The 72,089-nt window shown below is 39.2% G+C and overlaps 1 protein-coding gene across 2 annotated transcripts; it reads left to right on the top strand.

The window, feature by feature from the left end:
- The first annotated feature begins 11,566 nt into the window (after positions 1–11,566).
- On the top strand, positions 11,567–58,110 carry MORC3 (MORC family CW-type zinc finger 3). 2 transcript variants are annotated; one of them, XM_004389443.3, is made up of 17 exons: positions 11,567–11,675; positions 25,721–25,793; positions 28,076–28,208; positions 29,140–29,354; positions 29,901–30,048; positions 31,790–31,940; positions 33,942–34,070; positions 34,266–34,385; positions 36,807–36,904; positions 42,221–42,325; positions 43,558–43,680; positions 43,776–43,850; positions 45,002–45,047; positions 46,450–46,616; positions 50,589–51,477; positions 53,399–53,553; positions 55,935–58,110. In XM_004389443.3, exons 1-17 carry the CDS (start codon positions 11,637–11,639, stop codon positions 56,086–56,088), a joined length of 2,820 nt encoding a protein of 939 aa, XP_004389500.1. In that variant the 5' UTR covers positions 11,567–11,636; the 3' UTR covers positions 56,089–58,110. The 2 variants fall into 2 exon arrangements, with proteins under 2 accessions (XP_004389500.1, XP_023580183.1); XM_023724415.1 differs by having other exon boundaries at positions 11,601–11,675; positions 46,447–46,616.
- Positions 58,111–72,089: the final 13,979 nt, after the last annotated feature.

Genomic DNA, 72,089 nt, shown 5'->3' with positions numbered 1-72,089 from the left:
AATGAGATGTACATCTAAATCTTTTGTTTTGTAAAGGTGAATACTGTAATGGTTGAGGGTATAGGCCCTGAAGTCAACCTGCCTAGGTTTGAACCTCAGCTTTCCCACATACCACCTTGGGCAAGTACTTTGTACCTCAGTTTTCGCATCTATAAAATGGGAATAATGATTTAAAAAAAAAACCATTCCCATCAAGTCGATTCTAACTCATAGCGACCCTGTAGGACACAGTAGAACTGCCCCATAGGGTTTCCAAGGAGCAGCTGGTGGATTTGCACTGCCAACCTTTTGGTTAGCAGCCGAATGCTTAACCACTGTGCCACCAGGGAATAGTGATGGTAACTACTTATTAGAGTTGTAGCAACTAACCAGCTCTGCACCATCTCTGTGATCCCTAAACAATTTTATATTGCGCCCGTCAGTAAAAAGCACACGCCCTCTCGTATGCATAAGCTTATGCGTTGCATTTACATGCTTGTATACCAACATATATTGTGTATTTTATAACACAGAAGAATGGAGATTTTTAAATTATGAGGAAAAACAAAATTAGCATTTACTATGGCACTGCATTTTAAATAAGTTGTAATGTTTTCTTCTTATTCTACAATGGATCAACTTCTGCACCCCACTCTGGAGATGGCTATTCTAATTCAATTTCTTCCAGGAGTAGCTCCATGTGTCCAGCCCAGGAACCAAAGGGTTACTACACCGAGGGCAGTGTGTTGGGAGAGATCGGGTTTGCCAGGGGTGACCATAGCAAACAATGAGAACAGACTCCAGGGTCCTAACAGAGCAGAGATTTGGGAACACAGAGCTTCAGCGGGCATTGGTGGGAGTGTAGCCCGTGTACGGGCATGAAATGACTCCTACCGCTGGAGGTTTGCCGGGTGCAAGGCATGGCGTGTGAATTCCTTCAGAGGAAGGGGCAGGACCCGCACATTCTACAAAGCTAGTGGAGATGAGGTTCAGAGAAAGGCAGCCACAGGAACTGAAACTGAGCACTGTCTATGGTCTCAACTCCAGGGCTGAGAAAGTTAAGCAGGAAAGCGTCTGGAAGGCTACTGTTGTCTGGTAATGCAGGAGGAGACAGTTTCTGAGACTGCCCCGCCCAGTTATGACTTCCTCCGAAACCAGCTCAGAGGAAGTGAGCAGAGAAAAGTGGTTCATAGCTCTCAAGGTATGACGAAGTGTGTTTTAAAAGAAAGCAAGCTTAATGTTCCAGTATTTGTACATTATGCCCAGTAGAAAACTAGGAATAGAAGTAGCTAGAATCATGGGAATAGTTGATGAAGGCTGTACTTAGAAGTGTTGAACAGCTACTTGGGGAGCAGACAAAATTCTATGCTGTTGGTATTAAATGCTCTGACATAAGAAAATGCCTTCCACCAGGTACTATTTGCCATTCAGTTGGACACAAAACACCAGTGAACATGCAAAATCAATGCTGTGAAAGAAGAGGATATGATTAGGACCAGGACATGGGCCAGCTAAGGAGTTCATCTGTTCTTCACAGAGCTGCGATTGGACCTTACTGGAGGCCCTGGGTGGTACAAACAGTTTAAAGCGCTCGACTACTAACTAAAAGGTTGGCGGTTCAAACCCACCCAAAGGCATCTCATTAGAAAGGCCTGGCAGTCTGCTTCCGAAAACCCTATGGAGCAGTTCTGCTCTGCACACATGGGGTCGCCATGAGTCAGAATCAACGGCAATTGGTTTAGTTTCTCGTTTAGAATCACTGTAAGACTTCAGTTATCCTATGTGTATGATCATGCTTATATATTTTGTCAAACTGTACTCTTTCCGTAGGATAAGTTCAGTCATCTTCAGTCAGGATTTGTGCTGTCCCTCTGAAGTTCAGAGTGAAGAAAACCCATTCAAGCATTGTTCAGGCTGTTGATGAGGATCCTGTGGTTCCAGATCTGACAGTTGCAGTTAGAATCCTGCAAAGCAGCTCTGCTTAGCAGGGGCTTTCAAGGTCTCTGCACAAGGATCACCCAGGGAGCTTGCTAAAGGGCAGAATGCTTGCCACTCCTGCAGAGAGTCTGAGTTGGTAGATGGGGTGGCAGTCGGGAATCTGCATGTATTACAAGTGATGCGGGTGGTTCCTAGACCACTCTCAAAGAAACCTCAGTTTTCAGACCCATGCATTCACTGACAGAGGGGGTGGCTCTTATGGAAACAATGGAAGAAGCAAGCAAGGCTGAGCTGCTCTGGCTGCTGCTGCTCATCCTATACTAGTACCTCTTCCCTAGGGGTTCATCGTATAAGATGACAAAGCCTGTCCACTGAACTAAGGGAGAAAGTACATAGACTTTAAATTCTGTGGGTCTAAAGTGAGGGTCCAGTGATAGAATGCTTGCCTTCCATGTGGGAGACCTGGGTTCGATTACTGGCCATTGCACCTCATGTGCAGCCACCACCCATCAGTCATTGGAGGCTTGTGTGTTGCTGTGATGTTGAACAGTTTCAGTGGAGTTTCCAGACTAAAATGGATTAGGAAGAAAGGCCTGGTGATCTATTTCCAGAAATCAGCCAGTGAAAACCCTATGGATAACAATGGTCCGATTTGCAATTATGAGGATGGTGCAGGACCGGACAGCGTTTCATTTCATTGTGCATGGGGTCACCATGAATCAGGGGCTGCCTAAACAGCAGCTAAAAACAACATATAATCAGTGACGAGATAGATGACATCCGATTTACAATAACAACAACAATAATAAAATATGTAGGGCAAAAAACCTTAGTAAATGTACAAGATCTCCTTGAAGAAAACACTCCCAAAGGAGAAAAGAAAGACTTGGAAAGGAAAGGTGTACTATATTCTTGAAAAAACAACAATTGGAATTTTTGGAACCAGATAATCTAAAGTTCACATGGAAAAATAGGCAGGAATAGCCAGAGATTTGCTGAGAAAAGAATAGGAACAAACAGAAGTGATCTGAGCAGGTATTAAAATACAAAGTTAAATAACTGATACCAGTGCATAAATGAACAGGAGCTCAATAGAACAAAATAGAAAATCCAGCAATGGACACAAATACATATAAAAACGTTGCATATAATCAAGCTGGCATTTCAACTCAGTAGAGGGACATAAAAATGGCTTATTCAATAAATGGTGTTGGAATAAGTGGGTAACCAACAGGGAAGAAATTAATTGGATTCATATCTCACATCTTTGACCAAAATTAAATCCCAGATGATCAAAAATGTAAGCATAAAAGAAAGTGAAACCATGAAAATGAAGAAATCAAGGGAAACTATATAAGCTCAGAGTAAGGAAGATCTTTCTTAGATGAACATACATTCCAGAGGCCACAAAATAAAATTCACTAATTTTAACTATGTAAATTTTGTTTTAAACTCTACATGGCAAAAATCATCTTGAGCAAAGTAAAAGACAAATGGCAAGCTGAGAAAACTATTTGTGACTCATATCACAATGGGTTAATTTCCCCAGTACTTAATGAATTTCTCCCAAAAAAAGGAATAGAAAAATGGGCAAAAGATATTAACAGGAAGTTCACAGAAGAAAAATACAACTGACTTACACATGTAAAAAGATGCTCAACCTTACAATATGAGGAAAAATTAAAATTGCTCTGAGATATGATTCACTTACCATTGCAAAAGAGGTCAGTGATAGTAGAAAACGGGATCCCTCATACGTTACTAGTGGGAATATGAATCGGTGCAACCTCTGGAGGAATTTTGGCAATTTCTATCAAAATTACAAATGCATGTATCCTTTGACCTAGCAATTCCACGGCTAGAAATTTATCTGCTATATGTGCATATGTGCAAAATGACTTATGTACAAGTTATTTGTTGTAGTTTAATTGATAATAGCAAACGTTTAGAGACAAACTCAATGTCCAACAGTAGGAGATTGGCTAAATAAATTATGATTCAATAAAATGGAATATTTCCAAGCTGCAAAAAAGTATTACATTCTAGTCTTTTTATTACTCAGAAGTGATTAGGTTTAGGACCCACTCTATATTAGTAGGCGCCACAGTGGTGCAGGGGTTAAGCGTTAGGCTGCTAACCAAAAGGTTGGCAGTTCAAATCCACCAGCTACTCCTTGGAAAGCCTATGAGGCAGTTCTGTTCTGTCCTTCAGGGTCGCTATGAGTTGAAATCAACTCGATGGCAACAAGTTTGGTTTTTTTGATTGTACACCAGTATGGCCTCGTTAACATAACACAGAAACCCCGTATTTCCAAACAGGATCACATTCACAGGTATAAGGGCCAGGAATTCAACACATATTTTGAAGGGATACAATTTAATCCCTGATTGTCAGTTTGGCTAATTATAAAATCCTTGGCTCACATATTCATTCCTTCAGTATATCAAAAATGTTACTCAGGTTTCTTCTGGCCTAAAACATCGCTGTCAAAGTTTGATGACAGTCTGACTTTTTTTTTTCTTTTTCTTTTTAAATGACTTGATCATTTTGCCTAGATTTTTCTAGATTAAAATCTAATAACCATATTAGAATAAGTTTCAGTGTTGGTTGTTCTGGGTCAATTTCTCCAGTTATTTAGTATATTCTTTTAGTATATAGTTTCAAAAAAAATTATTTTTCACATTTCAGGAAAGCTTTATTGAATTATAGTTTTTAGTATTTGCTCTCTTTGCTTTAGTATCTTCTTCAGGGACTCGTGTGTGTGTGTGTTGGATATCTTTTTTCTGTCTTCTATATTTGTCACTTTCTCTCTTTTCATCTTCCTTCATTTCTCTTTAATTTTAAGAAAGTTCTCTTCATCTTCCATTTTTTTTAAGGCATTATCTGTGGTGTTTATTGGCTCTTGGATTTCTTCTAATTTAGTCTTCATTACTAAAATGATTTTTTCTATTTCCAATGTTCCAATGAGTTCTGTCACGTAATTTTTAAGTGTTTCTGATTTGTATCTTGTATCATTTTTTAATTTTAATGCCTTCTAGCTTGTTTTCAAATACTAGGTTATAATTTTTATCTTTTTTGTGGGCACTTCTTTCTGAGTTATTTTTTCTTATAATATCTTTCATGGAGTTTGATCCTCATCCTTTCTCATAGTTTACTTTTATGGGAATTTAGTTTTCCCCTACTTTTCCTGACCTTTATATAGACTTTTCTTCTGTCCCTATTGATTGCTTGTTGTTCAGTTAGGTTCCCTTCGAAGCAGCTTCTCACTGTGGAGCTTTGTTCTGGATTGACACTTTGGCTTGTTTAGTTTTGAGAGTTCCAGCAGGCCATACTGCTCTAGCCCATTCTGACCCAACTACACAACTGCTTGTTCTCATTCGCTGTCCAGTGTTCACTCTTAGTTGCTCTTCTCAGATTGGTCACTTAGTACCTGTCAGTGAATTTAGAGTTCTTAGGTCTGTCATCCACCCCTTTGCTTCCTTCTCCAGTTCCTGCAGATACGCTGTGACTACACAGGTCTTGGGGCAGTTGCAGATTTTTCCCAGATACTGCTGATTGGGGTTTGACAGGCATATAGATACCTCTTCCCTTCTTTTGTTTAGATGCTGTCCATGAGATTTGATTCTGCTATCCTAGCCACTCTGTGTGTTTTTACGGAGGAATTCATATGGTCATATTACCTTTGTGAGATTCGAAACCTGTGCCACTACAGCATCTTCCCAGAATCCGCTCCACCTCAGAAAAATTTGAAGGCATACTCTATTGTTCAACCAATTGTGCAACATGTTCTATCATTTCATCATTGTCCTTCTATACTCTTGACCCTTACTTTATATTTTATTCATTTATTTTTATTTAACATTTATATAGCACTTACTACGTGCTAGGCCTGTTCAAAGCACCTTCACAAATATTAATCCTCATAACAACCCTAAGAGGAAGATACTATTATTGCTTCCATTTTAAGATGAAGACACTGAAACACGGAAAGATGAATTAGCTTGCCAGACGTCACACAGGGGAGAACTTGGATTTAAGGCCAGACAGACACTGCACTATACTATTGAATTAAAATTCTACTGTATTTTGTTTTTTTTACAAAGTGCTAGTTAAACTCACTAAACTGATTTCCCAACTCACTAGCAGGCCACAACCTGTTCAGCAAACACATTCCTAACATCTTAAATTCCATGAGAGCAGAAACCTTCTCTCTTTTGTTGAACATTGTATCTTTAGCACCCTCCACCTTGCTACATATGTAGCAGGCTTTTCCTAAGAGGCTCTCCCTTGATTAAAGAGCCTTGCACTATTGTACCCTACCGGATAAGCAAGAGGAGTGGCTCCAAGGGGGCACAGGTAGGATTCCAAAAAAAATAGTAGTAAAAGCCAGGTTGATCAGACAAGGCTTTATTAGGGAACTTACATAGAGAGATCAGTGCCAGAAATCTTGCAAAGGACTGGGTAGAGGTCTATGCAAAACAGTGTGGATTTATATACCGCGTACCACCTAATGCTAATATGTAGGGAGAACATTGTGCCTACATGCAGGGGAATCTAAATGGTGGTTAATGGGGTTGTTTTTGTACTAGTTAATGGGCTTCAATTGACATTACCATGGAGTCAGGTGTTTGGTGTGTTTCTCCCTGGCTCAGCCCACTCCTCTGTCAGGTACCCTGGTTCTTCCCCAGAGTCCTTTGTGGGCAGGATCCATCTTATATTGTTCAGGGCCCTCTCATGCACATAATAAAATCTTAAAACTGGAAGAAACCTGAGAAATTACCTAGTCCAGAGCAGTACAAATGGCATTAACTTTTCTTTAGATCATTTACATTGTTATTTACCGAATTATCAACGGCAAAGGTGACAATAGAACACAGGGTTTTGTTTTTCTTTTTTACATTTCCTCATTCATTTATTCATTAGTTCAAAAAATTTTGAGCACCTACCCAAGCCTCCAATTAAAACATATATTAAAATAAAAAAGCAAGTTTCAGAAGAGAATGTAAGGTATTGTCTCATACTGTAAATAATATTTAGCATCTAGGAAGTCTGGAGTAATAGGCATAGGCATACCTAGTTTTATTGCGCTTTGCTTTATTGCACTTTGCAGATACTGCATTTTTTTACAAATTGAAGGCTGGTGGCAACCCTGCATCAAGCAAGTCTATCGGCACCACTTTTCCAACAGCATGTGCTCACTTTGTGTTTCTGTGTCACATTTTGGTAATTCTCGCAATATTTCAAACTTTTTCATTATTAGTGTATCTGTTACGGTGATCTGTGATCAGTGATCTTTGACATTACTGTTGTAATTGTTTGGGGTGCCTCAAACCTTGTCTGTATAAGATGGCAACCTTAATTGATAGATGTTGTCTGTGTTCTGACTATTCCACCAACCAACCGTTCCCTGTCTCTCTCTCTTGCCTTGGGCTTCCCTAGTCCCTGAGACACAACAATATTGAAATTAGGCCAATTGATAACCCTACAATAACCTCTAAGTGTTCAAGTGAAAGGAAGACTCCAAGGTCTCACTTTAAATCAAAAGCTGGAAATGATCAAATTTAGTGAGGAAGGCATGTTGAAAGTCGAGACAGGCTGAAAGCTAGGCCTCGTGTGCCAAACAGTTAGCCAAGCTGTGAATGCAAAGGAAAAATTCTTGAAGGAAATTCAAAGTGCTACTCCAGTGAAGACACAAATGTTAAAAAAGCAAAACAAACTTACTGCTGATAGGGAGAAAGTTTTAGTGGTCTGGATAGAAGATCAAACCAGCCACAACATTCCCTTAAGCCAAAGCCTAATCCAGAGCAAGGCCCTAACGCTCTTCAATTCTATGAAGGCTGAGAGAGGTGAGGAAGATGCAGAAGAAAAGTTGGAAGTTAGCAGAAGTTGGTTCATAAGGTTTAAGGAAAGAAGCTGTCTCCATAACATGGAAGTGAAAGGTGAAGCAGCAAGTGCTGATGTAGAAGCTGCAGCAAGTTATCCAGAAGATCTCACTGACATAACTGATGAAGGTAGTGACACTAAACAGATTTTCAATGTAGACAAAAAAGCCTTATATTGTAAGAAGATACCATCTAGGACTTTCCCAGCTAGAGAGGAGAAGTCAATGCCTGGCTTCAAAGCTTCAAAGGTCAGGCTGACTCTCTTGTTAGGGGCTAATGCAGCTGGTGACTCTAAGTTGAAGCCAGTGCTCACTGACCATTCCAAAAATCCTAGGGCCCTTAAGAATTATGCTAAATCTACTCTGCCTGTACTCTATAAATGGAACAACAAAGCGTGGATGACAGCACACCTGTATATAACATGGTTTACTGAATATTTTAAGCCCACTGTTGAATCCTACTTTTCAAAAAAAAAGATTCCTTTCAAAATATTACTGCTCATTGACAATGCACCTTGTTTTAGGTTGGGTTCTCTAAAGAAGCAAAACCAGTGAAGTGTATATATATGATATATATAGACAGAGAAATTTATATCAAGGAAACAGCTCACACACTTGTAGAGGCTGACAAGTTCCAAGTCTGTGGGTCAGGTGTCAGGTTGGAGGCTTCTCCTGACTCGCATAGTTGCAGGGATTGATGAACCCAAGATCCACAGGTCAGATGGCAGGCTACTGGCCCAAGTCAAGGATCCAGAGCAGAGCAAAAGCCAGCAAACTTTGCCAGAAAGTCCACATATACTGGATGCAGGCCACAGCCCCAAGAAAACTCTCAACAGCAGATCTCATCATGGAGGTGATCACATTATATCAGATCTCATCATGGGAGTGATTACATCATTATATGACTGCCAAACTACATCATAACTGCCAAACCACTGAGAATCATGGCCCAGCCAAGTTGACACACAACCTTAACAATCACACACTTGGTCACCCAAGAGCTCTGATGGAGATGTACAAGGAGATTAATGTTGTTTTCATGCCTGCTAATACAACATCCATTCCGTAGCCCATGGATCAAGGAGTACTTTCGGCTCTCAAGTCTTATTATTCAAGAAATACAGTTCGTCAGGCTATAGCTGTCATAGATAGTGATTCCTCTGATGGATCTGGGCAAAGTAAATTGAAAACCTTCTGGAAAGGATTCACCATTCTAGATGCCAGTAAGAACATTCATGATTCACGGGAGGAAGTCAAAATACAACATTAACAGGAGTTTGGAAGAAGTTGATTCCAACCCTCATGGATAACTTTGAAGGGTTCAAGACTTCAGTGGAGCAAGTAACTACAGATGTGGTGGAAATAGCAAAAGAACTAGAATTAGAAGTGAACTGCTGCAATCTCACGATAAAACTTTAACAACGGATGAGGAGTTGCCTCTTATGGATGAGCAAAGAAAGTGGTTTCTTGAGACGGAATCTACTCCTGGTGAAGATGCCATGAACATTGTAGAAACGATAACAAAGGATTTAGAATATTGCATAAACTTAGTTGATAAAGCAGCAGCAGGGTTTGAGAAGACTGACTCCAATTTTACAAGAAGTTCTACCGTGTGGGTAAAATGCTATCAAACAGCATCGCATGCTACAGAGAAATCTTTCGTCCAAGTGTAACCCAAAGCAGGTCTGTTCCGTGCTGCCTCTCATCGATAAAGACACACCCGAGGTGAGGAGGGAGGAAGAACATTTATTGCAAGCATGCAGGTATATACATTGTTTTTTTTTAGACATAATGCTATTGCACACTTAATAGACTACAGTATAAACAATTTTTATATGCACTGGGAAACCAAAAAATTCATGTGACTCACTTTATTGCGATAATCGCTTTATTGAGGTGGTCTAGAACCAAAAAGACAGTATTTCCGAGGTATGCCTGTATACCAAATTGTTAATCTGTTCTGGTGAAGGAATTGGGGTAAATTTTGTTTTATATTTCTGTATTATTTGAATTTTTACAAAGAAAATTTATTACTCTTACAATCATAAATGAAAAAGGAAGACTGAAGAATTGATGCATTCAAATTGTGGTGTTGGTGACGAATATTGAATATATCATAGACCGCCAGAAGAAGGAACAAATCTATCCTGGAGGAAGCACAGCTGGAATGTTATCAGGTCTCAGGTCTCACTCGCTGCCGCTACAGAGACACAAAACGGGTGAAAGCAAAAGAAGCTTTATTTGGTTGGCCAAGCAAAGCAGCACACAGGGACTTGCGTCGCCAAGATGGCTCCCTGAACAATAGCTGAAACAGCTTTTATTAGGGGCAAAAGCTGAGGAAGGGTCCTGGCGGGAAGGAGCAAGGTCTTTGATTGGTCTGGCCCGAAAAGGTGTTCCTGGGTCGGTTCCGTCTGCGCTTGCTCAGTCCAAAAGGGAGGCCTGTCAAACCAGCTCTTAGGCTGGAACCCTTCACTTCTAGAAGTCTTCCTCCAGTCTTGGGCTGGAAAAGTTTGGTTCCGTCAGGCAGGAGAAGGGTCCGGGGTCACCCAGAGGACAGGGTTGATGGTGCTACACATGTCAGGCAGGACAGATATGGTCTTAACTGGTTCTGTGGTCTGCGACCCCAGCCACTTGTTTTTCTTATCTTGGGCAGGAAGTTGGCTGATTGCCTAAAAAACATCTGGAGAAACCAGTTAGAAGGCGAGGTGGCTCAGGCTACTCTACTTACCAGTTGGGGGTTGGTAACGGTGCCCCGAGGCTGTTGGCCTCAGGAATGCTCCTTAGAAGCAAGGACAGCAAGACTTCATCTCTTGCTTACTTTGGACACACCATCAGGACGGACCAATTACTGGGGAGTAAAGGTAATGCTTGGTAAAGTAGAGGGTCAGCGAAAAACAGGGAGACCCTCAATGGATTGACACAGTGGCTGCAACAATGGGCTCAAACATACCAACAATCACGAAGATAGCACAGGACTGGGCAATGTTTTGTTGTTATATAGGTTGCTGTGAGTCAACTGGATGGCACCTAACAACAACAATCGTAAAAACATGATAGATTTTTTTTTAAATCCTAAGACACTTTTCGATCCTTTCTTTACCCTGTGCAGTATTTGACAGCCCTTGTATACATTTCTATATCCTTTTAACCCGATGCCCTGATCAAAGTTGACACTGTACATGACTGAAAGGACTATTTTTATCAGAATGAAGGTTGATAATTTTCAGGGTAAATCCAAAAAGTATAAATTAATACCTGTCTTAATTGTAAAACTGCCCCACAGGATTTCCAAGGAGCGACTGGTGGATTTGAACTGCCGATCTTTTGGTTAGCGGCCAAGCTCTTAACTACTGCGCCACAAGGGCGCCTAATTTTCTTAATGTTTCAAATCACACTGGCACTAGTGAACACGGTATGGTTTTTTTACAATGCAATTCACGTCCAGCCAGGTCAAGCGCCCGGAGTTCACTTTCTCGGTCACCACCATACTTGGTGTCAGGATTCAAACTCAGGACCCTCAAGTCTCCGGGTCCAGTTAAAAGGCAGTGACGGGTACGCGCCCGCGGCGCTTCACGCATGCGCCCTACTCCAGGCAGGCTCCGGCGCTTAGAGCACATCTTCAAGACGCTTACCCCTTTCACTTCCCCCTTTAACCAGAGGGCAATTTACCTTCACCACATTCCCGATTCGACTTTGCCTGGAGGCGGAAGGGGGTGGGCGGGTCAGTTGGGCGCTCCGCCCCGGAAGTGGGTGGGGTGCCGCGGGCCCTACGGTCGCCCCCGCCGCCTCGCAATCGGAGTGCTGCGGAGGCCGGTCCTGGCTTTGTAGCTCGCTCAAGATGGCGGCGCAGCCACCCGGCGGGATCCGCCTCAGCGCGGTGAGCAGCCGCGAGGGGTGGAGCGGGCCGTTTCCCAGGAGGCCGGGCAGACGGGCAAGCGAGGGGGGGCCGGCAGTGGGCGGTGGTGACTCGTTGGCCCGGCGCGGCGGGTGGGTCTGCGGCAGGGTCGGGGGAGGGGGCCGCCATCTCGCTGCCGTCGGCGGAGCGTCTCGGGAGCGCCAGCAGCTCGGCGGCGGGCAGGGCCCATCCAGAGCGGCGCGGGCGATACTGCATTCCGTTGCCTCAGCGTTCCTTTTCTGTTTTGCCTCCGCGGCTTCGGGGCGGGCCGGGGCCGCGGCCCCTCCTCCTGGCTCTGTTATCGCCGCCTCGCAGCTGTCGTCCGAGGGCGAGGCCTCGGCGGCCGACCCACCTGCCCGGGGCCCCCGACCCTCTCTGCGTGCGGGCCCGCGGGGCGCTCCGGAGGGTGAGGGAGTGGCGGGCTGGGCCATAAATGCTTGGCAGCCTTGACCTCCTGGCTGCAGGATGGGGCTCAGGGGTCGCCCGCGGAGTGAACCGGGCGGGGACGAGTCTTCCTAATTCGTTTAAATTTCTGCCACTTCGCATCCAGTTGAAGCCCTCAGGCCCAGTCACCAAGATCACCGAGTTCTCCTGTTTCTCCTCTAACCGCGTCATCGCCTCAGTTTAGGGACGTCTCGAGTTTTTGGAAATCTTTCAGCATTTCATGTCTTTACGAGTCTATGTCGTTGGGAGCGGCCACACCACATGAGTCTTAAAATGTGGGAGCGGCTTTGTCAGCTGATTATCCTAGAAAAGTTTTATTCTGCATTAAAGCTGTAGGTGTTCTTATGCAAAAAAGACTCCACTATTGAGGATATTGGCTCTTGTCGAGGAGATTTCCAGTCTCTACGTTTAACATTCGAATGGTAATGATTCCTTGAGGAAATGCACCCGCCCGTGATTTCTTTCCTTCTTAGTAACACTTGGTATTGTCAGTTTAAAATTTTCCAATCCCATGAGTGTGAAATGGTACGTTTTTTTCTCTGCAGTTACTGGATTATTGGTGAAGTTGAAAATTTCTCATGCTTATTTGGGTTTGTTTTTTGGTATTTTGTTTAGTTTTCTATTCCTATCCTTTGCTCGTTTTTCTATTTTTTTCTTTTGGGAAGTCTTTATTAATTTATAAGAATTCTTTATATATTCTAGATACAGATCCTTTGTGTTACATAACAAGTTTATTGAAAACAGCAACTTTATTCTGTCAGAGTAAGAGCACTCACTCTGTTAAAGTAAAAGCAAAGACATTGTTGAGGGTAATACAGTCAAGAATTGGGGAAACACAGAGCAGAGAGGAATCTAGTGTTCCCAAGTATGGAGGGAGAGGTGTACTTTATAGTAAAAATGAGGAAGGAAAGTGCTCGATGGTTTCATGGTCACAATGTGAGTATGTCATCGGCTCAACTACCTTCCTGAAACATCTTGAGTAAACTTGTTCTCCTACAATACGTTCCTGACCTCCACCCTTATTTATTAGGAGTGGCTAAACCACAATCCTGACTCCCACCCTTATTTGCTGAGAGTGACTGGGGGCAAGAGCTAGGCCTGTTAAACAGGATGATTGATAGGGAGCCAGGGTCTTCTGGTCCCACCCAGCCAGAGGCCCATGACCATATGCATGTGAATGGGAAGAAGTCAAGGTTACATTCCCAGAAGTGTAGAAGCAGGAGCCTACAACAAAATGGAGTTTTGATTCAGACCTCATATCAGCCATTTTGTTATACCTGGTGCCTCAGTTTTAGAGGTTTGCTAGCACAATTCCTTTTTTATCACTCACTGGCTTTGTTGTTATTGATTGCCGTGGAGTTGTTTCCAACTTATGGCAACCCCAGTGTTACAAAAGAAAACTTCTCCATGGGGTTTTCTTTTTTTTTTTTAATTGCACTTTAGATAAAGGTTTGCAGAACAAACTAGCTTCTCATTAAACAATTAGTACACATATCTTTTTGTGACATTGGTTATCAACCCCACAATATGTCAACACTCTCCTCTTCTCGACCTTGAATTCTCTATTACCAGCTTTCCTGTCCCCTCCTGCCCTCTCCTCCTTGCCCCTGGGCAGGTGTGCCCCTTTTGTCTTGTTCTGTTTTGTGGGCCTGTCTAATAGGGTGAACCTCAGGAGAGAGGCTATACCCTCCATGTTTCTCCAGTCTCTGTCAGACCAGTAAGTCTGGTGTTTTTTGTGTGTGTGTGAGTTAGAATTTTGTTCTACATTTTTCTCTAGCTCTGTCCAGAGCTCTGTAATGTGATCCCTATCAGTGCAGTAGGTGGTGGTATCCAGGCACCATCTGGTTGTGCTGGACTCAAGTCTGGTGGAGGCTGTGGTAGTTGTGGTCCGTTAGTATTCTGGACTAATCTTTCCCTTATGTCTTTGGTTTTCTTCATTCTTCCTTGCTCCAGATGGGGTGAGACCAGTGGAGTATCTTGGATGGCTACTCACAAGCTTTTAAGACCACGGACACTACTCACCAAAGTAGAATGTAGAGCATTTTCTTTATATACAATGTTATGCCAATTGAGCTAGATGTTCCCTGAGACCATGGTCCTCCATGGGGTTTTCTTGATTGTAATCTTAAGAGAGGAAGATTGCCAGGCCTTTCTTCCCAGGTACTGCTGGGTGGGTTCTGACCACCAACCTTTAGGTTAGCAGTTAGTGGAAACTGCACCACCCACCGGCTTTAAACATTTGTTAAATGTTCTTTACCACACCTGGGTGAATCTTTGCAAGTCCTATTGTTTTTCCAGTTAGCCTCAGGTATTGCAGTGTTTGAAGCCCTGGTTGTATGTCCGCTAACCAAAAGGTCAGCAGTTTGAATCCACCAGCCGCTCCTTGGAAACCCTATGGGGCAGTTTTACTCTGTGCTTTAGGGTCGCTATGAGTCCGAATCAACTCGATGGCAGTGGGTTTGGTTTTGGTGCATAGCAATGTTTGAAGCCCTGTTCCTTTCTCCCCCACCTCCTCACTTTCCAGCTTGGGTCAAACTCAGGCCTAGAAACCTGAAGTGGGAAAAGGAGTGAGTTGGTTTCTTTGCTATTTCTGCACTTTGATTCTTTGATTATCTTCTCCCTTCCTTGTCCCCTCCCACAATGGTGTCTCTGGCTCTTCAAGGCTGAAGTGAGAGAGGCAGCAGAGATAAGGGTCAAAACAGTCTTAAGAGGCCAGTAGTACTGTTGTTAGCTGGCTCTCTGCTGTAGCAGAGGTCCATGTGCTGGATCTTTCTTGGTGGGTGATATGGGCCGTTTGGAATATCATCGACGGAAACCTACCTGCAGCTTCTGGACAATGTTTCCATCAATCTCTTTGCTTTAGGACAGGAGTTGGCAAAGTACAATTGGGCCATATCTGGTCTGCTACCTGTTTTTGTGTGGCCTGTGAGCCGTACAATCCGAAAAAAATCAAAAGAAGAATAATATCTTGTGGTATATGAAAATTATGTGAAATACAAATTTCATTTTCCATAAATAAAATTTTATTGGAACATAGCCACACTCATTTGTTTGTGTATGGCTCTGAAATACTTGCATTAGGAGAGATTCTGAGTTTTGCTTTTTACCTCCATATTTCTAAGTAACATGCTTAATACCGTTTGTTGTTATTTCAGAAATCCTACTGTGGAAGATGAGGGTTTGCCTGACAAATACCTACATACACACTCTTTCACCTCCTCCTGTCCTTCCAATGCTTACATCACTTTTTTTGTTGTTGTTGAATTACTAAATGATTTATTGTCATTCTAACTGTTGACAACGTTGAATTTTACCTGAACTCTGTGACCGTGGAAAACAATGATGGCGAAAGATATTCCTCCATCCTTTATGTTCCAGAAATGGCTTACTGCAAATAACTTCTCTTCCCATATGACTTGGATAAGATTTACACATGTCCTCTTGTTTACCTTTGACAAGGCCAGACACGGAAAGCCAAACCCATTGCCGTCAAGTTGATTCCAGCTCATAGGGACCCAGTATGACAGAGTAGAACTGCCCCATAGGGTTTCCAAGGCTGTAAATCTTTACAGAAGCAGACTGCCACATCGTTCTCCTGCGGAGCAGCTGGTGGGTTCGAACCACCAACCTTCTGGTTAGCAGCCAAGAACTTTAATGACTGTATCACCAGGGCTCCAGCCCAGACATAGACCCTCCAAATTCTCTACTGTGATCAAACAGAAACAAAATTCATGTTCACCAAACTTTGGGTAAGCTGCTCTCTTTCCCCAAGTCCCTGGACTTTGGCTCATTCTCAACCTAGCTGACATACAACCCCTCCTTAAGGGTCTCTCCTGGAGATTAGGCTGGACTCAGTGTAAAACCGTTTCTGATTTACTATCTGATCACCTCACCGTGTTATCCCAGTTCTTCACACTTGGTTTTTTCCCAGCCTTGTTTGTCCTCTACAAGAGAAAAAACCCTTTTTGCCCAACTCTTGAGAAGCTTACTGATCTTAAGGTCAGAGCTTTCCCCTCTTACAGACCCTTCCCTTATTGCAATAGCCCGTTCCCCCTTGCAATACTCTTTCTTTTTAAATAAAGTAACTCCCTATCTAAGTCTAGATTTGTTTTCTGTTTTGACTCCTTTAATTCACAAATGAGCCAGCCATTGTACTATGATTGCTTTTTCTTTTCTGTACAGCTTTTTGTTTTCCCTGAGGTTAATAATTGCTTTGTTTTTGTTTGCTTAATTTTTCTTTGTACTGATCACTGTTTCATCTAAACTTCCAGAAAATTAGAAAATCCTTTCCAGATGTGTTCAGACACACCCAGTATTTTGTCAGTTTTATTGGCTCAGTTGTGATTTGGGAACTTCCCTTTACCATTCTTTTGGAAATTTCCTTCCCCCTTTCATGTATCTCCATCTACATACATATTCCTTTTTGGGTGTTTACTCCATTGGCAGGCACTACAGCTTAGTGTCTAAGAGCTTGGACTCCAGAGCCAGCCTGCCCAGGTTCCAATCCTGACTGACAACTGGCTGTCTGACCTTGGGCGATAATAATCTTACTCACTTCAAAGGGTTGTTTTAAAAATTAAATCAGCAAATACACATAAAGGGCCTTTGCATGTCCTAAGCACTCAGTAAATACTATTTTTGTTACTGTTAGTGGTGGAACTCATCCTTCAGTTGTAGTTTATTGAGAAAAAGGTACATGGGAAGAAAGTTTTTGCTGTCATTTCTTGAAAATATGTTTATATTACTCTTGCTCCTTTTTGATTTATAATTTGGCTGGGTTTATAATTTTAGATTAGAAACAATTTACTTTCAGAATTTTGAAGACATGCTTCATTCATTGTATGGGGCACTTAGCCCAGAAACTCAAGTCTTTTAAATTGGAAAAATTTTATTTGACTGTTTCTTCCCTCTACGTTTCTCTTCCCTTTTGCCTTCCGTTTTCCTTCTCTTTTGCTTTTTATTTCTTTCTGGGAGATTTCCTCAACTTTATCTCCGACTTTTCTCTTATATTTTTAATAAGAACACTGTCTTACTTTCTGAAATGTTTTTTAATGCTCCCTAGTCATTGAAAACCTTATGGATCACAACAGAATATTGTCTGTTATATCATCGGAATATGAACCCCCTAGATTGGAAGGCACTACACAACAGCTGCAACAATTGACTCAAGCATCCCAGTGATCATGAAGGTGGTGCAGGACATGGCGGTGTTTCCATCTGTTATAAGTAATGTTGCCTGAGTTGGGGCCAACTTCATGGCAACTAACAGATAAAATATTAGTTCTTATCACTGGGTATATTAGTCACAGTATCTTTGAAGTTTTCTTTATGTTGTCCTGTGGGTTGTTTTGGTTTCTAATTTTAGATTTTCTCAAATGTCTGGAGATGGTTAGCTTTCTGCACACACTTCTAAATGGGACACTGAAAGCTGACCAGAATATGTTAATACAGTAAAGCTAGTCCTTTGGTGGGCTTCACTGTTATATGATCAGGATAGAAAGAGACTGACCATTTTGTTGAGGGCACCTCAAACAAATATCAGTATCCGTAGACCCTCAAGAATGGAAATGTTTAGTAAGTATGTTTAAAATAGCTAAAACATTCTAAAAGTAATTTTTACAAAATGAGAAAAACTAAAATAAGATGCTATCCAGAAAGAGTAGGCAGAACTGTAAAAGAACCAAATAGAACTTTTAGAAATCACAGTTTTCCAGAGGGGAAGTCTGCATCCATTCTCCTGCTGTGACCTGTATAATCCTGGCTATTAGTTCTTTTGGAAGCTTGGCAGAGACTAAGGATATCTCATTCAGTTTGTTGACTTGGTTTTAAACCCTTCTGTTTTCAGTTGTCCTTGGGGTCCATAGTATGCCGTCATCAGCTTCTCCAGAGAACAGACCTCCAGTCTTCTACAGGGTGGCTGAGGATAGTTGTGAGGCTGCTCAGAGTGAAAGAAGGGGGAATCTTTCTTTCTTTTTTTTAACTGTTGTTGAAAACACAGCAAAACATACACCAATTCAGCATTTTCTGCATGTACAGTTCAGTGACACTGTTGAAATTCATCAAGTTGTGCAACCATTCTCATCCTCCTTTTTGGAACTTTTCCTCCCCGATTAATAAAAACTCACTGCCAGCCTCCCCAGAGCTTCCTGTCTTACCTTTTGAGTTGCTATTGTTAATTTGATCCCGTATAGATAGTTCTTTATAAAGGAGCACAATGCTCAAGGCAGGCATTCTTTATTAATTAAGCTAAACTATTGTTTGGCCCCCTGGTAGAACAGTGGTTAAGAGCTCAGCTGCTAACCAAAAGGTCGGCAGTTCAAATTCACCAGCCCCTCCTCGCAAACTCTGTGGGGCAGCTGTACTCCGTCCTGTAGAGTCTCCGTGAGTCGGAATTCACTTGACGGCAGTGGGTTCTTGCTTGATTTAAAGAAGACTTCGGGATATTTTTGGTTTAAGGATTATCGCAGGGCAGTGGTTTTGGGTTTCATACAGTGTCAGTGGCTCCAGAAAGTCTGGATTCCATGGGAATTTGAAATTCTGGTCCATGTTTCCCCCCTTTTGATCAGGATTCTTCTATAGAATCTTTTTTTTAATTTTTTTTATTGTACTTTAGATGAGGGTTTACAGAACAAATAGTTTCTCATTAAACAGTTAGTACACATATTGTTTTATGACATTGGTTAACAAGCCCACAGTGTGTCAACACTCTCCCTTCTCGTCCTTGTGTTCCCTATTAGCAGCTTTCCTGTCCCCTCCTACCTTCCAATCCTTGTCCTGGGCTGTTGTGCCCCATTAGTCTCATTTTGTTTTATGGGCCTGTCTGATCTTTGGCTGAAGGGTGAACCTCGGAAGTGACTTCATTACTGAGCTAAAAGGGTATCCAGGGGCCATACTCTCGGGGTTTCTGCAGTCTCTGTCAGGCCAGTAAATCTGGTCTTTTTTTGTGAGTTAGAATTTTGTTCTGCATTTTTCTCCAGCTGTGTCTGGGACGCCCTGTTGTGATCCCTGTCAGAGCAGTCAGCAGTGGTAGCTGGGCCCCATCTAATTGTATTGGACTCAGTCTGGTGGAGGCCGTGGTAGTGGTCCATTAGTCCTTTGGACTGATCTTTCGCTTGTATCTTGTTTTCTTCATTCTCCCTTGCTCCCAAAGGGGTGAGACCAGTGGAGTATCTTAGATGGGTGCTCACAGGCTTTTAAGACCCCAGATGCTACTCACCAAGGTAGAATGTAGAACATTTTTTTAATAAACTATGTTATGTCAATTGAGCTAGATGTTCCCTGAGACCATGGTCCCCCCAGCCCTCAGCCCAGCAATTCGGTCCCTCAGGGGGTTTGGATGTGTCTTTGGAGCTTCCATGACTTTGCCGTGTACAAGCTGTGCTGGCTTCCCCAGTATTGTGTACGGTCTTACCCTTCACCAAAATTACCACTTATCTGTTGTTTATTTAGTGTTCCTCCCCACCCCTCTCCTCTCTCGTAACCATCAAAGATTGTTTCTTTTTGTGTGTAAACCTTTTCATGAGTTTTTACAGTAGTAGTCTCATACAATATTTGTCCTTTTGTTATTGACTTGTTTCACTCAGCATAATGCTCTCCAGATTCATCCGTGTTATGAGATGCTTCACAGATTCATCGTTGTTTATTGTTGTGTAATACTCCATTGTGTGTACGTACCATAGTTTGTTTATCCATTCATCTGTTGATGGGCATCTAGGTTGTTTCCATCTTTTTGCTATTGTGAGCAGTGCTGCGGTGAACATGGGTGTGCATATGTCTATTTGTGTGATGGCTCTTATTTCTCTAGAATATATTCCTAGGAGTGGGATTGCTGGAGCATATGGTATTTCTATTTTTAGCTTTTTAAGGAAGCGCTATATCGTTTTCCAAAATGGTTGTATCGTTTTGCATTACCACCAGCAGTGCATAAGAGTTCCGATTTCCCCACAGCCTCTCCAGCATTTGTTATTTCCAGTGTTTTTGATTCATTCCAGTAATGCCAGGGTGAGATGGTATCTCATTGTGGTTTTGATTTGCATTTCTCTAATGGCTAGTAATCCTGAGCATTTCCTCATGTGTCTTCTATAGAATCTTTAATCAAAATGTTCAGTAATGGTAGCCAAGCACCATCCAGTTCTTCTGATCTCATGGCAAAGGAGGCAGTTGTTCATGACAATTAGCCATACATTCCTTTTCCTCCTCCTGTTCCTGACTGTACTTCCTCTGTTGCTCCAGGTGAATCGAGACCAGTTGTAACTTGGATGGCCGCTTGCAAGCTTTTAAGCCAGACCTGTTGGATCTTAATTGTGTCTCTTTTTTCCCCAAATATTAAGACATTTTATTTATTTGTCTTTATTCTAATATGTCTGTGCAGGTAAGTTTAATTGCTTGCTTTAAGGATTTTCAAACAATCTTATTTTCATACAAGGTAGTACCCTTGACTTGAAAGGCACAGATGTCTAATTCCTAAGCCTTTCTGGGGTTCTGCCAAGGTTGCTGGCTTGCTGCTTGTTGGTTTTCCCATCTCCATAGACTTTGGATTTAGGTCTTTCCAGTCCATTAAATCAGTTTTCATTTTAGTCTGTGCTTTCCGTTTTCCAAATTACTGACTATATTGTGTGCTGTTATCAATCACTTCTCTAATTCTTTTTTGTTTTTTTGTATTTATGCCTTTAAAAAATTATTTTTTTCATTTGAGGGTGGTTTTGGGAGGTAGCGGAGGTAAACACTCCATGTTCAGGCCTCCATGTTTAAAAATTTCTTTATTTAAATGACTTAAGTTGTTACTTTGTTGATTCAGAAGGTTCTGTTGATTCTTTAAAAATCTGCATGACCTTAGCATTTCATTTTTTTTTTTAATTGTTTTTCCAGCATTTTCTCATGGTGGATTGTTTCCTTAATTTTTTTTTTTTTTTTTTAGTTGTGAATGCAAATACAGCTTTACCTGGGGGATCCTATACTATTTGGTTGAGACTGTGTCTTTATACTGGTTCTGTAGGTCATATAAATTCAAGCCCCTTAGGCTCCCCTCCTTTTTTTTATTTTTCACCTAGAGTCGAGACCAAAACAGACAAGCTTCCCATTGGGCAGATTTCCCCCCACCTCAGTCTACTCTTATGAGGATGTGGGGGCTGGGAAGGCGGTTACTTCCAGGTGCACACATCTTGTGTGCCAAATCTCCTATCTCTGTGTGACCATTAAAACTGAAATGTTTGTATGTCAAGAACCTTACTCTAAACCCCAGTCATCCCCAGTTTCAAATCTTTTTTGGTTTTTATCCTTCTTTACGTGAGGCCCTTGAGGGTTTTCCTTGTTTTTATTTTTATATAAGTTCAGTTGTGCCTTTAAAGGGATGCTTTTTTTTTTTTTTTAAACAAACACTTACAATGCTTGTTATGTTCCAACTGTTACTCTCAGCACTTTCAAATTTTAAGTCATTTAACTCTCTTAATCTCTTGATAAGCCAGTCCTGTTATCCTCGTTTTACAGATGACAAAACCTGAGGTATATAGGTTAAGCTTCTTGCCCAGTATCACACGCCTAGTAAATACCAGAGCTGGAATTTGGGCCTAGATTGTCTGACTCCATAATATGTGTGTGTGTGTGTGTCTGTGTCTGTGTCTGTGTCTGTTTTGCCTGTCCAGGGGTGTTTTTCTTTCCGGCTAATGACATATTCTAGGGATGAGTGTTAAGAATAGCTGGAAATAATTGCTTATGTTTAGATACATGAAAAGCCACTGTTTCTTACTGATGCCTTCTTTGCTTTGCTGTCATAGGACTTCTGAAGAACAATGTATACCATGTCAGTTTTGCATCAGCATATAGGGTAAAATCATTAAATGAAAATTGACATTCCCACCACGACACTCAACCACGTATCTGAAATCAGAGTATCCCAACATGGACCAGAATACCCCATTTCTAATTGCAGACTTCACCCCTGACAGAAATATATAAAATAGAGCAAAGACAGGAATCTTTAAGGGTTATGATAGTGATTACTCATTTTATTTGGTAGCCAGAGGTTTTTACTTCCCTAACCATGAATCCCAGAGTAAGATTCAGAATGGATGAGGTATATACCATTCTTTTATAAATGGTAGAAGGGTGATTGTGTAAGGGGGTGGGGAGTGGGACAGGGTGATCTTACTGATGGCTGACTGCTGGCACAGTCTCAGGTAGGTTAATTTTAGAAGAAACTGCTTGAGTAAGATGAAGATCTGGAAATTGATTCTCCTTGAGAACTTTTGTTCATTAGTCCTTCAAAACCAAACCAAACCAAACCCATTCCCATTGAGTCGATTCCGACTCGTAGTGTCCCAGTAAAGACAGAGCAGAACTGCCCCATAGGGTTTCCAAGCTGTAAATCCTTACAGAAGCAGACTGCCACATCTTTCTCCTGTGGAGCAGCTGTCAGTTCAAACCCTCGACCTTTTGTTGGCAACCAAGTGTTTTAACCACTGTGCCACTCGAACTCCTTCATTAGTCATTAGGGAAATGCAAATAAAAATCACAATGACATACCAACTCACACCCATTAGCATGGCTATTATTAAAAAAAAAAAATCCACATGCACACAGAAAATAAGTGTTGGTGAGTGTGTGAAGAAACGGAGACCCTTGTCCATTGCTGGTAGGAATGTAAAATGCTGTAGCAACTGTGGAAAACAGTTTGATGATTCCTCAAAAAGTCAAATAGAATTACCATGTCAAGTCAGCCCTGATTCATGACAACCTTATGTATAACAGAAGGAAACATTGCCTGGTCCTGCACCATCTTCATGGTTGGTGGTATGTTTGAGTCCATCGTTGTGGCCCTTGTGTCAGGCCGTCTCATTGAGGGTTTTCCTTGTTTTAGCTGACTCTCTACTGATCGTGATTTCCTTTTCTAGCAGTTGGTCTTCCTGATGACATAAGTGAGCTAAAGTCTCGCCATCCTGGCTTCTGGGGAGCATTCCAGTTACACCTCTTTTTAAGGATGATTTGTTCATTCTTCAGGCATCTACGCCGACACCACAGTTTGAACGCATCAATTCTCTTGTCTTCCTTTTTCATTATCCAACTTTCATATGCATATGAGGCTTGGGTCAGGTGTACCTTAGTCATCAAAGTGACCTGTTTGCTTTTGAAAACTTTGAAGAGTTGTTTTGCAGCAGATTTGCCCAATGCAATACGTTATTTGATTTCTTGACTGCAGCTTCCATGGGCATCGATTGTTGATCCAAGTAGAATGAAGTCATTGACAACTTCAGTTTCTTCATTTGTCATGATGTTTATTGGTCCAGTTGTGAAAATTTTTATTTTCTTCATGTTCAGGTGTAATCCATACTGAAGTCTGTGGTATTTGACCTTCATCATAAGTGCTTCAACCTGTCTTCGTTTTTGGCAAGCAGGGTTGTATGTCTGCACATTGCAGGTTGTTAATGAGTCTTCCTTCAATCCTGACGCTGCGTTCTTCATACAGTTACAGCTTCTCAGATTATTTGTTTAGCATTTAGATTGAATAAGTAAGGTGCCACACACTTTTTCCTGTTGAGAACCATGCGGTATCCCTGTTTTGTACAGATTTCTCATAAACCAGTTAAGTGTTCTGGAATTCCCATTCTTCGTAGTGTTATCCATAATTTGTTATGGTCCACACAATTTAATGCCCTCATGTGGTCGATAAAACACACGTGAACATCTTTTTTTGCTTTTGGCTAAGATCCATCTGACAACAGCAGTGATACCTATCCCTCATCCCATGACCTTCTGAACTCAGCTTGAACTTTTAGCAGTTCCTTGTCAGTGTAGGGCTGCAGTTGTTTTTGAATTATCTTCAGCAAAATTTTGCTAGCATGTGATATTAATGATATTGTTTGATAATTTCCTCATTCCCTTTGATCACTACAACATGGATGAATCTTGAAAACATGCTGCGTGAAACAACCAGACATAAAAGGAGACATACTGTATTCTAGATGTATTACATGAAACATCTAGAAGAGGCAGATTCATAGAGACAGAAAGTAGATTAGTGGTTACCATGGGCTGAGGGGAGAAGGGAATTCAAGTTACTGCTTAATGGGTACTGAGTTTCTGTTTGGGGTCATGAAGTTTTGGAAATGGATAGTGGTGATGGTTGCACAACATGGTGGATATAATTGTCACTGAACTGTATGTGTAAAAATGGTTAAAATAATAAATTTTATGTTATATATTTTACCACAATGAAGAAAGAAAAAGAATTTGTGTTGTATGTCTTAGAAAGCTTGGATTACATATTCTTCAGTTTAAAGACCACTCCTGTACAGCATTTCATTTCTCAAATTTGTACTTCAAAGTAAGGCTTGGGATGGTCTAAAAGCAGGGGTGGACAGAGAAAAGTAGACATCTTTCTGACATCTTGTGGCAGCAGCTGAGCACTACAATGAATTGTAATCATACATAGTTAACAAAGTACCCCCTCTCCTTTTTCTTTAACTGAGAAAATCTGTTTAAAAATGAACACAGAACAAACACCATAGCATAGAAATTCTGTGCGTATTGAAAATTTCAAGCTTTGACCTTTTTTTAAAACCATTTGTACATTTTTATACATTGGCTATCTCCACAACTCAGGAATTTGGAGCACCCTTTGGCAAAAAGAGCCCTAGTGGCACAGTTGTTAAGAGCTCTGCTGCTAATCAAAAGATCAACAGTTCGAATCCACCAGCCACTCCTTGGAAACCCTATGGGGCAGTTCTACTCTGTCCTGTAGGGTCGCTATGAGTTGGAATTGACTCAATGACAGCGGGTTTGGTTTTTGGTTTTTTCTTTGGCGAAAAAGTCAAAGTGTCAGAATATTGTTTTCCCCAAAAGACCACCTGAAAAGACTGTACTCAAGCAGAGCTAATTTTATTAGGCCTAACACACTAAGGAGAAAGCACCCCTTGATAATGTCTTACTTGTGTCTCAAAGTGGGGAGATTAGAGAATGGTATTTACAGGGTTTTTAGGGCCTTGGCTGGGTAATTTTAAGGTAGATTTTGCAAGGTGGGAAACAGATTGGACAATTTATGATACTATAGTTCTGGATTGGTAGAAACAAGGAGTCAAGTCTTGATGGGTAAGCTGGTAGGTGGTTCATACCTTATGTTCTAGGATTTATCTTCCAGGTAAATCCTGGAGCAAGCAGCTAAGTTATTTTTACTTGGCCTGAGGGACAGAGAATTACATTAGACTGTATGGATCATAGCAAATTATGGATAACATTACGAAGAATGGGAATTTCAGAACACTTAATTGTGTTCATGAGAAATCTGTACAAAACGGGGCTACTGCATGGTTCTGAATTGGAAAAGGTGTGCAGCAGGGTTGTATCCTTTCACCTTACTTATTCAGTCTGTGTGCTGAACAAATTATCTGGTAAACTGAACTAAATGAAGAATACAGCATCAAGATTGGAAGAAGAGTCATTAACAATATAATTAAGCCAGTGTAATTCTTCCAGTGGAGGAAGACTCATTAACAACCTGCAGTAACTCAGGGACAGAGAATTATATTTGTTTCTATTCTTTTCAAAAGTTAAAGCTGGATTAATTTATTTGAATTATTGGTTTGTTTCAGCTCTGCCCAAAGTTTTTACATACAAATTCTACTAGTCACACTTGGCCATTCAGTGCAGTTGCTGAATTGATAGGTATGTAAATTGGAATTTCATATCTCTTATTTCTCTTATGTGTTGATTGCAATTGTAGTTTTTAAAAAATTTTTTTTATGGAAAAATAATATACAAATGTACTTTAAAAAAAAAAGGTATTTTGAATGATTAACATATTATTGGTAAAGGTAACCTAGCATCACATCTATTCACATCACTGCTTAGCCTTCTCTAGTACTGTCTAGAATTTCATAGTGTTCAGGAGTTAATTTGCTAAGTTCATAAGGTATTTATATTGAAAATATTTTTACTCTGATTATTAAAGAGACATGACTATTGTAAAAAATAACAATGATGTATTTTAATAGTATAAAAGTATGTATAACTTACAGAGTGGATTCATTTTTCTGGCATTAGTAAGTAGGAGGATTGATATTATGTTAGATTTGTGATAATTTATTAATTCTTGCTTTCTCTGATAATGTTATTTTCAAAGTATAAGATGGTATTTTAATAGTGTTTTAAGGAACATGACAAAAGAGGCAAGGATGTGGTGAGATTTGTGTTTTGGAGCGGGGGCAGATTCCTACATGATTGTTTAAAAAATTTAGGCGTATGTTTGAGAAACAGATAATAAAGGAAAATTATATTCTCAGATATGCTTTATTATTATTATTATTTGAGTATGAATTTTTAATTTTTTAAAATTTTATTGTACTTTAAGTGAAAGTTTACAATTCAAGGTAGTCTGTCATACAAAAATTTATACATACATTGTTATGTGACCCTAGTTGCTCTCCCTATACTGTGACAGCACACTGCTCCTTTCCACCCCTGATTTCCCACATCCATTCAACCAGCTCATGACCCTCTCTGCCTTCTCATCTCGCCTCCAGACAGGAACTGCCCATTTAGTCTCATGTATCTACTTGAGCTAAGAAGCGCACTCTTGACAAGTATTGTTTTATGTCCCATAGTTCAGTCTAATCTTGGTCTGAAGAGTTGGCCTCTGGAATGGTTTTAGTTCTGGTTTGACAGAGATCCCGGGGGCTGTGCTTTCTGGGGACCCTCCAGTCTCAGTCAGACCGTTAAGTCTGGTCTTTTTATGTGAATTTGAGTTCTGCACCCCACTTTTCTCCTGCTCCATCAGGGACTCTCTGTTGTGTTCCCTGTCAAGGCAGTCATTGGCGGTATGTGGGATAATTCTTAGATATACGTTAGATTCTTTATAATCAAGAAAGGGTCCTGTCTTAGATATGCAAGAAAAAGAAAAGAAGGAACTTTTGGGTAACCTTCATCTCTTTGGTATAGTTAGATTTTCCAAAGTGTCCCAGCTAACATTTGCTGTTCGGGTGTGATTGGTTGTTTTAAACCCTGGAGTGGATCTGCTATAACATTGCAGCTATTCATGGTCATTCTTTTTTATGGCTACCCAACCTGGGATTGTTCATACATGTATAGTGCAGCCCTAGTTTTGGTTTAGAGCAACTGAAGTCATGGTGCACTTTGTGGTGTAGCATATTGTAAGTTTTCTATGAAATACTATCTTTTATGAAATGGTGAAAAAAGATTATTTAATTGTAGACTACCTTATGGAAGGTAGTTTGAAAACCATTATTCATACTATAATAAGGACTTCAGAATATACCTCAGAGGGTATTTTCAGCCAGTTAGGGATATTTAGATGAGTCTTACATAGCTCACAAGTTGATTTTATTACTACTACCTTTCAAATTTTTTTTTCATTTTTCTTTTACACATTCCTTCATACTTACGTATTCTGAGAGAAACAGGTATGCTAAATGAGGATGGTAAAATGGGGAAGTATACAGAGATAATAATAGAAGGGTAAAAGCTACCAGAAAATTTGCATTAGATTGAAAAGGACAGCAATTTGAAGACCTATGTAGAAGGTAAATCTTCATCTTTGTAGCAATAAGTATATTGCATACCTTCCATGTCAACTGTAGTTGACACTCAGCTCTCGTTTTCCTTTATGATAGCCAGGCAAGTTCTTTGGGCAGAAGATATCCCTGTCTTAATCACCCTTCTCCCTTTATACTTTTTTAATGTAGTAGATACTAGTCTTTGTTCTTTGTATAGCATATGGAAGGCTTTGGAGAATGGTTAATTCTGTAATAGTCAATGAATGATTATATCACAGAATACAGTTTAGTTTTGAGTTTTCAAATCTTAAGATACAGCTTTTTAAATTTCTTTAAAATAAGGTGTTCTGTTGCTTGTTAAGGGATTATTCTGAACCATTTGTTTTTCTTTAAAATGCAAAATCAAAATTTCTCAATAAAACTTTCATTTCCCAGATAATGCTTATGATCCTGATGTGAATGCTAAACAGATATGGATTGACAAGACAGTGATAAATGGCCATATATGCTTGACATTCACTGATAATGGGAATGGTATGACTTCAGATAAGTTACATAAAATGCTGAGGTATGTAAAAATGTGTCATACTTTTTTAAATGATTGTTTTGACCTTATTCAAGGGTTTCAGGTGTTATTCTTACTGCCCTTAGTTTATTTTTTAAACATAAAATGCTATACCCACAGTGTGAGCTATTCTCTAAGAATCATCTCCATTGTTTTCTACAATTGTGTTATTAGGCATTTGCCACCATTCTTATTGCCCCTGTCCTGTGTCTGACTTATTTAAAATTCTGCCATCCCTTTAGAGCTGTAGCACAATTGATATCACTTGTTCAGTGTAAATTAGTTTTAACCAGTTTTTCCAATAAAATTTAACCACTATTTTGGGGAAAGGAATACTTTTAAAGAAATTCAGAAGATGAGGAGGCAGCATAAAATAGTCATAAGGCTCTAGGATTACAGAAGAGGATTTTCAGTACCTGAAAATACGGAAAGCCAAATGTGCATGAAATAGAACCTAAGCTATATAGTATAGGTATAGGGTAGGGGGGAGAATTTGGAAGCTAAGGCCTTTCTACTGTCCCTCAGATATTCCTTATGCTACCAGAAAGTCCAGTTGACCCCATCAGTAATTATGCCTCAGTAGGTATGCTTAGGACAAGGCAGTCATTTACAGTTAGGGGAAGAGATACATGAGGTGAAATCTCAAAGTCCCTAGAGCTCAAATTATAACTCAGCTGTTTAGCCAGGGTGCGCCAGGCAATGAGTTACTGTGATAGTACCTGTAATCCTTGCACGCCTATGGTGTAGATTTGATTTTCCTTCATTTTAGAAATGGGGAAACACATCAAGATAGATTAATTTTCCCAAGATTATATAACTAGGAAGGGTGAGGCCAGCATTCCAGCGCAAGCTTTCTACTTGGTGTTATGGTTGTTGAATGTAAAAAATTAGGATTATTGACAGTTATTTTTAAAAATCTTCCTTTTGTTTTTAGCTTTGGCTTCAGTGACAAAGTCACCATGAATGGTCACGTCCCAGTTGGATTGTATGGGAATGGCTTCAAGTCAGGTTCTATGCGTTTGGGTAAAGATGCAATAGTGTTTACCAAAAATGGAGAAAGCATGAGCGTGGGCTTCTTGTCTCAGTCCTACTTGGAAGCCATTAAAGCAGAACATGTTGTTGTCCCAATAGTGGCATTCAACAATCACCATATCCTTTTGGTTTTGAAATAGAAGCCAGAGAAACTGAAGAAACATGCTGAACCATTTGCTCCTTCTGCCTTCCTCTAAATTCTTGTTTTTTAATTTCCATTGCACTATTGTCCCTGTTCACTGCCTGACCCTACCCCTTTCTCTTCCCTGTTGGAATTTTTCCATGGAAACGCTTAACATAGTTATATTTTATGTTAAACTTCCCATAGTGCACCTCTTTATTTCAAGCTTATTTTGGACTAACAGGACTTCTGTGGTCTGGCTTGAAAATTTAACTAATGACCATGAAAAGCAAGATATATTTAGGAAAATGCCTTCTGTGTAAATACATTCAAATATTGGAAACTATTAAATTAGTTAGGAGTAATCATAAACTTGCCCCTTTTTATCCTTTCTGAGGTTCATTTAAAATTGAACTGCCATTTAAAAACTTAGAAAATAATTTAGGAAATAGCTTTCCTGTTTTTTAAGTTTATTAGCGTGGTTTCCATATTGTAATTGTGAAAAATATGTTGATGGTTTAAGTCTTTAACTTAGGATATACGACAGATGATTAATTTAGCAGAATCAAAAGCAAGCCTTGCTGCAATTCTGGAACACTCTCTGTTTTCTACGGAACAGAAATTACTGGCAGAACTTGATGCTGTTATGGGCAAGAAGGGGACGAGGATCATCATTTGGAATCTCAGAAGGTAAATGTAGACCTCAGCTCATTGTTGATCATTTGGGAAGTTAAGTCCATATGTAGGGATGGTTTCATTGTGTCCATCCAGTGTTACACAGAGTTGAACTTGTGGCCTAGTTAATGATTTGTTTTTCCATGGTTATTTTGCAGAGATCACTTTGGCTTCAGTTTGACGTATTTTCATACTGCTAAAAGTAAATTTCCTATCCCTGCCATTCAGTCTCCATTAGCACTCTAGTCTCTCCTTATTATTCTTTTCTTTAAAAAAAAAAAAAAAAAAAAAAGCAAGAAGACAAAAGCCCAGCGTATGAAAATTAGGAAGAGAAATCTTTGTCCATTACCTAAAGCTAAGTATGATTTAGAGGAACCCTGGTGGTGCAGTGGTTAAGCACTCAGCTGCTAACAGAAAGTTTGGTGTTTTGAAACCCACCCACTGGCTCTGCAGGAGAAAGACCTGGTGATCTGCTCCTGTAAAGATTACAGACTAGAAAACTTTATGGGACAGTTCTACTCTGTCACAGGGGGTCACTATGAGTCGAATTCGGCTTGATGGCACCCTGCAACAACAAGCATGATTTAACATCTGGAAAGAAAAGTAATAGAGATGGAAATTTTGTGTTGCTAGAATTTGTAATCCTTTATCCTTGAGAGGATAAAATTCTTTCCAAATAAAAGTTTTTAAATTTAAGATTAATATGTAATATTGAGAGATATAAGACATTATTGAACCACAGGAATAAGGTATAAACAGTGATAAGCCTAAAACTTTAATGCGTTTCTGACCTCCTGGATTCCTTTTTTTTTTTTAATTTTTTTTTCCCCCTTACTTCCACCTCCCTGCCCCTCCTCCTTCTCCTGGTCGTGTTATATTGTTGTTTTAGTTACACTTCTCATTTTGAGATAATCGTAGATTCACATGCAGTTGTAAGAAATAATACAGAGATTCCCATGTACCCTTCACCCAGTTTTCCCCATGGTAACCTCTTGCAGCAGTATGGTATAGTATCACCACTAGGGTGTCGACATGGATACAGTCAAGATGTAGGACATTTTCATCACCACAAGGATCCCTTGTGTTGCCCTTTCATAGCCACACCACTTCCTCCCTCTCTCCACTCCTTCCTTAACCCCTGGCACCCTCTGATCTGTTCTCTGTTTCTAGAACTTTGTCATTTCAAAAATGTTATGTAAATGGAATCATACAGTAGGATACCTTTTGTGATTCACTTTTTTCACTCAACATAATTCTCTGGAGGAGTCCAGGGTTGTGGTTTGTATCCATAGTTTGTTCCTTCTTGTTGCTGAGTAGTATTGCATTGTATGATGTACCAGAGTTTGTTCAACCATTCACTTGTTAGAAGACATCTGGGTTGTTTCCAGTTTTTGCCTGTTACAAACAAAGCTGCTGTAAACATCACGGACAGGTTTTTGTAGGAATATAGTCTTCGTTTTTCTGGGATAAATGCACAGGGGTGTAATTGCTGGTTCTTTGGTAGTTGCATGTTGAGTTTCTTAAGAAACTGCCTGTTTTCCAGAGTGCCTGTACCATTTTACATCCCCACTAGCTTGTGTGAGTGATCCAGTTTCTCTGCATCTTCCTGCATTCCTTTTCTTGCGTTTGAAAGCCCCTCCCTGCCCACCATGTGTGGTGCTTTATGTTTTATTTAGTTCTTAACTACTTACAGTATTTGTTTGCTTATCTTGCTCTGAAATTGAATTTTAGCTCTTTCAAAAAATTTCTTTTACAGCTACAAAAATGGAGCAACAGAATTTGATTTTGATAAGGATAAGTATGACATCAGAATTCCTGAGGATTTAGACGAGACAACAGGAAAGAAGGGTTACAGGAAGCAAGAGAGGATGGACCAAATTGCCCCTGAGAGTGACTACTCCCTGAGGGTATGTATTCAGCTCTGTTTTTGCAAATGAGAAACATATCAGATGATGGAATTATTAGTAGAGCTTATGTTACCACTTGTATTACAAATGCTGCTGGTGATCTCTGAGTGAAAGTATCTCAGACATGAACCAACTTACTAAACTTTTCACGAGTGCACTGGTTGTCTTATTTGCGTAGAAACCCTTTTTGTTTTAATTGCAAGGCCATCAGGTCTAATAGTACTTGTAGTTCTTTACTGTATGGTTGAGTTGTTTGTATTGGGAATACTGGAATCAATATGTAATTGTGTGATAAATATCTCTGAGATTTGACCTTAGAAATTATTATATCTTTAAGATTAAAGAAAATATATAACAATGGTAAGTGATCCTGATATGACAATGGTGATTATGATAATAAAAATATTAAATTTCTTAGTCACTATGATAAGACACATGATACTAACTTTTTAGTTTATGTGCTAAAATTATTCCATAACCCCAAGCTGTGGATATATTTGATATTTACAAGTTTACCATGTGTCTTAGTCATCTAGTGCCGCTGTAACAGAAATACCACAAGTGGATGTCTTTAACAAAGAGAAGTTTATTCTCTCACAGTCCAGTAGGCTGCAAGTCCAAATTCAGGGCATCAGCTCCCGGGGAACACTTTCTCTGTCAGCTCTGGAGGAATGTCCGTGTCATCAGTCTTCCCTTGGTCTGGGAGGTTCTCTGCGCAGGAACCTCAGGTTGAAAGGACGCACTCTGCTCCTGGCACTGCTTTCTTGGTGGTATGAGGTTCCCATGTGTCTTTGCTCACTTCAGTCTCTCAAAAGAGAGATTGGCCTAAGACACTGTCTAATCTGGTAGACCTCATCAGTATAACTGCTGCTAATCCATTTTATTACATCATAGTGATAGAGTTTGCAACACATAAGGAAATCACATTAGATTATAAAACGGTACACAATAATACAATCCTGGGAATCATGATCCAGCCGAGTTGACAGATATTTTGGGGGGACACAGTTCAATCCATGACACCATGTAAATTTTTCTGAGGTCTTAGCAGTTACAGTGTCAGGTATATGCTGTTCCTGATCTACCCAGTGTATTATTCCTTGATGTTCTAACTACTAAGAAAATCTCACTCAGGTATGAACCAGGTCCAGACACAGCCAGAGCAAATGATGTGTTTTTAGTACACTGTAGAATATTTTAAGCTATTATTAATGAATTTTAGAAATGACAAAACACCATTTCTTTTAAAATTGGGAATCAGAAGGAAAAAAATAAGAAAAATGTTCAAATTTTAGTTCTGTGTTGATTCGTCTATCCTTTCTTGAGTTATTCAATGCATTTCCTGCAGGATATTCTGACATCGTTGGGGGCAGCCCCAACAAAAAAAAAAACTAAACCCGTTGCTGTCGAGTCAGTTCCAAGTCATAGTGACCCTGTACTGCCTCATAGGGTTTCTAAGGAGCAGCTGATGGATGACCTTTTAGTTAGCAGCCATAGCTCTAAACCAGTATTCCACCTGGGGCCCGGGGGCAGCCCCAGAAGAGCATATTTTAACATGTTTTAGGGCACTTAAGTTTGATCAGGCTGCTGAAGTATTTACAGTTTCCTGCATTAAGAATTGAAAACACATTTTGCTGACTGTTATGGTTACAACTCAATTTTGAAAAGCATTATGCTGGTCTACTCTATATAAGTGTTGGTGCATTCGTTAAAATTTTTTCTTTATCAAGCTTACATAATATTTTCTTGTTTATATTTGATCTCGGTCATTATTTTTAAATAAAATTATCTTAATTGTTGCTTTTTAAATTATAGTAACAGTATATGTACTTGACAGAAAAATCTAAAAATGTAGTCCTTTTTGTGCATATATTAAAGAGTTAATGGGTTCTTTATCAAGGCAAGGTCATTTCTTTCTATTTAAATCTGTGACTAAGTAGTTATGAGCAAATCTGTTAATAATTACTTGGACAGGACAGATACTGTTGTGTGTCTTTGCAGGCTTACTGCAGTATATTATATCTGAAGCCAAGAATGCAGATCATCTTACGTGGACAGAAAGTAAAGACACAACTAGTTTCGAAGAGTCTTGCCTACATCGAACGTGATGTTTATCGACCCAAATTTTTGGTATCCTTTATTTGAGATTGTACAGAGATGTATCAGTCAAGCTTATTCCCCTTGCCCCCTCCCCTTTTTTCCTTAAATGGATTCTCATCCTCCAACTTTGCCGTTCCTTATGCACTTTGGACTTGATAAATCATGAAATAGAAAAGATGAATTGAAGGGAGGTATTGTGTTCAGAATTTTCCTTAACATTTTAAGACTAGAACAGTGAGAATTACTTTTGGATTCAACTGCAGAAATAAAGATCACTATGGGATAATGATGTATCACAGGAATAGACTTATCAAAGCTTATGAAAAAGTTGGATGTCAGTTAAGGGTAAGCTTTCTATTTGAAAAGGAAATGTTTATATTTTACAAAAGATATATATGTTGATAGGTCAAATGTGAAATCATTTTACTGTACTTTTTACCTATGACTTTTAAATGTTAATCTCTTTTTAATTGGTATAACTCTTGAACTTAGAATACTTTTATATTTCCCATTTGATCCTGAACAGTCCCGTGAGGTAGACAGGATACTTAACTGCATTCTGATTTTACAGATGAGGAAGTTGGGACTCATAGGTTAAGTAACTTGCCCAAGATCTCACAGTGAGAATGGATCTCAGACACAACTGCATAATTTCTTACTCTATATCCAGTGATTATTTCCTGCTACTGGAGTAAAATTAACTGGTTTTAATTATTGCTGGTTCGAGCAGCCTAAAAAACAGTGTCTGATAGGTGATTTACTTTTCTGGGAATTAGTTCCTAAATATATTTGCACCTTCCTCCAAAACCACTCCCATTGTTGGTGAATTCACTTTTGGATGACACTGCCCACTGTGTGTCTGTGTATCCTTTACATGTTCTCACAGAGAGGCTTTTTTTGGAGGCGTTGTGTGTGCGCGTGCGTGCGTGTGTGTTCAAATAAATCAGTGTAATTAATTTTGAAAAATCAGCTTTGTTGCTTTTAATGCTAGATGTGTTTTTGTTTTCCCATTCTATGGTTTTTATTTTCTGTCCATCTTATTTCATTCTGAGTCTTTCTGGAATGATACAAGCTATGTGTCTTATAATACTGTGGGTTTATCTTGAACACTGTTCAACTGGAGTTACAATTCAGCTTCACCTATTTTATATGACATGAACCCAGAATATAGCATTCTTCAGAAATAAATGAAATTTGTAGCATCTTCTTTGCAATCACTAATTTTAATCAGAAAATAAACCCAAAAATCTGGCAACCGATATGAGGTACCAGTGACCTTTATTAAATAGGCCAGTTTTCACTTATAATTGAAATATTGTTACCAGAAATATTCTATAATGTGCTATCTGATTTACTGAATTTCACTGGTAATTGGAAATGCATTTTTGGTAATTGCTTTATTTCTCAAGTGCTTTGGGATTCAAAAGAAATAATGCTGCAAATGATGTATATTTTTTTCTTTTATATTTATAAATCTGACTTAAGTGAGGTACATAACCCATTTTTCCAATGAGTTAAATGTGCACTGCATATAATTGCGGGTTAAGCTTGATCTTGTAAAAATAGGCTATTACAGCCAACTTTTAATGTTTGTCTTTACCAGAAGATGGACTGGGCCTAGTATTTCCATTCTCTAGATTCAGTAAACCATTTATTAAATAGGTGTCAGATACCTGGTTTGATTTGCTGGGCTACATGTTCAGGATAAAAAGATAAGATACAGAGCATGCCCTCAAAGAGCTAAGTTTGGTGAGGGGAATGTGGACCGTCCCTGGAACATCAGAAAAGGCTTCAGGGAGAAAGTGGTGATTGAACCGACTCTCAGTTGATTTCACTGTGTTGGAAAGTCTGGGGAGGGCTTTCCAGGTAAAGGGAGGAACATCAGCAACAGAAGGGGGAAGGAGGCCTCTGTGAGTATGACATAGTAAAGGGAGTAATGTGCTGTGAGTGAATCATATCGAAAGTGAGGAACAGGAATGGGAAAGAGCCAGGAAGATGAGGCTGGAAAGGTGGGCAAGATCCATACCTTGAAGGGTTCTCATTATCAGCAGGTTAAAAAATGGTATGAGATGAGGAACTGATGGTTTTTAGTGGAGCAGGGTTGTGATCAGATTTGCATGGTTTGATCTATGGTTGTGTTGATGAAAATTTTCATCTTATAAGTTACATGTTCTTTCACTTTTTGTATATACCTAGACTCAGAAATAAGCTACTATAATGAACAAAATGTGTTTGTTCATTATTTCTAGGTAATTAGAATATAACATGATACATGTTGAGTTCAATAGTTTAGCTAGCAGAGTTTAAAAATAACTAATTCAAACAACCTAGGTTTTTATTTCATTGTCATGACCAACTAGACGGGTAAGTGACTTAACTTTTATCTAGCAAACTTGTGGAATATTGTGTCCTAGAGCCTTTGCTAGGCACTAATACAGATGAGTTAGTTGTGGTTTTTACCATCTAAGAAATTGCATCCTAATAGAGGTGGTCTCTTTCTCCTTCTATGAAATTGGGGATGATAATAGTTGTTTAAATGGAGACTTGTCGATGAGGAAGTAGTTTTGAGGAGGGCCCTAATATATATAGGAGTTAACTCCCAGAAAATAAAATTCTATACTGTTTTTTTGTCTAGATTCCATGAGGTACTTAAAAGAATCATATGAGATAAAATATAGGAAAATGTCTTATACAAATTATAAATCTTTGTGTAAGGGTAATTATTCTGTGCATCATGTCTTGTGCTTGTTTCATTTTATTTTTCAGGCAAACAACATGGGTGTTGGAGTAGTTGGAATTATAGAATGTAATTTCCTAAAGCCAACTCACAATAAACAAGATTTTGACTATACTAATGAGTATAGGTATGTATACCTATATAAACTATTGACTGTATTTAAACGTTTATTTTGGAAATACTTTAATTTTTCTAAACTGAATTTTTTCCCATCTTATGGATGTTTTTATGCTTTAAGAATGAAAGCAGTATAACTGTATTATAGAGCTGTCAGAAAATGGGTGACTGATGAGCTGCATAGAAACCACATTTAATACCTTCTTCCATCCCAGGCATTGTCTTCTACTCCATCACAAATATTATATACTACTCTGTGTTTAGTGATGAGATACTGAGGTTCATACAAATGTAGAGCAAGTTCCTGCTTTCTTGTCAGTGTTTTTTCTGTATAATCATAAAGTTCTGAAGCTTTGTTCTAGGATGATAACTTTAAGATAATTTATAGTCCTGTGCTCCTTAGATAGAAATCGTGGTTAGAAGCCAGAGAATAAATAAGACCATCAGTTTTACTTGTAAATTTAGGAAGTACAAACATTATGAAAATAAGCATATGTTAGGGAGTAGAAAACAAAATTCACGTAAATATTTGTGATAAAAGCAGAGATAAAGCTACAGACCCTCTCTTCAAATAAAGTGCAAATAAAACACAAAGAAAATGGAAGAAAGGAAATAATAACGAGAAAAGCAAAATTAATGAATTAGGAAACAGGGCATATGATACAGAAAATCAAAATATCATTCAGGATCAATACAGAGACAGAAGCTACTCCTGTTACTTCAGTAAGGATAACTTAATAAATATAAGAAGTTGTTAACTAGAAGTGTAGAAGGTAAATAGCTATCTGTCTTTAGCTTTGTAAGAAACTGCCAGTCTGTCTTCCACAGTAGCTATACCATTTTGCATTCCCACCAGCAATGAATTAGAGTTCCTGTTGCTGCACATCCTTGCCAGCATTTGGTGGTATTAGTGTTTTGGATTTTAACCATTCCAATATGTGTGTAGTGGTATCTTGTTTTAATTTGCAATTCCCTAACAATATATAGGAAACCCTGGTGGCATAGTGGTTAAGAGCTATGGCTGCTAACCAAAAGGTGGGCAGTCTGAATCCACCAGGCGCTCTTTGGAAACCATATGGGGCAGTTCTGCTCTGTCCTGTAGGGTCGCTACGAGTCAGAATCAACTCAACGGCAGCAGGTTTTGTTTTTTTTTTTTTAATGTTGTATGATGTTGAACATCTTTTCATATGCTTATATGCCGCCCGTATGTCATCTCTGGTGAGTTGTCTTCACCAGAGTCAACTTGGTGTCTTTGTAATTAGGTTGTTGGTTTTCATATTGCTGAATTTTAAGCTCAGTATATTTTGGATATAAGTCTTTTATCGGACTTGTGTTTTCAAATAAATATTTTCTCTCAGTCTGTGGCTTGTCTTTTCATTCTCTTACCAGTATGTTTTTAACAAAGTTCATTTTATCAATTTTTCCTTTCATGGATTGTGCTTTTTTGGTGTTGTATCTAAAAAGTCATTGCCAAATCCAAGACTACCTAGATTTTTTCTTAAGTTATCTCCTAGAAGTTGTATAGTTTTGAATCTTACATTTAGTACTATGATCCATTCTGAGTTAATTGTTTTGAAAGGTGTGAGGTCTGTGTCTGAATTTTTTTTTTTTTTGCATGTAGATGTCCAGTTGTTTCCGCAGCATTTGTTAAAAAGACTATCCTTTCTCCATTGAATCACCTTTGTGCGTTTGTTAAGAATCATTGGTTGTATTTGTGTAGGTGTATTTCAGGGCGCTCTATTCTATTGTGCTGGTCTGTTTGTCTGTTCATTTGCCGATACCATATAGTCTTAATCATTGTAGCTTTATAGTAAGTCTTAAAGTGAGGTAGTGTCAGTCCTCCAACTCTGTTCTTCAGTATTATGTTGGCTGTTATTCTAGGTCTGTTGCTTTTCCATATAAAGGGCAGAGCACAGGGCATTTTTAGGGCAGTGAGACAATTCTGCAGGATACTGTAATGGTGGACACGTCATATTAGCGCATTTGTGAAAGCCCATAGGACTGTACAAAACAAAGAATGAACCCTAATGGAAATGATAAACTTCAGTTAATAATAATATATCAATATTGGTTCATCAGATTTAACAAATGAAGGAGCCCTGGTGGTGCAATGGTTAAACACTCAGCTGTTAACTGAAAGGTCAGTGGTTCAAACCCACCTTTAGCTCCACTGGAGAAAAGACCTGGCAATTTGCTCTCTTAAAGATTACAACCTAGGAAACCCTATGGGGCTGTTCTGCTCTGTCCTGTGAGTGAGATTCGACTCAATGGCACACAACAACAATCAACAACAAAATGTAACAAATGCACCACAGGAATAGAGGATGTTAATAATAGGAGAAATATCGACTCTCTATACAGTTTTTCTATAAATCAAAACTCTAAAAAATAAAGTCTTAAAAAAACCCACAAAATCATGAATAGAAGGGTATGTTAAGCAGATAAAAGAGTATTTACAAAAAACGGCAAGCATCATTCCTAATGGTGTGTTGCTGATAGCTTTCACCTGAGATTATACCAGCTATTAGCCGTTGTTTTTGAAGAAATTACCAACATAATAAGGCAAGAAAAAGAAAAGATGTAAGGATTGCCAAGGAATATATAAAGCTGTTATCTGTAGATGACAGTATTAGGTATATTAAAAAAAAAACCCATTGCTGTTGAGTTGATTCCGAATCATAGTGACTGCATGTATTACAGTGTAGAACTGCTCCATAGAGTTATCTTGGCTGTAATCTTTACGGAAGCAGTTTGCAGGCCTTCTGCAGAGTGGCTGGTTAAGTTTCAACCACCAGCCTTTAGGTTAACAGCTGATTGCAAATGCTTGCACTAGCCATACACAAAGTCCCAAATAATCTACAAATTTAGAATTAATAAGGGAACCAATTAATACGTAATTCTAAGGTTGCTGGATAAGAAGTATTTAGAAATCAATTGTATTTCCATATCAGCAGTAAAAAATTAAAAATAAAATTCAAGAAAAATCACTTGCAATAGCATCAAAAAAAAATCAAATACTTAGGAATAAATATAATGAAAATATGCAAAGACCTTTACATTGAAAACTAAAACATTCTAGAGAGAAACTTTAAGACTTAAATAAGTAGACATGCCAGATTTGTGGGTTGGAAGGCTAAATACTGTAAATGTGAATTGTTCACCAAATTGATTTATACATTAAATGCAATTCCACCAAAAAATCCCAGCAGCTGGGTGTGAGTATAGATGCTAATAAGTTTATTCTAAACTTTATGTGGAAACAGAGTACCACAGATAGCTAAGACAATTGTTAAAAGAATAAAAGATAAGATGACTTACATTACCAAATATCAACACTTAATATACAGCTGTATATTAAGTGTGATATTGGTGAAATGATAGTAGTCTAATGATAGAATGGAGAAGCCAAAAACAAACCCACAGTTTCATATACATGGTCACCTGATTTATGACAAAGGTTACATTGCAGTGTAGTGGGAAAATGATCACCTTTCCGAAAATGCTGGGTCAGTTGGCTGTCCATATGGATTAAAACGAACCTTAGCAGTTACCTCGTCAAATAAGGTTAAAAAAAAAAAAAAAAAGCAAAGAATCAATTCTAAATAGATTTTAAACCTAAACGAGAAAGGTAAAACAAAAACGGAAGACACAGATGAAAATTGTCATGACCTTTAGTTAGGCAGGTTTTTTTAAGCAAGACACAAAACGTGTTAATGGGCAAAAATGGAAAAATTATCTAAAAAGGTTATAGCAAATGTTGGCAAGATGTAGGGCAGTTGGAACTACTGGTGGGTATATAATCATTTTTAAAAACTGACAGTATTAAATAAAGCTAAACATATGCATACCCTGCGACCCAGCAATTCTCGCTCATAGGCATATTGTCGAGAGAAATGGGTACAGTCTCATGGATTGAGGAATAGAAGTGATGAGAAAGAGAGATGAGGAAGAATTAAAAAAATGATGTGAAGGGAGGGAAGATGAATTTGTACGTTACATGGTAGGAGTCCTAGTGATGTAGTGGTTAAGTGCTCAGCTGCTAACTGAAAGATGAGCAATTTGAACCCACCAGCTGCTCCGTGGGAGAAATGTGGCAGTCTCCTTCTGTACAGATTTACAGCCTGGGAAACCCTATGGGGCAGTTCTACTCTGTCCTACAGCGTTGTTATGAGTTTGAATCACTTGGACGGAAGTGGATTTTTAATCTTTATGAAGGTAGACTGCCACACCTTTCTCCCGTGGAGCCACTGGTGAGTTTGAGCTACTGCAGCTGAGTGCTTAACCTCTGCACCACCAGGGCTCCTTTTCCTAAAAATTACTGCCTTGGAAAGCCCATAGGGCAGTTCTGCTTTGTCCAACGGGATCACTATGAGTCGGAATTGACAGCAGCGGGTTTGGTTTTTTGTTTTTTATGTTATATGATAGTGGGACTTGCTGGTGTAGAAAACTAAAATAAGTAGGAGTTAATGAGCGGGAGCTTGGCAGTAGGTTAGTTAGAGGTGATAGTTATGTCTAATATTAATCTGCCAGACTGTAAAATTTAAAGTCCTGATTATATTAAAAAGCTTTATTTTAAATAGAGTGTTACATTGGCTCTATCTTGTGCTTATCTAACTCACTAGCAAATAATTAATCAGTTAATTGTGGCGTTAGTCTTATTTATTTTAATAAGTCCCATTAATATGCTTTTTGTTCATATTTTATTGTGGGAAAAGTAAAGTAACTGGGACAGAAGCTATTTTGAAGTATGAAACCAGTTGCCGTGGAGCCAACTCTGACTCATGGCGATCCCATGTGTGTCAGTAGAACTGTGCTCCATAATGGCTGATTTTTCAGAAGTAGATAGCCAGGCCTTTCTTCTGAAGCACCTCTGGGTGGACTCGAGCCTCCAACTTTTTGGTTAGCAGCTGAGCGTGTTAACTGTTTATACCAATTGCTGGTAATGATTACTCACCAAATGTTTGAGTTCTAGTTTGCATCGAAACTTACAAGTTCACTAGTTGGGGTTGAAATGCAAAGAATCTGTGGTTCTCCCAGTAATTGGTCTACAACACACTTTCTCAACAGAGGACCCAAAGGAGTACTGTTTTGTGTCTTATTTTCTAGATGATCCTGGCTCTGCTCCAGGAACTTAAAAAGGTCCTGATAGAAAATTTGTATTATTTTGAGTGTTCTTTATTAACTGTACATTTCAAATCTTTTTCCCCTCACAGTGTCCTTATGGTCATTAGTAGGTTATTTATGCTTTGTCTCATGTTCTAGGAAGATTTAATCTTTACCTTTTTTTTTCCCCTCTTGAATTGATTTTATAATTTACTTTTTAAAGGCTTACAATAACAGCACTAGGAGATAAGCTTAATGACTACTGGAATGAAATGAAAGTGAAGAAAAATGCAGAGTATCCTCTAAACTTGCCAGTTGAAGATATACAGTAAGTACATTAAAAAAACTCCAATATCAAGATAAAATATTAGAAGGTACAGTGATTGCACATTGTTTCACAGTCTTTTCACTCTAACCCATGGTAAAAAAATTCTGCAACCTAAACCAGCTTACCCCCAAATAAATGAATGAATATATATAAATTATATAAACAAAAAAATTCCTAAAACAGGATTTACTTATGTGTGATACATGTTGAAGTAATCTATTTCCTTTTTTAAAAATGCTTATCTTGACCCATTAGATTGATTTCATGATCTACTAATGGGTGGCATCTCATAATTTGAAAAACACTGGTCTAGTATAGTGGTTTGGATCGTGTATCTGAAGCCGAACGTGTTCAGAGTCTAATTCTGCTGCTTAAGTAACTTGGCCTCTGTAAGTTTCCATCTTCTCTTGTGTAAAATGGCAACATTAATAGCTCTTACTTTCTAGAGTTGTAAGGATTAAATGATGTGATGCCTGATGAGCACTTTAGTAGTACATGGCAACAGTCCTATGGATGGATGGTTGGATAAATAGATGATACCTGTGTGTACTGATATGGAAAGATTGTCCAAAATATATAATGAAAAGCAAAAAAGATACAGCTCAATATAAATATCCCATTGCATTTTTTAGAAGTATCCATAAACATATGCATAGTTTTAGAAGCATAGAAAATTTCTGTAAGGATTAAAAAAATCAAGTGGTAACCTCCTAAAACAGGGGGTTAATTTTTACTTTACCAACATTTGGATTCTTTGAATTTTTATGTATATTTATAAACGTATTTTTTAAAAACAAAGTTTAAAAGACATTGGCATTAAGGTGAAGTCTTCATATGTAAAATGAATATATAGAAATTTTTCATAGGATTATTGCAATTTTCAAATAAAAACGGGAAAACATTTTGTAAACCAAAAACCTATACGAATTTAGATATTTGGGAGTATGCTAAAGTAGAGAATAAAAATATGATTTAATAGTATGCTAATATCAACATATTTAAATTGCCTTGCTCATATTAGCCTGTGACCTTTAACTTTTTGAAGGTAACTAAAATTATTGTTTTTAAAACTTTAAATTGTTGTACAGCAGAAATAGTTATGTCACAAAGTTTTCAGGGAAGGAATGAAATAATAGGGATATTTTGTGGTGGAAATGATGTAAAAAATCTGATAGATAAAGTACTTAGGATCCATATTTCTGTGCTAGTATTTTGTTCTTGTTTCATTACAGGAAGCGTCCTGATCAGACTTGGGTTCAATGTGATTCCTGTCTAAAATGGCGAAAATTACCAGATGGGATAGATCAACTTCCTGAAAAATGGTATTGCTCCAATAACCCTGACCCACAGTTCAGGTACCATATAGTTGGTAGTACCCTTTTTGGAAAGGCAGAAAGTCCTTGTTCAAGGCACTGGTGACGTGTTATTCCCATGTGATTTTTCTGACTAGAAACTGTGATGTTCCAGAAGAACCTGAAGATGAGGATTTGGTGCATCCCACTTACGAAAAAACCTACAAAAAGAGGTGAGTGTTGAATTAGTGTAGGGTGAGAAAATGTTTCTACAGCATTAGTTGATGCTTTGCCAAGATAAAAATAGTGCAACTAGAAAAGATTATGACCCGTGATATGAGTTTTTTTTTAGTTTAGTTTATGCTGTGGATACATTATCAATTTACCTGATGTTTATTTCTGTCCAATCTGTAAGATACTTTGAGCACAGTATAGTTTGTCTCCTTGGGCTATACATAAATGAACTTTCAGGGACTTGTTGAGGAGCCCGGGTGATGCAGCAGTTAAGTGCTTGACCACTAACTGAAAGGTTGCTGGCTTGAATCCACCCAGCGGCCCTGCAGGAGAAAGACCTGGCAATCTATTCTCGTAAAGATTACAGCCTAAAAAACCCTATGTGGCAGTTCTTCTGTCAGATGGGGTCACCATGAGTCAAAATCAACTCGATGACACCTAACAATAACCCTTGACGAGCTTATCATTTAACAGGGAAGGTGATGAATACCTTTATAAAAGGTGTGATATGGTACTGTATGGAAGCTCGTAGGAGAGATTGCTTCAGATTGAGGGAAAGGAGGGCAGAAACAGATCAGGAAAGTTCATGAAGGAGGTCATCTTTGCACTACGACTTCCATGATGGGTAGAATGAGAATTACAGAGAAGAGTGAGTTCAGTGTAACTAAATATGTGAATGGTACAAATGGAAAATGGAGGTGGGTTAGGTAAGTTGGATAATGATAGTTAGCCGTGGTGAAATTTAAGCCAATGCACTGTACAGAGAAGGCTGAATTCACTAAGTTATATTTAAGGTCGCCATGAGTTGGAATTGACTCCGTAGCAACTAACAACAGCAACAAATTCTTGAAGAGAAATCCAGCAGCAGCAGGATTAGCAGTAAAGAAACCAGTTAGAAGCCTATTGTGGTATTTCAGTTCAGAGGTCTGAGAATAATACCTATGGGGGATGGAAAGCTTCAGGCAGACATTAGAAAGTTATTGAGATAAAAGGTAAAAATATTCCCCTGCATAAGGGCTTACAGTTGATTATAATGAAATTGAAGCGAAGTTCAGGAAATGTATCTGAGTAACTTAGCAGTACCCAGGCAAGTATATCATTGGAAAAGTAATAATGAAGTAAATTTAAATGTTTTCATTTTTCTTTAAAGAGACAAGGAAAAATTCAGGATCAGGCAACCGGAAATGCTTCCTCGGGTAATTAAACCTTTCATCTTATAGCTGTGCCTTAAAATGGGTAGCATATAGCTTAATAAGCACTGAATTTTAAATCTGGAGAGTAATCTAACCCGTTGAAGGGATCGTGTTCATTCAGTTCACTTCTTTTTTCCTGTACTTCTCCTTGCCCTCCTTCCCAACCCAACATCTTCATTCTACCTGTTCAGAGTTACTGTGTAGTTGGGGTTTTCTGAGAAAAGAGAAACATTCTTTTAAGAGTCCTGTCATGAGATAGGCAGTTAAGGAAAAATTCACAGGAACACCCAAGGAACAGTGCTCCAGCACTTACCTGGACAGAAGGGACAGTGTTTTTCTTTCCCTTTGTGGGCCACTGCTCTCACTGGCCCTTCCATTTCTGTCTGAGTGCTTAATGGCGTTAAGGAGCATATGCTGAGTAGATGAGTGGCTAGTTGTACTACTTCTGGTGTAAGAAGGATTGATCTGCTGCACATGTATGTGTCTGCTTGTAATTACATTGAAATGTTTTCTTATGAACTTTGGTTTTTTTTTTAACTCCATAATATTTATCTTTTTTTTTCCTGTCTGTTTGGTAATTTTCCCTCCCTCCTCCTCCCATTCCTGGTAACCATCAAAGAATATTTTTTTCCTTTTTTTTGTGTAAACCTTTTGTTGTTACTTTATAATAACTATCTCATACAATATTGTAAAAAATTTTTTTTGTACTTTAGATTTAGGTTTATAGAACAAATAGCTTCTCATTGAACAGTTAGTACACATTCTTTTATGACATTGGTTAACAACCCCACAACATGTTAACACTCTCCCTTCTCCACCTTGGGTTCTCTATTACCATTTTCCTGTCTCCTCCTGCCTTCTAGTCCTTGTCCCTGGACTGTTGTGCCCCATTTTGTGTCTCATTTTGTTTTATGGGCGTGTCTAATCTTTGGCTGAAGGGTGAACCTTGGGAGTGACTTCATTACTGAGCTAAAAGGGTGTCCGGGGGCCATACTCTTGGAGTTTCTCCAGTCTCTGGCAGGCCAGTAAGTCTGGTCTTTTTTTATACTTTGGTTTTTAAAGGTAGTGTTTTTCTAACTTTATCTTCAATCTCTCTATCTTAAGAAAATAAATTATTATATCTCAGTAAGTCCTTATAGCACAGGAGTTAGCAAACCTTTCTGAAAGGGCCAGATAGTAAATATTTTAGGCTTTGCGGGCCATATACAGTCTCTATTGTATGTTCTTTGTTTTTTTGTTTACAGTTCTTTAAAAAGTAAAGCCATTGGGGTAGCAACAAGGAATTTACATGTTTAAGATGGTTCTCGGTGTCTTTTGGAATAAGGGGACAAGGGAAGATTATACCTTGTGTTTTAGCATATCACATTAAAACAGTTCCTTTAAGATCATTTTTTTCCCCCAGCAGATTAGTGCTGAACTGCTGTTTCGGACGACCCCTGTTTCAAGTCAAAGCTTTTGTCCTGTGAAGGAAAGTGTTCCAAGAGGGCATCTTTCAGAAGCAGCAAATACTTACACAACAAGACTTATAAATAATAATCGAGTTTCACCCCAGTCTGAACCTGAGAGCAATAGGTCAGTGGCTAAGATGTGCTTTTTCCATGTTTGAGAATATTAAACAGGACCTTTACTTGACACCTCTGAGACGGTAATGCAGCTCTACGAGTTTGTAGTTTGCATGAATGTAAAAAGTGTTAAGGACAGGTTACTTTGCTTTTATTGTCTAAACTTAGCCCGCCCCACTTCTGCCACGCATTTAAATCAGTTTTTAAACATTAATATTAATTGTATTCATTGTGAAATTTGATCAAATTATACAGTATGAAGACTCCTACTTTTAAGGTGATGAATATCTAGGAGAAAAACATGGAACAGTTAGTACAGTGCTGTAATATCAAGTGTGACCTAAAAGTTCTTAGCATCGCCCGTAGCACATTACAGGCACTTACTGTATTTTAGATGAGTAGATGAAGAAGGAAGGGAGAAAGAAAGGGAAGAGCGATCTATGAATTGAATCATTAGCTTCCTTGGCTAGAATGGTCAGAGAAGACTGTGATTAGATGGTACTTAGGTTGGTTCCTGAAGTTCTAAAACCAGAACTCTGCATAGGTGGCCTATTCAAAGGTAATAGAATGAGCAAAGGTGAAGAAGAATAACTAAGTATCTTAGTCTGTCTTTACTTTTTAGCCTTGTCTAAGTCCGAGAGATAGCATGGGAAAAGAGTGCCTTCTTTTTACTAAGGGTTACCATAACTGAGCAAAATAGTCAGAACTGACAGCATAAATGCAGGTGATTTGTGATGAGTATTAGAACGTGGTCTCTTCTTCCTGATGGTAGCTGTGAATGTCGGGAAGCATTTTCATTATTCTGTTGGCTAGATTTCCTAGTTAAGAATTCCCAACTTTAATTTTTCAGAACATTGTATAAGCAAAGGTGCGAATCTCCCAAAAAAAATAGATTGTAAATTTATGACTAGATTCCAGGACTAGTTATTGGTGAGTAGATTGTTGATTGTCTTCAAGGATGTGCGTACATTATTGAGAAAAAAGTTCTGTAATGGTGATACTAAGTAACTGCATTATTAACATGAAACTTGAACCTGAAGGTTGAATCTCTAAACCATTGGCTTTCAATCATCTTTGATCTTTCTCACAGTAAGAAATATATTTTTATGCCCTGTATGACCCGGTATATACATGTACACATATGTAGTGTGTAGAAGAAAAATTGAAACAAAAATTTCACAAAATTGTATCCCTTATGTCTGTGACACAACCTTGCTATGTGTTATACATATCGTGCATGCCGTTAATTTATATTCAAAAAAATACTATGGCCCAGTAGACTGATTCATAAGCCACTAAATGGGTTATACGTGTAAGCTTAGAAACCGTGCTCTAGACCTGAGCTGTCCTGTATGGGAGCCTCTGGTCATATATGTGGTTATTTAAATTAATTAAAATTAAAAATTCAGCTACTCAGTTGCACTAGCCACATTTCAAGTGCTTAATAGTCACATGTGGCTAGTGACTAGCCAGTTAATGCGGATGTGAAACATTTCCATCACTGCAGAAAATTCCACTGAACAGCCTTGTTCTAGACCATTGGTTCTGGTTCTATTCAAAAAGGCTGATGAGTTGGTGCCTAGATTTAAGGCTCTAGCCTAGGACAACAGGTCTGGGAATTCATCTGCAATTTAATTTTCTGTGTTATGTGCTTAAATGCATTTTTTTTTTTTTTTTGAGACAGATTTTGTAGCTTCTATCAGATTCTCAGAGATTTTTGACCTCAAAAAAGCCTCAAGTAACTGCTTTTATGCATATATAAATTAAGGAAGGCATGTTATTAAATAGTTTGCTGTTTGTAACCTACATTTTCGGGACCCTTTTTGGGGATGGATTGCTACTTAACTAAGAGCTTGTGTTATTTTTACTGGTCTCCTTAATAGTCTTGGCTTTCTTTCTCAAGGTGGTTCCATAGATTACAGACAGAAGATATGGAATTTATTTTTAAAAGCAATTGCTATCAAAATGGAATAAGAGAATAAAGAGGGAAAAATTTTATTAAATAATTTCTAAAGCCTATATTGTCAAATTCATAAAGCCAGAGTCTGTGGAAAGATGGTACCTAAACTAAGTCTTAAGAAAGACAAATAGAAATTAGCTGCTAAGAAAAATAATAAGGACACTTTCAATTAAGCAGAGCAGAGTAGATAAACAAGAGGTCATTGATACAGCAGACTAGAGAAAGCCGAAACCCAGGCCTGCTGGAGGAGAGTGGCAAGATGACAAGAAGCAAATCAACTAGTTCCACAGATCCCAAGAAAGCCTCAGTACTTGGACATTGGGTACTTCTGAAGGTGAAGGATAGGGGTGAAAGCAGGAGGCTTACTTTAAGGAAGAGTAGTAGTTCTCCAAACCTTGTCCCTACCTGCAAAGTTTGGCAACTGCCCGTTTTCTTCCTCTGTCAGAAGGTGGGAAATTTCTCTTTCTGGAACAGTTTTTACTGCTAAAGGTAGGAGTGAGCCCCTGTTTTGGAAACTGAAGGAGTAAGGAAGTTTGAGTACTGAATGGTGAGAAACTCCTACTTCCTTCCCTTAGGTGGATCCCATACCACTAGCAGTCAGATTTATAATCTACCTTCCCACCCTCCCCCATAGGAGACTGAAAGATTCCTCTTGGGAAAACGACTGGACCAAGAGAAAAGCTCTAGCTGATGACTATTTAAGCACCCTTAGAATGACAAGCTCAACCCTCTCACAGCTTCTAGTCAGCTTCACTCTTAGAAACAGAGAGCCAAGGATCCCAGATGTCTGATCTCTAATACTGGACAACAAACTGAAACAAAGGGGCTAGAAGAAAACAATATGAAATTTATTGGGGATTGGGATGAATGTTGAACAAATACACCTCTTAGAAAGTAGAACAAAACGATAAACAGTTGGACGATGGAGAAAAGACAAAATATCAGTACAGGAGGGCCAACATCTGAAGAAGGGAATTTCAGAATGAGAAATTAGAAAACGGGAAGAAATACAACAAGAAGGACTGAATTTCCACTAAATACAGAGCATAGTGTATGGGAAAAGATCCATTCTAAGGCACATCATCATAAACTTTTATAACACCAGGGGAAAAGATAAGATATTAAAGCTTCCAGAGAGGAAAAACAGCTTACCTGTACAAGATCAGGAATCAGAGTGGCAGAAATACTGAATGTTAGATGAAAATGGAGTGGTGCCTTTAAAATTTTGAGAAAATAATGTCTACTTGAGGGTCTGTGTAACAGTTAAGCCAGCAGTGAACTTGAAAGTAGAATAAAGATATTTTCAAATGCAGAGCTTTACATTTTTATGTCCTATGTGCTCTTTTGCAAGATAGTGTTGAAGGTTGTACCCCATCACTCTGAGAAAGTAAGCTCAAGAGAGAAGAAAGTGTGGGATCTAGGAAACGGTCCCAGAGAGCAGACTCGTGCAGATTTCCCTCCAGGTGGGGAAGAAAGTAATCAGTTGGTCATAAATTCACAGAAAACTAACCACATGAGCAAAATGAGGCAGTTTTTAATTTAGGGAAGATTGTTTTCTTATGAAAGGTAGGTAATGCTGGTTATTTTGTGGCTCACCTTCAGTCACTGATTGCTGATAAAAATTATGATGGGCAAAGGGAATTTGCTGTGCCATTCACTGAGCTTGAGAATACAGGAGAAAGGGGTGTGGGAAGGTGGCGTTAGGGAGTCAGATTCTGTTTTGGACATAGATGCATTGAAATGCCTGAAGGATATCGGATGAAGAGATGTTTGGCTTTATACAGATCTGGCATTTCAAAGAGATCTTGATAGTTGTGTTCTCATCTGTAAAAGAAAAAAAGAATCTCGAAATTGTTGATCAGTACTATACGCTGTGTAACTTAATAAAAAAAAATGAGCGTGGGAATTTCTGAACAGTTTCAAGATACTTTAGTTATAAGAATGTTACAGTAGGTTGTTTGTTAGAATTATTACTTCAGGGTTGTCTAGGCTATTTATTTTATAATTTACTTTTTTTTTCAGCCTGAAACGGAGACTTTCTGTTCGTTCCTCAATTTTGAATGCAAAGAATCGGAGATTGACTAGTCAGACGTTTGAAAATTCTGCTTATAAAGATGATGATGATGAAGATGTCATCATCTTGGAGGAAAACAGTACTCCCAAACCTGCAGTAGATCATGATATTGAAATGAAATCGGAACAGGTTCACGTAGAGCAAAGTGGTGTTCAGATGGAGATTGTGGGTGATAATGAACCTTGCGGCCAGGCTAGTTCAACCAGCACCTCATCGTCCAGATGTGATCAGGGAACTACTGCAGCCACACAGACTGAAGTACCAAATCTGGTTGTTAAAAAGGAAGAAACTATTGAAGATGAAATAGACGCAAGGAATGATGCAGCTGCACTGGCATCCTGTGTGGATGCTGAAGCAAAGACACACGAAACCCAGGAAACTTTTGATAAATGTGCAGGTGATGCTGGCTGCCAGCTAAATGAAGTGAGAAACGAGCTACTTCTAGTTACTCAAGAGAGAGAAAATTTTAAAAGACAGTGCCATACACTTACTGACCAGGTGAAAGTGTTACAGCAGAGGATACTAGAACTGAACGACAAATATGTGAAGAAGGAAACTTGCCATCAATCTACTGAAACTGATGCTGTATTTTTACTTGAAAGTGTTAATGGCAAATCTGAAAGTCCAGACTACATGACATCTCAGTATCAGCAAGCTTTAGAAGAAATAGAAAGGCTGAAAAAACAGTGCAGTGCTTTGCAACATGTGAAAGCTGAATGCAGTCAGTGTTGTAATAGTGAGAGTAAAAGTGAAATGGATGAAATGGCTGTGCAGCTTGATGATGTATTTAGACAGCTGGACAAATGCAGTGTTGAGAGGGACCAATATAAAAGGGAGGTGAGTTATTTCATCCAACACAATGATAGTAATGGGAGTCCATGGGCATTTAAACCTGAAAGACCTGCTAACTCCTCATTCCTCCCTTCCCCCAGCCCCTGGCAACCACTGTCTTCTTTCTGTTTCTGTGCATTTGTTTTTTCTAGATATTTCCTATAAATGGAATTATGCAATATTTGTCCTTTTATATCTGACTTGTTAACTATCTGTTGATGGACACTTTGAGTTGTTTCCACCTTTTGACTGTTACGCATAATGCTACAGTGAACGTTGGTGTGCAAGTATTTGAGTCTCTTCTTTCACTTTTTTTGGGCATATACCTAGGAGTAGAATTGCTGGGTCATATGGTAATTCTGTGTGTAAGTTTTTGAGGAACCACCAAACTGTTTTCTAAACAGCAGCTGCACCATTCCCACCAGCAATGCACAAGGGTTCCAGTTTCTCCACATCCCCACCAACACGTTATTTTCTGTTTTTTTGATAATAGCTTTCCTAGTGTGGTTTCGATTTACAGTTCCCTAATGACTTGAGCATCTTTTCATGTGTTTTTTGGCTATTTGTATATCTTTGGTGAAATAATCTCTTCAGGTCCTTCACCCATTTTTTTGATTGGGTTGTTGGTCTTTTTCTAGTTGAGTTTTAGGAGTTTTTTATATATTCTGTATATTAAAACCTTATCAGATTTCCAGATATTTTCTCACATTCTATAGGTTGTCTTTTCACTTTCTTGGTAATGTTGTAGGGACGTTCTTGTTTCTTACAATGTCTTGAGGAGATGGGCATTACTGAAATTTAATGGGTTGTGTCCAGGCATGGTAAATGTCCTGTAGTGCTCAGGACATTGCTGTGCAATGAAGAATGTCCTGCTCAAAATGCCAGTATCACCCCCATTGAAACACTCAGTTATTCAATTTGATAGGAACTTTATATCCATTATTAATAAGCCTTATAATAACCATGCAGGGTAGATAGAGGTATCCTCATTTTATAGATGTGCCCTGTATTAAGTTCGTTTGCAGATAACAAAACTCCAAATAACAGGGGCAGCTCCATGGTCACAAGAGACTCAGACTCTTCCTGCATTGTTACTTCGCTTCTCAAGGGGCAGTTGTGGTCTGAGGTGGCTCTGCAGGATCAGCCTTTGTGTCTACATTCCAAGCAGCAGGAAAGAGAAGGGAGAAGGGGTGTGATTACTTAAAAGATGCTTCCTGGAAGTTGCTTGCATTCCATCCATTAGAACTTAGTCACCTGGCTAATGGGTGCCTGGGAGCTGTAGTTCTGCTTTCAGGAGACAAGTAGCAGCCTCTGTACATGCCCCCACTTCAAATTCAGGTAGCTCCTTTTTTTAAAATCTATTTTATGTATTGATATTTTTATGTGGTGTTTGAAAAGAGGGTTCCTGCCAAAAAAAAGGATTTGGAAACCATAATATAGTACTGTGCTTAATCCTTCGTGGAAATATTGCTGACATAACTTCTCATTTAAACATTCATCTTGAAATGTTGGCTCATGAGGTAGATGACAAAATATTTTAAAAATCAATATAAACTCACTATTATAACTTATACCTGGTGAGTGTTCAAGAAATAAAAGCCACTGTCACTGTAAGTTGGAATTGACTTGACGGCAATGGGTTGTGACATCAACATAATTCAGGCATTTTATATTTTTGTTTTTGGTTTTTAGGTACCATTTATTTTTGGTCAAGTGGTAATATTGTATTGTTTCAATGTAAAAAGATACAGAGGTGAAATTATAAACAAATGAAGCTTGGTTTATAGCACACTTTTTCTCTAACATGTTCAGTAGTTGGTAATTTTGTCAAACAGGTTTTCTAAATTTCTTGGCTTAAATTTGCACTTTGGCATTATTATTTTTAAGTTTTACAATGATAAAATTAATTTATTTGTATTTTTGTCAGGTTGAATTGTTGGAAATGGAAAAATCACAAATCCGTTCACAATGTGAAGAACTCAAAACTGAAATTGAAAAATTAAAATCTACAAGTCAACAAATAGGAACAGTTTCAACTTCAAGTAACATCGAGGAGTCTATAAATTATGCTGATGGGGAAAGGTAATATTAAATGAGGTTGGTGATTCGAATCCACCCAGCAGTTCCATGGGAGAAAGACTTGGCAGTCTGCTCCCATATAGATTATGGTCTAGAAAACCCTACGGGGCAGTTCTTTTCTGTCACATGGGGTTGCTATGAGTTGAAAAATTGATTTGGCACCTAACAGCAATCATCTTTGTAATGCATTGGTAATATAGTAACTTACCAATTAATTTAATGTTTTTTTTTTTTTTTTTTTAATGTGCCATGAACTATGCTTTAGCTATATTAGCTCATTTATTTCAGCAGCCCTGTGAGAGAAGAATTATTATTTATCTGTTTTATAGATGATGAAGCTGAGGTTTATAGAAGTTAAGATCTTGTCCCAGGTCACATACTTGGGTCTCTGACTCCAGGGCCCAGACGTGTCTGATGTTCAGTTTTTTAATATGTACAGTAGGGATGATTACATTCCTTTAATATGGTTTTTTTTTTTTTTAATTTTGACACAATTTCAGACTTACAGAAAGATTTAGGAGTATTTCTGATCATCTTATCAATTACTTATTTTTAGAATATTCAATGTATATTTAAAATTTATTCTAACAAAGAAGTGAAGGAGGGATTTCTTGGGGTTAAAGAAGAGTGTTTTTTATCAGAAAGTGTAATGGAGTATAGTTTGATCCCTAGGGTATCTTATTAAGCCTTGTAACTTTACTCAGCCTGCAGTTTTATCTTATGGTTTGCAAATCCTCATTTCAAGGAGCCCTGGTTAAGCACTCAGCTGCTAACTGAAGGATCAGCAGTTCAAACCTACCAGCTGCTCTGTGGGAGAAAAGACCTGGCAGTCTGCTCCCATATAGATTAAATCTATTGCCGTTGAGAACATTCCGACTCCTGACGACGCTGCAGGACAGAGTAGAACTGCCTCATAGGGTTTCCAAGGCCATACATCTGTACAGAAACAGACTGCCACATTTTCTCCTGCAGAGTGGCTGGTGGTTTTGAACTGCTGACCTTTCAGTTAGCAGCTAAGTGCTTAACCACTACGCCATGAGGGCTCCTTCCTTGAAAGATTACAGCCTAGGAAACCCTATGGAGCAGTTCTGCTGTGTCATATAGGGTTGCTATGAGTCAGAATCAACTCGACAGCACACAGCAACAGCCTCATTTCACTGCGTGCCTTTCCTAATCTTAACGTTTAGGAAATCACAAAATTACACTAATTGCTATTGTCCCAATGATTGTCAGGTGATTATCATTGATTTTACCTGGTAAGTGATTGTCAGGAAGAAGTTCTTAATTCTCTTACAACAAAATAGCAATAAATGAATGATTATGCTATCTCAGTAAGATTTAAAATGGGCCCGAGGTTCTGTTTTGCTTTGTTTTGTTTTTGATAGCGGGGGGAGCATCGATGTAGGTGGGGAGCTGACAGTGTTGGTGAGTTGATGGCTTACCATTCAAAATGTTACTGCGTAGTCATTAAGGGCTAAAATTGTGCAACTCTACATGAGACCTAAAAGGTACTAGTGTTGAGAAATGTCTCCCACCATCCTCACTTAACATATTACTTTGTCTTTTAGCTTATGTTTTAAAAAGATAGGATCGAGCAGTACGTGGAGAAATGGAGGGTGTGGAAATGATGTGAAATTTTATCAAAGGTCCAGTGGACTCTTACCATGGAAGCTCACGAAACTAACATGCCTAAAATCACATTTGTGTATTATCAACCCAAGGATGAGCATCTTAACACCTTCAAAGATTTCCACCCTAGAAAAGATCAGTACCTAAACTAAATAAGGACTTAACTCTATTTGGAGGGAGCATCGGGCGCTAAACCAGAGCATTGTAACATTCTTAATTCATGTGTGTCTGACAGTCTTTGAAGCAAAAGTTACCTTGAAGTTTTAGGTATTTTATGTAATTGCTTAAATACTTTTTGGAATTTTTTTAAACTCTGAAATGTTGACAATTAGATACATGTACATACACTTGGAAAGAATGAGAGTGATCATCTAATCCAGGATTTTACAGTGTTTTCAGCAAAACACTTTTCTAAAATACATGGTAAAATGGATATTCCGTGAACTCTAGCATATTATAAGTTTAGAGAAACAATTTAGTTTATTTTCTCAAAAGAAAGCCAAAATGCAGAGATACATTCTTATTCTTAGACTAATGTTCTTTCTAGTATATCACTGTTATTTTCCAGATGATGGTAATATTTTAAATTGCAAATAGCATCTTCTAGTTTATATATTTTACTAGTTGATGTTTTCTCCAATCTGCAGCTTATAAATTTATCAGTGGGAACCAAGCAGAGCCACTAGTTTTAAGTTCCACATAAATATTAAACTGTGTTATAATGCTCTTCTAAAACTTTAATATTTGTGTTGCAGCCTCAAACTTCGATCGCTTCGCATTAACGTGGGACAGCTGCTGGCTATGATTGTGCCTGATCTAGATCTTCAGCAAGTAAATTATGATGTTGATGTAGTTGATGAGATTTTAGGACAAGTTGTTGAACAAATGAGTGAAATCAGTAGTACTTAACATACATTTGATGTGAGATAATAAAAATACCTGCTCAATGCTTTTGGTTGTACAGCTTTCAAAATGTAAACAATTTTGTTTTATAGATAACGATAGGTAACAGAAGAACCATAATCTTTGCATTATGCTTTCAAAATGTGTTGAATTCTATGCATTCAAGTGTGGCCACAAATATTGTGGACACATTATCATACGTTTTCAAATAACTTGAGAATTGTTGGTATTGAGCGGCTGAGTATCAAACTCAAGATTCTGTTTTGAAATGTAAATATTTGTAATTTAAGTCTGCACATATTTTTTTATTACCCTAGAGAACTTCAGTGTTTTTCACCAAGAGCTTTTCAGGTTGCCCCCAACCTTTGTGCAATCTTTTCTGGTTCCCCAAAGTGTATTTTTCTCTGAATTGAGGGCTGTGCCATAATACAAATGGAAATGTTACCTTTGATTTTCTTAAGAAAAAGTTTAAGCAGGATTTTTAAAAAATGTAATAGCAGTCCTGAGAAGACTGGTTGTAAGTGAATTGAGCATTAATATTTCTTTTCTATAAATTCCTATCTCTTAAAATATTTTATTCATGAAAATAAGGAAGCAGAAACTGACTCCAGTTTGCCAGGATTTTCTTGTGCTGAGATTGCCAATCATGGTTAAATACAAAGTGTTTTTATAGAACAAAGAGATGATCTTTAATATAAAATGAAAGTATTCAAAGTATTCAGTGTATCATCCAGTTTACTTTGAAGCCCATTTTTGGCTGCTTGGTCAACATAGAGTGGGCACAGTAATTGTTTTAATATTTCTTTTTGTGAAATTTCCTGTACAGCCTTTTATAGGATTACTTACAGGTTAATATGAGTTGAGGAAGACAATCTTTCTCGAAAATACTACATACCCTTTATTATATTACAGATTTAAGTGTTTTATCCTGGAGTTAGAGCAAGAAAACTGCCCTAGGATTATAGTATTACATGCCACAAAAAACCACGCTTAATTGGTCTCATGTTTTCTGCAGTTTGAAAGAGATGGCTTTCTATTAAGTATAACTATGTATATATAATTAAAAATCATATTTTCCACAACTAAAATGTGCATTATTTTTTTCAAAGTTTTATCATTGTTATTTATTTTTACTTTTGTTTCTGAATATTCAATTCTTGTTCATTTTCTATGTATGCTTAATTACATGTCTGTTATATACAATATTAAATTTTTACTGTATATTAACTTCTGGAAAGAGCAAATAAATGAAGATTGTTTTTATTTGCTTGATAAAATAATTGAAAGTGTATTTTTTGTATGAAGCTGGTTTTCTGTCACAATTGTATCCACCCAAATTTTAAAATATCTTGTAATAAAAATATATGATGCCTAATTTTTCAGATGTTACTTTAAAGAATTCTATATATTAACTCCAAACTATATTTTTAAAACTGAGAATGTATCCTTTAGACCCTAAATTGAGCTCCTTTTTCTATGTTACTTACAAGTTATATTTGAGGACTAAGACTATTTGCATTGAGACTAAGGCTGAGCTCTTTCCACAGAGAAAGAGCCCGTGTGTGTGTGTGTGTGTGTGTGTGTAACTTAGTTCTGCAAGTAAGAAGAAACTTTGTCTTTGATTGTAGAGCATGTCTCAGATGTGTGAATATTTATGTGGTAGTTCTTTCTGGAAGTTGCCCTTTTAATCAGCTTGTATATCCTTGCCAAAAAATATATTTTATATGGCTGTTATCTGTCTTAGTGGGAAAATTAATCATAGAGTTAGTAAGAGAAACTTACTTGCTAAATTGATTCTTTGAAAGTACTTAACATATTTTAACCCTTAAAGAAAATATTGCCAAGATATGAGGCTTTGAAAACATGACTAACAAGAAATTCAACAGGACAATGTGGGCTTTCATGATATGCGCAGTACTTAGGTAGATACCTGACTTTTTACTGTTACATTAAATTTATAAAAGGCTAGTACATGAGAGCAGTGTTGCTTTAACTAGCATTTATTACTTGAAAACAAAAGAAAAAAAATACACGAGGAGGTAAACCAGAATAGTTCATAATTTCTACAAATAGGATCTAATTTCATCAGCCAAGGCTACAAAATATTAGTGAAAACCAAGTGACTAAATAAAGCAGAAACAGATTCTTTTCACTTTCTTGAAAATGTCCTGTGCACCGAAGTTTTTAATTTTAATGAAGTCCAGTTTATTTTTTCTTTTGTTGCTCATGCTTTTGGTATTATATCTATGAATCCATTGCAAAATACAAGGTCCTAAAGATTTACTCCTATGTTTCCTTCTACAGGTTTTATGGTTTTAGCTTGTATGTGGGTCATTGATCCATTTGGAATTAATTTTTGTATATGGTGTGAGGTAGGGTCCAACCTCATTCTTTTGCATGTGAAAATCCAATTGTCTGAGCACTTTTGTTGAAAGGACTACCCTTTTCCCATTGAATGGACTTGGAACCCTTGTCAAAAAACAATTGGCCATAGATGTATGGGTTTATTTCTGGACTCTCAGTTCTGTTCCATTGGTCTATTTGTCTATCCTTTTTCAAGTACCACATTGTTTTGATTACTGTAGCTTTGTAGTAAGTTTTGAAATCCCTCCCATAATATTTTGAAACACGTTCTAGCTGTCATATGATTTTATCTAAATAGTTTATTATCATCTCTAAAATATAAGCTCCTTTTTCAAAACACAAAAACAGTACTGTTGTTATACGTTTAAAAATTAATGATTCCTTAATAATAAATTGAATCAGTGTTCAAATTTCTTTTGTCATTTCATTATTATTTTTTCAGTTGTTTTGTTTATGTTAGAATCTGAACAAAATCGACACATTGTATTTCGTTGCTGTGTCTCTGAAGTTTCTTTAAATCTGTACATTCTTCGTCCTCTGTCTTTAAGATATCACTAAGGATGTATAAGGAGCCCTGGGTGGTACAGAGGTTAAGCCCATGGCTGCTAGCCAAAAGGTTGGTGGTTCAAAAGCACTAGCTGCTCCGCAGGAGAAAGATGTGGCAATCTGCTTCCATAAAGATTACAGCCTTGGAAACTGTGTGGGGCCGTTCTACTCTGTCATATAGGGTCACTGTGAGTCTGAACCAGCCTGATGGCAATGGTTTTGGTTTTAGGGATGTATAATCAAATTTGTGTGTTTGCCAATCACTTGAAGTAATTTGTTTCTGTGTGGTTAAGCCTCCAAATGATACACAGCTTCATTTATATGATTTATTTTAAATTTGTAGGTATTACTTTGTATGTGTGATGTAAAATTTTATTCAGGTTTTTTTAAGCAATTGAGTAATTTACATTATAAAATATACCTATTTTAAGTGTGTATTTCCATGAGGTTTGATAAATGCATACAGTCATGCACCCACCAATGCAGTTAAGATATAGACCATTTTCATCACTGCACAAAGCACACTGTGCCCATTTGTAGTCATCCCTATCAGCCCACTCCCCAACCAGGTACAGGTAACCACTGATCTGCTGTCACTGTAGTTTAATTCTGTGTTTTCTAGTACACCATGTAAATGGGACTATAGAATATGTACTCTTTGGTGTTGGGCTACTTTCAGTCAGCATGTTTCTGAAATTATCCATGTTGTGTATATCAGTTCATTTTTTTTATTATTGAGTACTATTCAGTTGCATGAATAAGTCACACTTTGTTTATCCTTTCACTTGCTGGGTATTTATACTGTTTCCAATTGGGATCTTATGAATAAATGATCTGTGTACATTCATGTACAAGTCTTTGGACATGTTTTTATTTCTCTTGAGTGAATACATAGGAGTGGAATGGCTGAGTTTTATGGTAGTTTTAGGTTTAACTTGATGAGAAACTGCCACCCTGTTCCAAACTGCTTATAACATTTTGCATTGCCAGCAGTGTCTGAGAGTTTTAGTTCCTGACATCCTTGTCAATACATGATATTGCAGTGTATTTCATTTTGGTTTTTCTAATGAGTGTATTACAGCTGGACAAATAAGCAATATCATGATAAATGGAGAAAATATTGAAGTTTCTAAGGATTTCATTTTACTTAGGTCCACAATCAGCATCTACAGAAGCAGCAGTCAAGAAATGAAATGATGTATTGGGCAAATCTGCTGCAAAAGACCTTTAAAGTGTTAAAAAGCAAAGATGTCACTTTGAGGACTATCTTAGTTATCTAGTGCTGCTACAACAAATACCACAAGTGGATGGCTTTAACAGTTTATTCTCAGTCTAGTAGGCTAGAAGTCCAAATTCAGGGTGTCACCTCTAGGGGAAGGTTTTCGCTGTCAGCTCTAGAGGAAGGTCCTTGTCATCAGTCTTCCCCCGGACTAGGAGTTTCTCTGTGCAGGAACCCTGGATCCAAAGGACGCGCTCTGCTCCCGGCACTGCTTTCTTGGTGGTATGAGGCCCCCTGTCTTTCTGCTGACTTCTTTCTTTTATTTCTCAAAAGAGATTGGCTCAAGACACAATCCAGTCTTGTAGATTGAGTCCTGCCTCACTGACATAACTACCGCCTATCCCACCTCATTAACATCATAGAGATAGGAATTACAACACAAAGGAAAATCACATCAGATTGGTAAAATGGTGGACAATCACACAATACTGGGAATCATGGCCTAGTCAAATTGATACACATTTTTGGAGGACACAATTCAATCCATGATAAGGACTAAGGTGCACCTGACTCAAGCCATGGTATTTTCAATCACCTCATGGAGCCCTGGTGGTGCAGTGGTTAAGAGCTCTGCTGCTAACCAAAAAGCAGTTTGAATCTACTAGCCACTCCTTGGAAACCCTATGGGGCAGTTGTACTATGCCCTATAGCATCGCTATAAGTCAGAATTGACTCATTGGCAACAGTTTTTGTTTTTTTTTACGTATGTGAAAGCTGGACAGTGTATAAGGAAGACCAAAGAAGAATTGATGCCTTTGAATTAACAGTGAAGAGTTTTGAATATACCATGGACTGCCAGAGAACAAAATCTGTCTTGGAAGAAGTACAGCCAGAATGCTGCTTAGAAGCAAGAATGATGAGACTTCATCTAATGTATTTTGGACGTGTTATCAGGAGGGACCAGTCCCTGGAGAAGGACATCATGGTTGGTACAAGGTCATTGAAAAAGAGGAAGACCCTTGTTACGGATTGAATTAGGTCCCCGAAAAATGTGTGTCATCTTGGCTAGGTCATGATTCCTAGTATTGTGTGATTACCATTTTGTCATCTGATGTGATTTTCCTATGTGTTGTAAACCCTACCTCTCTGATGTTAATGAGGCAGGACTCAGTCTAGAAGATTAGGTTGTATCTTGAGTCAGTCTCTTTTGAGATATGAAAGAAGCGAGCAGAGAGATGGGGACCTCATGCCACCAAGAATGAAGAACCAGGAAGGGAGCATGTCCTTGTACCTGCAATCTCTTTGCTGAGAAGCTTGTAGACCAGGGAAAGATTGATGACAACGACCTTACCCCCCAGAGTCTACAGAGCCTTCACCTGGAGCTGGCACCCAGAATTTGGACTTCTAGCCTCCTAGACTGTGAGAGAATAAATTTCTCTTTGTGAGAAATACCATCCATTTGTGGCATTTCTGTTACAGGGGCACTAGATACCTAAGAATTTGGTACCAAGAGAGTAGGTGCTGCTCTAACAGATAACTAAAATGTGGAAGCTGTTTTAAAACTGAATGGATAGAGGCTGAAAGAGTTTTAAAGTGCCTAATAGTAAAGGCCTACTAGACTCTTGCCTTGAAGAGACTGTTGGTGGAATCAAGGACATCAAAGCCAATTTTGATGACTCAGAAGGAAATGAGGACAGCTGTTACGCTGGAGATGGCGCAGATGGCGAGAAGCAGCAGCAGAACCAGGAGACCAGTGCAAGACAGTGCAGGAGCCGACACACAGAGCAAGAGAGCTGAGTGTGTTTGCACAGGAGGCTTCCTGACAGAATGGGGTGCCTCTGAGCACTTATCAGTGGGGTACAGAGCTTTGGAACACTTGCTTCAGCAGGGCAGGCAAGGGCTGCGAGGCCCAAGGGGACAAGAGGCCGAGGAACCAGGAAGCAGAAGCTAAAGAGACAACATAGGAAGCAGAGCTGCCTAAGTTTGAAAGGGTAGGGCCCTGACCTCTGGGGTCACAAAGGATGGAGCGACGTCCTCTGGAGTTTCTCAGGGTGGGGCCTCCACCCAGAATCCGGAGTGTGGGCAACACCCAGAGTCTGGAGGACAGGGCTATTGCCTAAATGATCTCAGAGAACAGAGGATTATTGTCAAGCTTGAGAGCTAATGTTTTCTGCTGACTTGCGTGGTGCCTGTTATCCCTTCTTTCCCTCCAATTTCTCCCATTCGTAATGGAAATGTCTGCTTGTGCCTGTTCCACCATTGTACTTTGGAAGCAGATAACTTGTATTCTAGATTTCACAGATGAAGAGGAATTTTTGGATTTTGGACTTGGAGTTGATTTATGATGTTTGCTATGATATGATAGGATGAATATGTTACGTGTGGCAAGGACATGAATTTTTGGGGTCCAAAGAGTGGAATATTATGGATTGAATTATGGCCCCCTAAAATGTGTGTCAACTTGGCGAGATCATGATTCCCAGTACTGTGTGATTGTCCACCATTATGTCATCTGATGTGATCTTCCTATGTGTTGTAGATCCTACCTCTATGATGTTAACGAGGTAGGACTAAATCTACAAGAGTAAGTTGTGTCTTGAGACAACTTATTTTGAGATATAAAAGAGAAGCGAGCAGAGAGACGGGGGACCTCATGCCACCAAGAATGAAGAACCAGGAGGAGAGCCCATCTTTTGGACTCGGGTTGCTGTGTGGACAAGCTCCTCGACCAGGGGAAGATTGATGACAAGGACCTTCCCCAGAGCTGACAGAGAGAGAAAGCCTTCCCCTGAAACTGGCACCCTGAATTCGGACTTCTAGCCTCCTAGACTGTGAGAGAATGCATTTGTCTTTGTTAAAGCCATCCATTTGTGGTATTTCTCTTATAGCAGCTCTAGATAACTAAGCAATCCTCAATGAGCTGGATTGCCACAGTGCCTGCAACAATGGGCTCAAACATAGCAACAGTTGTGAGGATGGTGCAGGACCAGGCAGTGTTTCGTTCTGTTGTACATAGGGTCGTTATGATTCGGAACTGACTCAATGACACCTAACAACTACAGTGGGTGTATAGTATTATTTCATTATGGTGTTAATGTGCATTTCCCTGATAAGTTGTGTCGTAGATCATCTTTTCATTTACGTATTGGCCATTTTACGTTTTCTTTTGTGAAGTACTCTTCAAATATTTTGCCCATTTAGAAAAATTTGGTTGTTTTATTGAGTTGTAAGAGATCTTTATATATTCTGAATACAAGTCTTTTGTCAAATATATGTATTGCATATATTTACTACGAGTCTGTGGCATATCTTTTGTTTTAAGGGTGTGTTTGAAGGAGCAAAATTTCTTATTTTGATGAAGTCCAATTTATCACTTTTTAAAATGTTTCTAAGAAAGTTTTGCCTACCTCAAGGTTGCAAAGATTTTCTATACCACCTTCTAGAAATGTTACAGTTGTAGCTTTTACATTTATGTCTGTGATCCATTTTGAGTTACTTTTTGTGTATGGTGTGAGCTAAAGGTTGAGTTTTATTTTTTCCTGTATGAATGAATGTCCATTCATTCTAGCATCATTTGTTGAAAAGACTTTCCTTTCCCTGTTGATAACCTTGACACTCTTGTCCAAAAAATTTACCATATATCATAGGCTGAGTTCTCTAGAGAAGCAAAACCAGTGAATCATGTATATATATACACACACACACATTTATCTTAAGGAAATGGCTCATGCAGTTGTAGAGGCTGGCAATCCCAAGTCCATGGGTCAGACATCAGGCTGGAGGCTTCTCCAGACTCACATAACTGCAGGGGCTGGCAAACCCAGTATCGGCAGGTAAGACAGCAGACTGCTGGCTAACAGACTGCCAAGATCAGTGAATCCCAAGATAGTCAGGTAAGATGGCAGGGCACTGGCTCACAGGATGTGGAGGCTGACAAATCTCAAGATCAGCAGGCAGCTGGCTCAAGTCCCAAGAACCGGAGGTTGGATGATGATGAGCTGGATGCAGGATCCAGAGCAAGCAAGCAAACTTTGTGGGAATGTCCATATCTACTGGATGCAGGCCACACTCCCAAAAAAAACTCCCCTTACAACTGATTGGCTGATCACATCAGATTGCATCATGGAGGATGACTACATCATTACATAACTGCCAAACCACTGAGAGTCATGGCCCAGTCAAATTGACACACAACCTTAACCATCATAGTCCTCACCTTGTTGACTTGCCACCTGTATACATCTCCTTAAACCATAAACAATCTATAAATATAATTACAACATCGTACTTGTGCCTAACATGATACAACCAACCTGCATAAAACCGAAAATGCGCTAGTCCCATTTACATCTTATAAATGAAGAAAACAAAAAAAGATACGTTGCACACATACAAGGAAGAAACAGTCAACAATTACAGTTCTTGTTACTGCAACTGGTCACATGGTCATAACTGGCATTTAGAACTACCTTCTTCCACCACCCATTCCATATTCCCTTTACCATCAGCAAGCACCTCAGCTGGTCGTGGTTCTTTGCCTGATGGTGTGACCCAAACCTTCGTTCCTGAAGGGTCTGGGCCATTAGTAATCATGTCGGAATTAGTTGCTGTAGTTTTCCATTTACTTTAATCACAGGGCATGGTAGTACTAAGAGACACCCTAAGGGATCTCCTGTATTCCAGGCACAGTTTTTTTTACCTCTATTATACAGCATCAATCCGATTTCCCCTCGATAGGTCAATCACATCAGCCAGTATGGTAACTCCCTTCTTTGTTGATCCAGAGGCATGAGGAACCCAAAATGGCCCGGTGGCATTCTAAACTAATAGTTGAACGTAATCCGTGTTGTGTCTCCTGGTGGGAGCATTCCTCCCTTTGGAACTAAGACATCTACACTCGCAGAGCATAGGGTCACAGGGACAGGAAGCAAAAATTTTGCAAGTGGATCACTAGGGGTAATGGCGAGTGGTGCCACTCCCATTTCCACCACTTGATTCCTGGAACTGTGAATCCTGGCTATGGAGAAACAGTGCCATATATTGGACACTGGTTTAGAGCATATACAGCTTTCTGGAGAACATTGCCCCAACCCTGAAAGTTTTCCCACCTAGCTGACACCGTAATTGTGTCTTTAGAAGGCCATTCCACTGTGCTTTCAAGCCAGCTGCTTCAGGATGATGGGGAACATGGTAAGACCAGTGAATTCCATAAGTCTGGGCCCATTGCCGTACTTCATTTGCTATGGAGTCCCTTGATCCGAGGGGATGCTGTGTGGAAAACCATGACAGTGGAGAAGGCATTCTGTGAGTCCATGAGTGGTAGGGAAGGCACACCCATGTCCAGAGTAAGTGTCTATCCCCGTAAGAATGAAATGCTGCCCTGTCCATGATGGAGGTGGTCCGATGTAATCAACCTACCACCAGGTCACTGGCTGGTCACCTTGAGGAATGGTGCCATAGCAAGGACTCAGTGTTCGTCTCTGCTGCTGGCAGATTGGGCATTCAGTAGTGACTGTAGCCAAGTCAGTCTTTGTGAGTGGAAGTCCATGTTGCTGAGCCCACGCATAACCTCCATCCCTGCCACCATGGCCACTTTGTTCATGAGCCCATTGGGCAATGATGAGAGTGGCTGGGGAAAGGGGATAACCGGTTTCCACAGAACAAACACATCTTCCTATCTACATGACTGTTAAAATCCTCTTCTGTCGAGGTCACACTTTGGTGAGCATTCATATGAGACACAAATATCTTCATTTCTTTGGCCCATTCAGACAGTGTCCCCCAAAATTATGTGTATCAATTTGGCTAGGCCAGGATTCCCAGTATTGTGTTATTGTTCACCATTTTGTCATCTGTTGTGATTTTCCTATGTGTTGTAAATCCTATCACTATGATGTTAATGAGATGAGATTAGCGGCAATTATGTTGATGAGCTCTGCAAAATTAGATGGTGGCTTGAAGCAATCTTTTTTGAGATATAAAAGAGAGAAGTGAGTAGAGAGACAGGGGGACCTCATACCACCAAGAAAGCAGCGCTGGGAGCAGAGCGTGTCCTTTGGACCTGGGGTTCCTGCATGGAGAAGCTTCTAGTCCAGGAGATTAATGAAAAGGACCTTTCCCCAGAGCCAACAGGGAAAGCCTTCCCCTGGATCTGACACCCTGAATTTGGACTTCTAGCCTACTAGACTGAGCGAATAAATTTCTCTTTATTAAAGCCATCCACTTGTGGTATTTCTGTTATAGCAGCACTAGATGACTAAGACAGGTCTATCCACATACCTCTTCCCCATACCTCCTTGTCACCAATTTTCCAATCCTATTCCCTCCAAGTCCCTGACCATCCAGCCAAACCATTGGCCACAGCCCACAAATCAGTATACAGTCACACATCTGGCCATTTCTCCTTCCAAGCAAAGTGAACAACCAGGGGCAGTGCTCAAAGTTCTCGCCAATGGGAGGATCTCCCTTCACCACTGTCCTTCAGAGAGGTCACAGCAAGGGGCTGTAGTGCTGCTGCTGTCCGCTTCTGAGTGGTGCCTGCACTATCACGCAGAGCCATCTGTAAACCTGGCATGAATTTTCTCTTCCTCAGTCAACTGATCATAAGGAACTCCCCATGAGGCCATAGGTACTGACTGGAAGATGGACAGTAATATGACAGGAGTGGAGAGATCATGGGCATTTAGGCCACTTCCTCATACACCTTGCTTGTGCCTTCAGGTCCTGCTTGGGCCTGATCTTGTATATACCACTTCCATTTAATAATGGACTGCGCTGTGCACATCCAACTTTATGGCTCTGTGGGTCAGACAACATCCAGTTCATTATGGGCAGCTCAAGGTCCCTGCAGACTAAATTATGACATAGGGCTGGAAAGTTGATATACCTATCAGGTCAGAGAGTGAAGGTGTATTACTTGCCTTGCCAGCTGAAGGCAAACTGCTTCTGGTGTTCCTTCTAAACTGGAATCGAGAAAAAGGCATTGGCCAGCTCAGTAGCTGTATACCACGTACCAGGAGATATATTAGTTTGCTCAAGCAATGAAACCATATCTGGAACAGCAGCTGCAATTGGAGTCACCATCTGGTTAAGTTTATGATAATCCACTGTCATTCTCCAAGATCCATCTGTTTTTTCACAGGCCAAATTCGTGGGTTGAACAGGGATGTGGTGAGAATCACCACCCTTGTATTCTTCAAGTCCCTGATGGTGGCAGTAATCTCCACAATTCCTCCAGGAATGTGGTATTCCTTTTGGTTTACTATTTTCCTAGGTAGGGGAAGTTCTAATGGCTTGCACTTGGCTTTTCCCGCCATAATAGCCCTTACTCCACTTGTCAGGAATCCAATGTGGGGTTTCTGCCAGTCGCTGAGTATATCTATTCCAATTATGCAATCTGGAACTGGGAAAATTGCTACAGGGTGGGTTCAGGGACCCACTGGACACACTGTGAGACAGCCTAAGCTAAGACTCCATTAATAACCTGGCCCCTATATACCCCCACTCTGATTGGTGGCCTACAGTCACTTTTTGTGTCTCCTGGAATTAGTGTCAGTTCAGAGACAGTATCCAGCAATCCCCAAAAAGTCTGAGTATTTCCTTTTCCTTAACTAACAGTTACTCTCATAAAAGGCCATAGATACCTTTGGGGAAGGCTGGGAGAAAGAGTAACAGTATAAATTTGGCAATGTAATGGAGTCCTTCATCAGTGCGACCCAGCCTCTTCTTTATTCACGGGGTTGTGGGTCTGTAAATTGGCTCAAATTTGGGAATTGATTGAGGGTCCATGACTCTCTATTTTGAGGGGCTGTGACTCTTTATTCTCGCGATTCAAGTTAGATTGCCAATCACTTGACCTAGAATTCTTGTACAGATCAAGTAAATATTTGGAAGATTCCAGATCTATTTCACTCCTAGGGACACCATGCCTAAGCAGTCAACACCATACGTACATAAGAATCAGATTATTCTGATTACTACTTTGACTCTGCTGTCCATTATGATAACCACACCCACCTTGTCTTTGTTGATTGAGTGCCAGCCACAACTTACCCCTACCATCATGGGGTCCAATCAGCCCCATTGTATTTTGGTGTCTTAATTCAGTTAGGGAAGTTCCCCCTGTCAAATCTGACTTACATAAAATATCAATCACAGCAGTCTTCAAGGATGCTGGCATTCTCTTCACAAATTTGTTCCTTACTGTAAAAGTTGTGTTCTCTGGGCACTCCATGTGGGGGGGTCTGTGGGTCTAACCTGATAAATCCACTCTAACATGCCAATTTCCCTAAGCCTTTGGATAGCTTCTTCTACAGTATACCAAGGCAGATCTGGTATTTTAGCTTGATTTAGTGTAGGCGACTGCATAATCCATGCATCAGTGAACCAACAAAATAAACAATTCGATTCTATCCTAACCTCACAAACGGAAACACTGAATGAAGAATCTGTGCTTAGTGGGCCCATATCAACAAACGCAGACTGATTCAACTTTATGTTCCTTGCTTCATCATCCCACACCCTTAATAGCCACCCCAACACATATTCCCCAGGATTTTGTTTGTATATATTGGAAAAGTCAAGCAGTTCTTTTGAAGTGTGGTGTACCTACTACTGGGTCACACTCTGTTATTCACCTTTCGGGGCTAGCTGTGACTTAAGTCTAGTTATAGGTCTAGAAACAAAAATGGGTGTTGGGTGTGGGTCCTGGGAACATTCAGCAATGTCTTGTAAGGCATCTACCCCAGGCAATGCCCCAGCAATGACTCAGATGCTGCCCCAGGTAGTATTTCAGACAAAGGTTCTTCAAACACAGCAGGGTTAATCTCATCAGATGAGGGTGAAGGGGCTAATGGTTTTATTGGAAAGGGTGGCTTAGCAGACAAAGATGGATTAATCTCTTCAGATGGGAGTGAGAGGGCTGGTTCTGTTGGCAGGGGTGATTCAATAGAATGTAGGAGCTCAATGCTTCCAGCTTCTTGATTATCTACCCATATCTTCCCATCCCAAGTTTCAGGATCCCATTTCTTCCCAATAAATGCCCTCACTTTAACTTCAGACACCATTCAGGTTAGAAATTCTGTTGGCATTTTCATTCAGCCACTCTTACAATAAGCCTCTGGGTTTGATTTTCAGCAATATCAGCTCTGTTACTACAAGAAATAAGGCTTTCTTTCAGTGCACAAGCAGCATATTTGACGTTTTTTGTGCTGCACTTGAGCTGTGATTCTGAAGTCCTGAGCTCACCTCTTTCTTCCACCACTTTGTGTAGTGAAAGTTGGACCAACTAAGCAGCTTCCCTATACTTGTACTCTGACAAAATTGTAGAAAAGCATGAAACATGTGATCACCAGAGCCTTGCTTCTCACCAATACTTGATCTGTTGGTGGCAAAATTTTGCATATTATTATTACCACCCCACACCATGGATTAACAGTGTGTTCTTTACTACTGGAACAGAGTAGAAGCAAAAGCCCACCTATTCTGGCCCCAGCTGCTGGGGTCCACGATACAAGTCCTCCCCTCCCCTTCCTGCTGTGTGGCTTTTTTCTTCTTTTCTCCCCCCACCTAGCCCCGTACGCCACCCCCCTCCCATCCCACTGGGCCCCCGTTCCACCTTACCCCCAGTCACAGGACCCACCACGCCACTATTTTTTCCTCTTTCTTTCTTTCTCCCTCCCATCTAGCCCCGTATGCCACCTCCCCCTCCTTCTCACCAATCTCCGCATGCCCCCGAAGAGAGAGAGCCAAGGGTGCACCTGACTGCCGCTGCCCCGGGTCTGCCCTGCCCCCACCCCCTGGCTTTCAGTGCACTGACATGTTTTTCTTTCCTTTCTTTCTCCCTCCCACTTAGCCCTGTAAGCCACCTCCCCTTGCTTACCATCTGACCCTGGGACGGCCCTGACCCCACTCAGCAGCCCCCACTGTGCCACCTTTTTTTCCCTTTCTTACATGTCTTTCTCACACACCCATCTTGCCCCATATGCCACCTACCCCCCTTCCTCAAGGCCCCCACTGTGCTACTGTGGCTAGAGCACCCCTGGCACTCAGGACCATGGCCACACCATACCTGCACCGCCCCTTCCCTCCCACCACTCAACCAGCTGCTGAACAGTGGGAAGCAAGCCTGTACCACTCCCTGTTTTGACACCCACCCCTAGCTGGTGAGGGGGTTTGAATGCTCCCACACTGCTGGACCAATGTCAGGAAGCAGGCAGTGCCCACCCAATCCACCCTCAGTCATTTCACCAAACCCAAGTACAGCGAAGTGGGCTCACCCTGCTGCTGTTGCTGGGCCCACCCAGACAAAGTGGTGAGAGCTATTGTGCCTACAGATGAGCAAGCAGCAAAGCATGCCTGGCTCACCCTCCCCAACATATCAAAATAAGCAAAAAAGAAAAGCAGAACGAATCAAACAAACAGTCAATAAAGAAAATACTACCTTAATGTCTCAGAGACAGCAGACAATATCAAAACATACAAAAAAGCAGGACAAGATGGCTCGAAGAAGTTACCAGAATAAATCAGATAACCTTCCAGTAGAAGAAAAGTCACTGGAACGACCTGACATGGAATTCAAAAGATTAATATTTAGGGTTCTCCAAGAGATTAGGAAGGATATAAAGGAAAACACAGACAAAACCAAGGGAAAAGTACACAAAATCAGGGAAAACACAGAAAAAAACAAATAAACATCGCCAAAATCAAGGAAAACACAGACAAAGTAATAGAAGTTTCAGGAAAATAATACAAGAACAAAACATCAAAATAAATACACAATTAGAAATCATTCAAAGACAGCAACTAGAAATCCAAACAATAAACAACAAAATTTCAGAAACGGACAGGTCAATAGAAGGTTTTAGTAGCAAATTTGAAACAATGGAAGACAGAATCATCAAGATTGAAGACAAATCCATGAACTCCACTTTGAGAAAAAATCAGAGGGAAAAATGAAGAAAACCTAAGAATCATGTAGGACACAATCAAGAGCAAAAATTTGCTGATGAATGGAGTTCCAGAACAGGAGAAGAAAATGGAAAACACAGAGAAGATTGTTGAAGACTTGCTGGCAGAAAACTTCCCAAATATCTTGAAAGATGATAAGCTGACCATCCAAGAAACACAATGCACCCCATATAAGATAGACCCCCCCAAAAAGTCACCAAGACATAGTATAATCATACTTGCCAAAACAGAAGACAAAGGAAGAATCCTGAGAGCAGCTGGAGAAAAACAAAAAGTCACTTACAAAGACGAAACAATAAGACTAAGCTCTGATTAATAGGCAGAAACTATGCAGGCAAGAAATCAATGGGAAGGCATACATAAAACCTTGAAAGAAAAAAACTGCCAAACAAGAATAGTATATCCAGCAAAACTCTCAAACATGATGGTGAAATTAGGACATTTCTAGATAAAAAAAATTAATGGAATTCATAAAAACAAAACCAAACTTACAAGAAATATTAAAGTGAGTCCTTCAGTTACAGAACCAACAACATCAGACAACCAGAGTCTAGGACACAGGACAGCATCAGCCAGATACCAACCTAGGTAAAGAACTCTCAAGAATAAAACAAAGGAAAAAGACACAGTAGGGAACCAGAGACAGCACACTGTAAATGAACAATGTCAAAACAATACAAGAGGGAATAAACTTTGTAGGTATAGTACTTTCAAATGGAAAGGAAGACAAGATGATATCAAGTAATAAAAGACTGGTTCAAACTTAGAAAAATATGGGTAAATTTCAAGATAACCACAAAAAGTTAACAACCTGATGCATCATAATAAAAAAGAAGATAAACATAAAGACTCAGTAAACACAAAATCTATAATAAAGAAAAAATTAAAAGAAAATCCACAAGCAAAAGGA

The sequence above is a fragment of the Trichechus manatus genome, unplaced genomic scaffold (genome assembly GCF_000243295.1).
Source record: "Trichechus manatus latirostris isolate Lorelei unplaced genomic scaffold, TriManLat1.0 scaffold00245, whole genome shotgun sequence".
Lineage (NCBI taxonomy): Eukaryota > Metazoa > Chordata > Mammalia > Sirenia > Trichechidae > Trichechus > Trichechus manatus.
Note: the sequence above shows the minus strand (reverse complement) of the source record. Positions and strands in the feature narration are given on the sequence as shown.

What these genes read in the sequence shown, in the direction of transcription:
- MORC3 (XM_023724415.1), top strand. Translation starts at nt 11,637, where the DNA reads ATGGCGGCGCAGCCACCCGGCGGGATCCGCCTCAGCGCG. An exon ending in TGCAGTTGCTGAATTGATAG is followed by an intron (nt 25,794 to 28,075) that starts GTATGTAAATTG and finishes TTCATTTCCCAG; the next exon opens with ATAATGCTTATGATCCTGAT. An exon ending in AATTATGCTGATGGGGAAAG is followed by an intron (nt 53,554 to 55,934) that starts GTAATATTAAAT and finishes TTTGTGTTGCAG; the next exon opens with CCTCAAACTTCGATCGCTTC.